General features: G+C 32.9%; 2 protein-coding genes and 1 long non-coding RNA gene across 3 annotated transcripts; 1 reads left to right on the top strand and 2 right to left on the bottom strand.

The window, feature by feature from the left end:
• Positions 1–3,827: 3,827 nt before the first annotated feature.
• On the top strand, positions 3,828–10,473 carry LOC143058493 (uncharacterized). Its single transcript, XR_012973087.1, has 3 exons — positions 3,828–3,888; positions 7,086–7,421; positions 8,289–10,473. It is a non-coding gene; the product is annotated as an uncharacterized LOC143058493 (long non-coding RNA).
• A 30,197-nt stretch (positions 10,474–40,670) lies between these two features.
• Positions 40,671–41,634, bottom strand: LOC143059330 (uncharacterized). The gene has a single exon (XM_076232812.1). The coding sequence runs from the start codon at positions 41,625–41,627 to the stop codon at positions 40,680–40,682; it is 948 nt and encodes a 315-aa protein (XP_076088927.1). The 5' UTR covers positions 41,628–41,634; the 3' UTR covers positions 40,671–40,679.
• A 2,380-nt stretch (positions 41,635–44,014) lies between these two features.
• Positions 44,015–46,879, bottom strand: LOC143059364 (uncharacterized). Its single transcript, XM_076232849.1, has 4 exons — positions 46,752–46,879; positions 45,518–45,850; positions 44,858–45,010; positions 44,015–44,131 (listed from the first exon to the last, which is right to left on the bottom strand). The coding sequence occupies exons 1-4, from the start codon at positions 46,827–46,829 to the stop codon at positions 44,015–44,017; spliced, it is 681 nt and encodes a 226-aa protein (XP_076088964.1). The 5' UTR covers positions 46,830–46,879.
• Positions 46,880–72,089: the final 25,210 nt, after the last annotated feature.

Below are 72,089 nucleotides of genomic sequence, written 5' to 3'. Positions count from 1 at the left end.
CATCGTAACTACAGATATTTTGGAAATTCCAACGCCAAATGCCACATCTTCCAATGTTGCTCATCGTTACTGTGAAATTTCATGAAGTTTGGAGCATTTTGATATTTTTGAAATTTTTGGTGTAGTTTCCATGGCAACATAGTAGGTCCAATGAGTGCCAAAATCATCCAACGCCTGTATATAGTGGGCACCTACATTGTATTAAAAAATGATGATTCTGAGTTCAAGCATATCCAAACAGTTCACCAAAACAAAAAACTGGATTTTTTCACATTTGTTTCGTTTCCATGGCAACGGCAGCCATCTTGATGATGCCATACCCCACTGCACTATTTAATGTGGTGGTCAACATTATGGTATAGTTCCATCAACTTTAAAGTTTCATCGATTTTGGAGCATTTTGAAATTTTTGAAATTTCCATGGTAACGGCGGCCATTTTGGAAATTCCAAACTCAAAAGTAAAGTCTACATTAGCTAAGCAACATTTGTTATAAGTTTCAATAAATTTGAAGCATTTTGAAGTTTTTCGTATTTTTGCTGTTTCCATGGTAACGGCGGCCATTTTGAAAATTCGAAACTCAAAAGTTAAGTCTACATTAGCTAAGCAACATTTGTTATAAGTTTCAATAAATTTGAAGCATTTTGAAGTTTTTCGTATTTTTGCTGTTTCCATGGTAACGGCGGCCATTTTAAAATTTCCAAAGTCAACCTGCTGCTGTAATTTGTTCTCACCATAATTATATATACCATTTAATGTCTCTAGAGTAAATTTAACATTGATGTTCTGGAATGTTCTGTGAAAATTCAAAGTTTTGACCTTTTTGCATTGTTTCCATCGTAACTACAGATATTTTGGAAATTCCAACGCCAAATGCCACATCTTCCAATGTTGCTCATCGTTACTGTGAAATTTCATGAAGTTTGGAGCATTTTGATATTTTTGAAATTTTTGGTGTAGTTTCCATGGCAACATAGTAGGTCCAATGAGTGCCAAAATCATCCAACGCCTGTATATAGTGGGCACCTACATTGTATTAAAAAATGATGATTCTGAGTGTAAGCATATTCAAACAGTTCACCAAAACAAAAAACAGAAATTTTTCCCATTTGTTTCGTTTCCATGGCAACGGCAGCCATCTTGATGATGCCATACCTCACTGCACTATTTAATGTGGTGGTCAACATTATGGTATAGTTCCATCAATATTGTTCAAGTCAATTCCGAGAAATAGTATGGACAAAAATGTGTGGAAGAATAAATATAATAATAAGAAAAAAAGAAACGAACAATAACAATATGTCACCCCAACTCCGTTGAGGGTGCCATAAAAAAAAGAAACGTAGAATAACAAAACGTCACCCCAACTCCGTTGAGGGTGCCATAATAATAAGAAAAAAAGAAACGTAGAATAACAATATGTCACCCAAACTCCGTTTAGGGTGCCATAATAATAAGAAACGGGACAAAAACAATAAGTCGACAAAAACTCCGTTTTGGTGACTTAATTAACCAAGACGCACAGGATTTAAATTTTACCTATTTAAATCTATAATCAATGTTTTGACACCGTCCCCAAATTTAAAGTCTAATTTATCAACCTCAGCGTAGAGAATATCCATTTTCGTAACATGTCTACTGTATCACAAATCTCGATTGATAAGCACATTCAAGAACAATTTTTTAACTTTGAATAATCCTGTGAAAATAATCAACAAACGTTACATCCTAGCTTTCCAGCATAAAATGTACAAAATACAAAAACAAAAACAAACACATCTCAAATATGACAATTTTTTACATGTTTACGAAATATCCTCAGTTTAATTTTGTGTGATATTTGTTGTCCAAACTTAACTTCCCTATGTAGTGTTTGGTGGAATTATTCCCCTTTCTGACAATTGGTTTTCGTTTTTGTTAATGTCATTATCACTAGTTCCTTTGTTTTAAGTCACTTTTTTTTGTTATGTTTTCCTATCCTGTCCTATTAAATTTCAATAGTATGCGAATAGTGCGGGACTTGATATTTGAGGGGGTGATAGTGAATGTAATATTAAATGATAGCATACATTATTTTCTCTAAATCGTGTCTCTTCTTGTGTCTGTTTTTCTCTTCACACAAGGCATCAGGTGCAACGTCCCTATTTCAACCAGACGTGGGTGCATAATTATTCACTCTGCACATTAAAACAGAAGCCACTCTTTAGAATGGGTCTGACTGCCCGCCTCCGTATGCCCGAATGGCCATCTTTATATACCTTTAGTCAATCTTTGGGTTATCAATAACAGTGCTATAAAATATACCGATCCTACGTTAAACGTTTACGCTCAAATTGTATATGTTTGAAACTCCGAAACAGAAAAAAAAATATGATAATATTAATAAAAGGACATGTAAAAATACATCAATACAAAGAGTTAAAAAGAGTACATCTAATGGTCAGTCATGACATTAGTCTTCAATAATAGATAAAAAGTAAAAACGCAAAAATACTGAACTCCGAGGAAAATTCAAAAAGGAAAGTCCCAAATCAAATGGCAAAATCAAATGTTAAAACACATCAAACGAATGGATAACAACTGTCATATTCCTGACTTGAAAGCTTTTTATATTGGGCATAGAAAAGCGATGGGTTGATTAAAGATCAAAATAATTTATCTGATTTTGCTAGCCTGGTATGAGTTTATAATATCAGCACATGAGTTGTGATTCGTCTGAATTTTAATCAGATTTATTTAAGAAATACATGTATTCATGTTATTAAAAGATAATCATGAATCTCAACATAATTGTGGTCACTCAAAATTTATCAAATGACTTTTAACGTACTTAAAAGAACCAAGATGTTTGACCCAATAGCCACAAAAGTACCGTTTGGTGATTGCTTATATGCATGGTCCAGTACAATTAATTCATCATGCAGTTAATCGTATAACCAATCTCGTCCTGTACAGAAACTTAGGGTCGACGTCACTGGTAGTGGAGTTTTTATTCTCCGAGGGTATCACATACTAGATGTCTAGCGAAAATACAAAATTTCAGTCCTTGTATTTATGATTAATGTATTTACAATCGCTGGAACGATGTCACTGCTAGTGGAGTTTTATTCTGTGAGGGTAGCACACACCCAGAACTCACCACCTCTGTGTTGACATGCATTATCATTGATATGGTCATGATTTAAAATTAACTGTTTACAAAACTTTGAATTTTTGAAATATTATGGATTTACTACCTCAGGAATAGATTATACGTATCTGCAATCATTTTATGAAAATATGAAAAAAAGATTTGTGCTGAAAAAAACACGAGAAGAAGCAGAACAGAAAAAAATAAGAATGTGTCACCAGTACACGGATATCCCATCCGCACTATCATTTTCTATGTTCAGTAGACCGGGAAAATGGGGTAAATTCTTTAAAAATTAGAAAGATCATCATATCATAATGAACATGTGTAATAAGTTTTCAAGTTGATTGGACTTCAACTTCATCAAAAACTACCTCGACCAAAGACTTTAAACTTAAGCGGGACAGACAGACGGACGGACGAACGAACGGACGCACAGACCATAATACATAATGCCCATAAATGGGGCATACAAATCAATTCGCCTTATGAGCACAGGAAAAAACGAGTACATCGTCTGTTTAATTTGTTATATGTGTTTGTACATTTAAACAAGTAGTAAACACTTATGATAGGTATATGTCTATATTATTGTTATAAATAATGAGTCAACGAAAATTTATCATCAATATTGTCAATTTCCTGCAGGAAGTTTTTCTTGTTTCCTTTTTTTTCTTTTTTTAAACTGAATTGTAAAGTCATAGACGTGGTATAGTGAGCAGAGGTTATGACTTAACATGTATCTTTATTGAAGTAAAGGTAAGATTTGTCTCATTGCAAAGGGGGGGGGGGTATTAGAAATCAAACATATATTAAATATATGTATGTACAACTTAACCTAATATGCCATCAGATAAAAGTAAATATAAGGAAATATGCATTCTGATTTCCACATTAGCAACATATGGATAGTATGTAGCATATCACAATTTACATATCATCATTGAGATAACCTTAGTTTATCTCCAGTGTTATATCATTTAATCTTTAAATGATGTTAATTGTTTTTATTGTAAGGGTCTATATAATGTATTATTCAGTTAAAGTGTATAATATTAGGTAATAGAATGCGAATAGATGAGGGTTTCTTTTTCGTAAAGTTGTAGCATATTTACCTGACGATATCGGGATATAAGTATTTAGTCGGATCTTAACATGAACTCGTGATTTGTTTACAAACCGGTATTGATAAAAATAAAAAAAAACAAATGTCGAAATGTTCAGGACTTAATTAAATCTGTATTTGGGTAAGATGATGCAAGCATACGATTGTTATTGCGTCTTACACTTTGAGAGGTAAATAATCTTTAACTACTTTATTAAAAATATTGTGTAAAAACGTTAGTTATGAGCTATAAATGCCAAGTCGCTCGAGCGTTTTTCTGAGGAAGTTTTTAAAAATTTTAAAGAAATATTGTTTACAGTGGGTTTGCTTTCATTAAGCTTCACTATCCTATAGATTAACAACTTTTGGTTATATTTGTAATTTAGAATCTTCATTGAAGGTGGATCACGAATGCACAGTTAATTAATTATATTGATGTGCCATTTGTATGCAAGAGTGACATTTCTTTGTATATATGCCGATTCGAAAAAATTATGCGAGTAGTGTCTCCCTTTAACAGGTTCATTATTTTATAATTAAGTATAGGTTTCTGATATCATTTTAAATAATAACAAAATGCATCAATTCAATATATTACAGTTTTTGTTATTGATGTACGAATATAATTTGATAAATTTGAAACGTTTAGAATGATAACATATTAATACAAAGAACCGTTCATCATTTTTGAAAAAGACTATAAATGAAAGTCGAATCATTTATCTCCCCTTCATGATAGATTGATTGGGAAATTAACAAGAGTTATCTAATATTAATCACAGAGATGGACTAAGAAGCAATTTGTAATTGTAGCTTTTTTAACGTTAAAACAATTTTCCACTATAAACGAATGTTACTTTATACAAATCTAAGGACTTTGTTAGCTAAATCTACAAATTGTATTAGATATTAAAATGTTTATTACAATAGATTAATATGCTATAAGTTGGTCAAATTCCTATATATTTTGTAATTTACCTGTCAAATATGTCTGTTATTTATTATGGTGCTTTTTTATTTTCGTTAGGCAGTGTTAAGCAAGCCATGTTATTTATTATTTGTCTTTTTTTAAGATAAGTCAGACGCAGATCGTTTATTAGTTTGATGTTACTAACCGTCGATGACTCTTACTGCCTTTTCAACAATCATACAGTAAATGACATTTGGTTCAATTTACATCATTTAATTAGACTATTTACCTGATTTGTAATCACATAAGCAACACAACGGGTGCCACATGTGGAGCAGGATCTGCTTACCCTTCCGGAGCACCTGAAATCACCCCTAGTTTTTGGTGGGGTTCGTGTTGTTTATTCTTTAGTTTTCTATGTTGTGTCATGTGTACTATTGTTTTTCTGTTTGTCTTTTTTTCATTTTTAGCCATGGCGTTGTCAGTTTGTTTTAGATTTATGAGTTTGACTGTCCCTTTGGTATCTTTCGTCCCTCTTTTAAACGTTTGTCTTCAAACAATGTAAATGATGTGGACGTTTTTATAACTAACCTTGGTAGTCCGTTTTTGTTTTATGATAAATCTTATATTTTATTTCAAAATAATGAGTACTATGTTTCTGTTGAAGCGTACTCGTTTAAGTTACAAAACAATCAAAACCATCTTCATTTCATGTGACACATTTATACCAGGACAGATAACAAAAGTGTTTGATTTCTAACTAACACCACTAAGGTTGGGTTTCGTTTTCCTTTCAAGTACAGTTATTCAAGTGTTTTACACTTATGGAGAGTAATGTTCAATTGTTTAATACCAAAAAATGATGTTTATCAGAATAACAAGTTTACAATATTTACATACGGCCGCTTCCTTCTTTTTTAATTTTCCATTAATTTTACTTTCCATAAATCGTGGGAAAGCGAGTGAAATCTACAAATATATCTAACATGATACATAATTGATATAAAACCTAACAAAATGTAATTGAAACAGATTCAACTATGTATATAACTGTAAAACATATTCCAATTAATAACTACCTGTATATTAGTGAACATATTTTAAAGGAGAGGCGAAAAATACCAAAGGGACAGCCAAACTCATAGATTAAAAATAAACTTACAACGCCATGGCTAAAAAAACAAACAGACAAATAATAGTACACAAGACACAATATAGAAAACTAAAGACTAAACAACACAAAACTGGGGGTGATCTCAAGTTGTCCGGAAGTTAGGCCAATATTTCTGCTGACGTAAATGTTTCAGATATATCAATATATGCCCGTCATGACTGGTATGTGAAATTAATGACATATAATGTTTTTAAAAATGTACGAAACTGTTACTAATAAACTGTGAACTGGTTGTGCAATTGGTCTTATCGTCGCAAATATTCGTTTGCCATCTCTGCTACGCGTTGCGTCTAAATTTGATTACTTTGAAAAATATTCTACCGGACGTGGTTGTTTATACTCATTAACTATACAGGGTGGGTAATCAAATCTGACCGTAGTTATTTCGTTTGAATTGTTTTTATACGTTGTCCCAAGTATTAACATAACATGGCAACCGAATAGGTTAGCGTGGAAATACAACAGTACCTAAAGTTGAGGCACATGATAAATATAACACTTAACTTCGATAATTAAACTATTGAGTACAGCATTGTCTACTATAGCCATGAAATGTTACTTCAAGTTTGTGTTCAAACGCATTAAATTGTAACTAAAGTAGCATGTAACTGGACTGTAGAAACAACATTTTACACTTTCACTGATAATATATTACTTGATAATCATCGGTAAATAATTTAAAATTTTCAACATTTATATACTTACAAATCATTTTATATTAATATGTCATCAATAGCTGAGTCTGTTAAATCGGATATCTCTTACAGGCATCATGAACGTAAACGTCAGAAACCAGGACAAGTCTGATGATGAAAATCTATTTGGCATAAAGAAAACTACGTACTGGCAAATTTACGGTGTTAAACGTTTTCCGTACCGTGGAAAGCGTAAGTATACACCATTACTTTACCCATCTTTAGATGGAGGGATGGTGATCTCAAATGACGTTTTCGGACTTACAATCAGTCAGTTTGAACGGATGTATAAAGCTTGTTTAGAAAGAAGGAAAACAAAAGAACAGTGGATACTGAACCTTAGATATCCAGACAAATCATCAAAAAAATATCTAGAATTCTTAGAGAACTGCACAGAATGCAATGATGGTAATTTTTTAAATGTTATATTCATGACCAAAGTGAGATAAGGATAACACAAATTGGTTATAAGTCTTTTCTTGATTATTTACAATAGTATAGACATGTGGAAGGGCTAAACTAAATTGACAAAACTGATATAATTCATGTTTGTGAAGAAAAGTCAGTTTTATGGTGTTGAAATGTTTCGCTTGAACGAGACGATCTCAATGGCAATGTCTCTAAAACAAGCTTAAGATTGAGGAACATTAAATCTTCATGTTTTCATGTTTGATATTTGTTAAGAATACAATACTTTATTCTGACAAAAATATAAGTGTATATAGAATTAGCAAATATATAGGTCGAATCGCATTAATCCAGAGAAGTACAATTTCACTCAATTAGTACGGTTGGAGATAAATCTTTTGAAGTAATGACATAACTCTTTATGAAATAGATTCGTCCAATTCGCTTTTTTAAATTCACCTAAACAGATGCTTTTAAACCAAAGACATGAAAGCTAAATTACAGGCAATGCTTTGAAATCATTGTTTTTTCGATAATTAAACAGGTGATAAAAAATATGTATTCAAAAGAAAACTTAGCCAGAATACTTCATATCATAATTATGTACAGTTAATTAAATAGTTGTTTAACCAAGCAATTGATCGCGGGAGACGTAATATCCAACATGTTCAATACAGTTCCATTTGTGGCTAATTGTCATATCATGCTATATATACAACACTATACATCCACTGCGTCTACATAACACACAACATTGTACTATGATCAGAAAGAAGGCTTTGGAAATATCTAGTGGAGTTAATTTTCCGTATACGACGTAGTTGTATGGTTTCATGTTACATAAGTAAACCCATATATTTCTTACAGATCACTTGCCTTGGAGGGACCAGAGGGAAAAATACTTATACGATAATCTAATAAAAACAGTTGGAAGTGAAATAGATATACGAAAGAGACAGCGACTTTTAATAATACAAGACATGATCGTCAATTCATCAGGTTCGATAAATCGAACACAAATCTTTAGTGGAAGTTTGTCAGAAGGATTTGATTTACCAGGCAGTGACATAGATGTTATGTTCGCAATCAATCAATATAGAGATACAAAGAATGTTAAGAACGTCAAAGACCCAATACATCGTACTGCATTATATGTTATGGAGACAGATATTGATCATCCCGGATTTGCTAGAGTGAGAATATTATCGCAACGTAAAGGGGTACCCCTTCGTAAACAATGTTCACGCTGTCCGCCAGGTACATGTACTGGTAGTCGATTTTATCTAAATACTAACGACTTTCTTCAGCAATATAAGAAAGAATATCCATACGCGGTATGTATACATGGTCCATGTATATCAAATGAAGACCAGACATGTGATTTTGCATTATGCCTAAGAAGTAAATATTTTCCTCAAAACGCAATTCCATGGGCATTACGTCATCAATGGCAATGGCCAACTAGTTTCGTTATTGGTAGGATCATACATTGCGGGTGTTTGTTAGTACCTATAGGACCTAAGACCTCAACAGTTAAGGACGATTTATGGAGAGTGTCTTTCTCTGTGGCTGAAAAGTTACTTGTACATTCGTTTAATTTAACTCAACTTTTATGTTACGGTTTACTCAAATTAACACTAAAGCGTATAATTAACACAAACGATGAATTAAAAGATTTATTATGTTCTTACTTTTTAAAGACGGCTCTGTTTTGGGTTTCGGGGGAGGTGGATATTGACACATTTCAATTATCTAAGATATATCATTGTTTTTCTCTATGCCTTGACAAATTAATATTATGGGTGAACACATGTTACTGTCCAAACTATTTTATTCCCGAACATAATATGTTCCTAGGAAAGATCGATCAGACTAACAATAAGATATTACTAGGTGTACTGGAAAGTATACAGTGTAGAGGGATTGATGGGTTGATACAGAATATATTTCCGCTAGACAATGATCATAATTATGTATTGAGTACAAAGAGTGAATCTTCGTTCATTTCGCTAGACTTTATACTTCATAGAACTGTTCTTATATTCAACAAACACATGGGAGCAGGAGGAATTACAAATCTTTATAAAGCATGTTCTTGTATTGATTCTTTACTAAAGTCCGAATCATCTACGTTTATTATTGAAGCATGTAAATTTTATCATGCCACGATTAGTCAAATAATAGTAAACCGATTACCACCACCAGATACAAAAGGTAACACTTTCAACATACGCAAATTGTATCATAGATTGTTCAAACACATCATCAAGATAGATGCTGTGTCGGGTTGGTTGTTATACGCGTCGTTTTCTTATGTAACAGGACAGTTCAACGACACACTCAAAATAACGGATTATGTTCTATCGAGATATTCACCTTCTTTGGTGTTAATAGACTCTAGATATCTTGGAGCCAACAATGACGTACAGAAAAACAATTACAGACATACTGTACATTCTTCAATGACATTGAAAGAAAGGCTGGTAATAGGCACTGCGCAACATGTTCATTACATGCAGCACTCGCCATTAATACCAGAGGAACTACAGCTGGAGGTAAAAGACCAATATATGAAGATACTACCAAATGTAATGTGTCACTGTTTTAAATTTTTATGTTTTCATCATCTTGGGAATATATCCAAGAGACGACAGGCATTAGCTGATTTATATACATCAGTTAAACATAATGATATTAGATCAGTAAATACAGAGTCTAATTCATTAATAATACTTGGAGTATGTTTTGAAATGTCCGATAATAAAGACATGGCCTATCAATGCTATGAGGAAGCTTTGCAATGTGAAATGGATGTATTTTACTCAGCAGAAGCAAGGATATCAAACCTGTTTGATGTTTAACATAAACTTTACCATCAACAGTAAATGGAGTATTTTGGTGTTGTATTATACATCTGTGTTACTAAAGAAGGTATCTTATCTTGTCTCATCAAATTAATACATAAATATGGAACTATTTACATTCTGACGTCAAACGCGCAATTCTACACCAGAGTTGGTGTTAATCTAGCTATTCGGTCACAGGACTTAAAATGTTTATGGGTTCATTGAACATACATAAATAAAATACAAAAAATAAGTAAGCAATTAACACGACTGTTAAATTTCATATATGGTTTTTTTTTTGTGCTTCTTGTTGGATATTGTTTTGTTTTTGTTCTGGTTGGGATTGTGACACGGTGATGACTGCAGTATTTTTTTTTTTGACAATTTACCTAATATGTCTGTTTTGTTCACGCATCATTATCAATATAATAGAATGTGATGCAACTGTCATACAAGTGCGAGGTTTAGCGCTATAAATCCAGGTTCAATCCACCATTTTCTACATAAGAAAATGTCTGTACCAAGTCAGGAATATAATAGTTGTTGTTCATTCGTTTGATGTGTTTTATCTGTTGATTTTTGCATTGGATTAGGGACTTTCCGTTTTGAACTTTAATCGGAGTTTGGTTTTCTTGTGAATTTACTTTTTAGATGAAATGAAAATGAAAAATGAAAGATAAAAATATTTATAGATAATAATGATATTTGTGATATTTGTTATTTAATTGATATAAAAGAGGGACGAAAGATACCAAAGGTACAGTCAAACTCATAAATCTAAAACAAACTGACAACGTCATGGCTAAAAATGAAAAAGACAAATAGAAAAACAATAGTACACATGGTATGTTAGACATACTTCAATGAGAACGAAATTCAAAACGAAAGACAACCAAGTCATATTAAGAGCAATTTTGCAATGTTTTTCATTTCACTTATTGGCTGCATGCTCTCTCTCTCTCTCTCTCTCTCTCTCTCTCTCTCTCTCTCTCTCTCTCTCTCTCTCTCTCTCTATATATATATATATGCTATATATACGTTAAAAGGAAAGGAAATGATAAAATCAATTTATTAATTGATTCTTGAATTCAAATTTGCATCTAGCTCACACCTTTGATTGACCTAGTGCGAATGTTAAGTAAGAAACTATACCTTACATAGTAAATATTCCTAAAGGGGCACTAGCGCTAAGAGATATATAAAAAAAAACTGAAATATGTCTTTTTTTGTTCAATCATTTATGAAAATAAACAAAAGGCTCTCAAGAGCCTGAATCGCTCACCTTAATTTTTTTGGTTAAATCTCTCATCAATGATTATTTTGGCTTTTCAATTTATTTAAATGTTCTTTGAATCGTCCTATTTTCTTCAAAAGCAAAAAAAAAATCATTTTCTCCTATGTTCTATTTTAGCCATAGGACTATGTTTCTTGACATACAAGGAAATGAAACATAAAATTTATACTAGATACTCTGAAACTCATTTAGCCTAAGTTTGGCTGAAATTGATACAGCAGTTTCAAAGGAGAAGATTTTTTAAAGTAAGTCAATATGATGAACAAAATTGTAAAAAAAGTCTTTAAAGGGCAATAACTCCTTAAAGGGTCAATTGACAGTTTTGGTCAATTTGACTTATTTGTAGATCTTACTTTGCTTAACATTTTTGCTATTAACAGTTTATCTGTATCTATATTAATATTCAAGATAATAACCAAAAACTGTAAAATTTCTTTAAAATCATCAATTCAGGGGCATTATACCCGAAAAACCAGTTACCCAATTCGGCGGAAATTTTCAGGACAGGTAGACCTTGACCTAATAAATACTTTAACTTCTTGTCTTATTTGCTCTAAATGCTGGAGTTTTTGAGATATAAGCCAAAAACTGCTTTTTACCATGTGTTCTATTTTTAGCCATGACGGCCATGTTTTTTGACGAAATAGAAAATAAAACACAAACTTTATTTTATACACCCTACTGATCATTCAGTTGAAGTTTGGTTGAATTTGGTTGAGTAGTTTTAGAGGAGAAGATTTTTTAAAGCTAGCAAATATGATGAACAAATTGTGAAAAATTGTCATTAAAGGACAATAACCCCTTAAGGGGTCAATTGACAATTTTGGTCATATTAACTTATTGTAGATCTTACTTTGTTGATCATTTTTGCTGTAAACAGTTTATCTTTATCTATGATAATATTCAAGATAATGACCAAAAACTGCAAAATTTCCTTAAAATTACCAATTAAGTGGCAGCTACCCAACAATGGGTTGTTTGATTCATCTGAAAATTTCAGGGCTGATAGATCTTGACCTAATGAACATTTTTACCCCCATGTCAGATTTGCTCTAAAAGCTTTCGTTTTTGAGATATAAGCCAAAAACTGCATTTTACCCCCATGTTCTATTTTTAGCCATGGTGGCCATGTTTTTTCACAAAATGGAAAATAAAACACACTCTTTATTCTAGATACCCTAAGGATCATTCAGCTAAAGTTTGGTTGTAATTGGTTCAATAGTTTCAGAGGAGAAGATCTTTGAAATAGTTTACGACGACGACGACGACGACGGACGGACGACGGCGACGGACGGACGACGACGACGGACGGACGACGGCGACGGACGGACGACGACGACGAACGGACGACGACGACGGACGGACGACGACGGACGCCAAGTGATGGCAAAAGCTCACATTTCCTTTTAGGAAAGGTGAGCTAAAAAGGGAAATAAAAATTCGCTTTTAGCAGTCAGTCTGGTTTAATTTAGTCAAAATAAGCTAAGAAAGATAATGAATTATTCACTTGCAAGTGAATGATTCGACCTCATTGCATCCGTATTCATTAGGACTTCAATTTAACCACTTAGCTGGAGATGGATCACGCATGAATCGTGCGTGTAAAGTTGTTTAAAGGAAAAGAATGTCAACATTGAAAGTGAAACAAAGGTAAATCATTAAACTGATTCGATCCACAAAAAAATTATTCGTATACAGGTGGAGACGAGGAATAACAGATATTTTTAATCTACAAAATGAAATAAAACACACCTAGAAAAATCCAATAGCACAATTTCGATTTTTATTTCTATATATATTTATGTTTATATCACTTAAATGGTCATCTGAGGTCGTCGGAGGTCAACTCGATATTTAATTATATGGCGTCTAGACTAAAATACACACGAACTGAAGCTAAATATAATTGAGCATATGCACTGTATATAGTTTATCTTAGTCTTTTTAATAATTTTGATAATTGTTTTACATTGTCATAAATTAAGGTGCTACCCAACACTTTCACTAAAATTAATTTGGCTCGTTTAATTTTCATAAAATTTTGACAAAGTATTTACTTTGACCCTTTACGAAAGATATAAAAAATTCAAAAAAATTGAACCAAGCGTTTTATCAGAAAAATTACACTGGTTATATAGCAGTTTGACAAACACTAATTTTGATCATTAAGAAGCTTTATATTGCCTTCACAACGCAACGTAATTAAAACGTTTAGCTGATATTACAGAGTTATCTCCCTGTAGTGTTAGGTACCACCTTTTAGTCAATCTGAACATGTCAGCAAAGTTTCATCAAAATCAAACAACTTTGCATGGAGCACCATCTGCATGGTTTTCTCATAGATGTCCATTTAAATATAGAATTTAAGTCAAATCGATGAACACGAATTTGACAGCTGATGACCCTTTGAGCGTATTTCATTAGATTGGAATGGGAAATCAGAACAACATGGAACATTGAAATATCGGTCTCATTTCTATTTATATTCATATATATTTCCGTATTGTGTTTAAATAGTTTTTCATTTCATTTTGAGCCTACAACATTTTGTCTCAGAAGTTAGACATAATCTCCTTCATTCCATCGTCAACTAATTGTCCAGTCCAAGCTATCCGTTTTTAAAACATCAATAGCTTTGTGAAATCGTCATCGTTTCCATGCGGAGCCACTTTAACTTTAGTCACATGCGAAGTCAACTTTGATCTACAATTTACAAGGATTGTAAACGTTTCTGCCGAATTTCGGTGGTTCTCTCAGAAAATAGCCAATAGTTCCGAAAGTGGCATTAAACCCCGGTCAATCATTCAATCATTATGTTCATGCGGATTGGTGACATTTGAAAAGTGTCAGCAGATTTAGATGATCTATTAAGGTGGATTACCAATAAAATATTCAAACTCATAATTCAGTGACAAACTGACAATAATTACAAATAAATACATCGACCAAAAGATAAACAGCAGTATACGAAAAACTAAAGACTGAGCAATACTGGGTAATCGTGAAAGGTTAACAGATCCAGCACATTATGTGACACTAGTGGTGTTACTCTTACATCATATGTTCGATCTGTTATATCAAGTGATTAGACATTACATAGAAAGCATAGTAATTAACTCTCATCTTACCCTAAGACATTATCAAATCCATCAACCATCGGTAGGAGTTTTGAAATCGTAACATTATTTTATTGACAAAGGATAGACATTTACCAATAATATAAACAACACAGACATTGGAAAATTAATAAAAGCACATGGAACACCACTTAAAACGATAGAAAAAAGAAAACCCACTTTTTTTATAAAATCAGTTACTCTTAATGTGTGATCATCCTACTATCGTACGTGTCAATCTGCTTATGTAAGTAGAAATAATGGTGATACGTTTAAATAGGATATGACACAATCCAGGAAAAGAGAGTACCCACAGTAACTAATTGGAAAGACTTTTGTCATTTTTCATTATTTTTGTCTTGCATCGATGAAGTTGAAAATCGAGAACTAGGAGTGCATTTTTAGGTGGTGGAGGTAGATCAATGAAATTTGAATTGCAGTTGCATTTTCATGTCCGTAAAGATTTTGCCCTGTACCTTCAGTCATAAATTATTTTATTTGTGTTCAATCTTAACACAGGGAAATCGAAATAGTTTAGTATTTTTGTGAGTTTACTTTGTACATTGTTTAATGCTTTCGGTGACTTTTGATAGCTTAAATAATTAATTCTTCGTCTAAGTAGGATTGGTAGGAGACTACGTAGTCAACATGTTAAATCTATTGAAAGTTTCCCGCTCGAATTATTTTATAAAATGATAAAATGTTTCACTACAGCAATCAAACGTCTGGTATAAAACATTTTATTTGAAGATAACACATCATTTATCCAAATTAATTGAAAATAGAAAAATAGAGTACTTGGAATTTAAACTTGATTAAAGTTAGTTTGGAAAATGTTTCATACATATTCTGTTTCGATTTCCTTTAATACAAGTGTAAACTCTTATGAATAAGTATCGTCGCATCCTTTAATGATAAACTAATCAATAGAAGATATGATCTGGACGAGTACTTTACAGTTCGTCAACCTGGAGATTTTGTGTTTCTATTGGTTTCAGTTTCCTTTAACAACTGATTTAAATTGTTAAATGTTTATCGTTTGTAGTTGTAATTCTAACCTTTTTATTTTCTATTCGTGTGTGAGGGTAAAGATAAGTAATCACCCAGTTCATTTATAAGATTTTGAGTTAGGAGCAACTAAACGTGTACGAGCTATTTGGTTTACAATTTAATTAAAAAGAAATACCGCCAGAGCTAGATAATACAATTATCTATATAATTACTAAACTAATTCTATATTAAAAGTTTTGCATTTTTTTTTTGTTGTTATTAAATACATCAAATATCATTATAATAAACCTTATGTTGAACTATATCCTTTTTTTGCAAGACCATTATGCAATTGAGAATGGGAATAGTGAATGTCTCAAAGAAACACAGCAAGAAAATCTCAAATGGCATCTAAACAAAAATGTGCACAAGTTCAGTGAAAAAGTATGGCTTGGTAAACTAAAAAAAAAGAACTAATTAAAAACAAAACAATGAGAGGCTAACAAAGGCCAGATCGAGGCTCCTGACATGGGATAGGCGCAAAGATGCAGTGTGTTTAAACGTGTTTTTTTTTTATATCTCGACCCTCCCTTGAACCTCACGCCAATGTAGAAGAAAAACAAACAGCAATCAGCTCAGTAAAACTTAGTTTACAAGGAGTTCTCGCTCGATGTCAGAATAAGTAACACAAGAAACTAATCAAAATGATAATGGTACATAATTTTTTTTAAAGGACAACTAGCTGTTATTGACATGCCAGCATTAGACCTCAATTAAACTGATTGAATGATTATGTCTTCATCATATGAAAATGAAGCATAACTATTTTTTAAACGCATGTGTACAATGAAAAGACCATATGAGTGAATCAATATCAAATCCGTATGAATACAATTTTAAATGACTTGACAACAGTACAATATTTACATCCTTTCTGATTAATTAATGGTTTGATTAGCTTTAAATGTAAACGACGATATGTGTGCTTTGTATAGAATATTATCACAAAAGATGGGATTGAAATACCTGCACGTATACTATATCTGCATTTTGATGTATATTAACGAATAATGTCCTTGTACCGCCACTTGTTCATTTGTTAGAATAAACTACATTGTAACATATACGAGAAAATCGTACAAGTTGGGATATATAAAAACCATAATATGATACCAATGGAATGTCACCATCCTAAAATTCTTGACTAACAATAGAAATCTTAAAATCATCTCTCTTATCGTAAATTAAGGGATTAAGTTTCCCGTTAAATATATAGATATCGCGATTGCGGAAAGAACCGTGTTCATTGTTAGTATTAGGTTTATTTAAAGTCCGTTTAGCAGGATAAATCTCTTTCGTGTTCATAATGAAGTCGTCAATATATCATTAACAAAAATTAATTCATCTACTCTCTCCCTAGATTGCTTAAATATATATATATAAAAAAAGAAGATATGGTACGATTGCCAACGAGAAAACTCTCCACAAGAGAACAATTGACACAGAAATTAACAACAATAGGTCACCGTTCGGCCTTCAACAATGAGCAAAGCCCATACCACATAGTCAGCTATAAAAGGCCCCGAAATGACAATGTAAACCAATTCAAACGAGAAAATGACTTAATTTCATTTATGACACAATTTTTTTTTGCTGTTTTACGTATCAACAAATAAACAGTTTATGTACTGAAATATCTGAAAATATTATTTGGGATGAAAAAACATGATAAGAAGCAAACAGAAAAAAAAATATCATGTGAACATAGGGAAAAAAACCGAGAACATCGTCTTTTTTATAAGATTTATGTGTTTGTACATTTAAACAAATATAAAACACTTATGATAAGTATAAAATTTTGATATAAATAAATAAACATAGAATCCAACTCTCTTTCATCTTGCAATTGTATAACAACGTTTGCCTTTTCTACACATTACACAAGTATTCCACATGCCAAACTAAAAGAAAATTTGAAAGAGTTGGTATTACTTTGTTTCATAAAAACAATGGCCAACGTAGATACAAGTATCTTGTATAGTGAGGAATAAATCATACTTTTCAAAGGAACTTTCTGATTCAAACAAAAAATTCTCTGAAACTGACATTATGAAGATGCTAGATTTCTTGATTGACAACATATTTGTTACTTTCGGAGGACGTTTTTTTCAAAAGACTCGGAATTCCTATGGGAACAAATTGTGCCCCTTTTCTTGCCGACTTGTTTCTTTATTTTTATTAGACTGATTTTCATACAAGAACTTCTTAGGTACAAAGACAAGAAGTTAGCAATATTCTTTAACTTTACTTTCCGATATATAGATGATGTTCTCTCACTACACGCATCTATCCCATCGAACTAGAAATAAAGGATACAACAGTCGGCCTCATATTTTGACTTACTTCTAGAAATTGACAATGAGGGTCAGTTAAAAACAAAACTTTACGACAAAAGAGATGATTTTATCTTTCCAATTGTGAACTTTCCATTTCTAAGTAGCAACATTCCAGCAGCACATGCATACGGGGTATATATCTCCCAATTGATACGTTATTCATCTCTTCGTAAAGTTTACAGACGCCATCACGAGTTGGTTGGCCGTTATGGAATAACCGTTTCATAGATGATTTCGGATATGTTCCGTATGTCGTATAAACTACAATCCCCTTCCTTTTCATGAATATGACCTACTGTATTTGATTATCTACCGGATGTGTCATAACACGAGCAACACGACGGGTGCCACATGTGAAGCAGGATTTTTTTTACCCCTCCGAAGCACCTGAGATCCCCCCTAGATTTTGCTGGGGTTCGTGTTGCTTATTCTTTAGATTTTTATGTTGCGTCATGTGTACTGTTGTTGGTCTGTTTGTCTTTTTTTTATTTATTTTTAGCCATGACGTTGTCAGTTTATTTTCAATTTGTTAGTTTGGGTGTCCCTCTTGTATCTTCCGTCCCTCTTTTATGTAACTAACCTTCGTAGTCCGTTTTTGTTTTATGATTGATAAATCTTATATCTTATTTCAAAATAATGAGTACTTTGTTTCTGTTGAAGAACACTCATTCTTTGAGAGATTAAAACTCTTTATGTTAATATAACACGAGAATGAAATTTTAAAATATTTGTTAGATTTATAAATTTTCCCAGTTTTCAGCGATGTCATATTCAACATCAGTGGTTTTTTACCCCAAAATATTTTTTTTCTCCAGTTTTAGCGATTTTCACATAAATATCCATATTCATATTCAAAATCAGTGGTTTTTTTACCCCAAAATATTTTTTTTCTCCAGGTTTAGCAATTTTCACATAAATATCCCCATTTTACTCCAAAAACAAAAATTTCCCGTGGTTTATGAAACGCCAATTTTTAATATGTCACACACAACCAGGTATCCAAAAGTGAAATTGATATAAAAATTTTCTTTTTCAATTATTTTGAGGTTGAGCCACTTTTTCCCTCAGATTCCCTGTACTTTAAGTAATTTACTAAATCTAATTGCAAGCACGTCAACATTGTATTAAGATGACTGTCAAGTAGGAATTTATGCAGATATTGTTTAGTTACAAAAATATCAAAACAATCTTCATTTCATGTGACACATTTCGACCGGTACAGATAAAATTAGAGTTTGATTTCTAAGGTTGAGTTTCGTTTTCCTTTCAAGTACAGTTATTTAAGGGTTTTACACTTATTGTGAGTAATGTTCGATTGTTTAATACCTAAAAAATCTTGACATACGGACGTTTTTCTTTTTTCCAATTTTCTATAACTCGTGGGAAAGTAAGTGAAATCTAAAAATATATCTACCGTGATAAATAAATGATTCATTTGTAGACAACCAAACAAAACTTGAAACAGATGGAACTATGTATGTAGCTGTAAAATATATTTCAATAAATGTCTACTTGTATATCAGTGACAATATTTTAAAGGAGGGGCGAAAGATACCAAAGGGACCCCAAAACTCATAGATCGAAAATAAACTGACAACGCTATGGCTAAAAAAAAAACAGACAAATAATAACACACAAGACACAACATAGAACACTAAAGACTGAACAACATGAACCCTACAAAAACTGTGGGTGATCTCAAGTGCTCCGGAAGGGTAAGTTAGGCCAATATTTCTCCTGAAGTAAATGTTGCAGATATCACAAACATTTACCGTCCGTCATAACTATTATGTGACATTAATTACATATTATGTTCAAAAAGAATGTACGAAACTGTTACTAATAAATTGTGAACTGGTTGTGCAATTATTTTTATCGTCGCAAATATCTGTTTGCCATCTTTGCTACGCGTTGCGTCTAAATTTGCTTACTTTGAAAAATATTCTACCGGACGTGGTTGTAAATGCTCATTAACATAACATGGTGGGTAATCAAATTTGACCGTAGTTATTTCGTTTGAATTGTTTTTATACGTTGTCCCAAGTATTAACATAACATGGCAACCGAATATGTTAGCGTGGAAATACAACAGTACCTCAAGTTGAGACACATTATAAATATAATACTTAACTTCGATAATTAAACTATTGAGTACAGCATTGTCAACTATAGCCATGAAATGTTACTATAAGTTTGTGTTAAAACGCATTAAATTGTGACTAAAGTAGCATATAACTGGACTGTAGAAACAACATTTTACACCTTCACTGATAATACATTACTTGATAACCATCGGTAAATAATTTAAAATGTTCAACATTAATATACTTATAAATCATTTTATATTAATATGTCATCAATAGTTGAGTCTGTTAAATCGGATCTCTCTTACAGGCATCATGAACGTAAACGCCAGAAACCAAGACAAGTCTGATGATGAAAATCTATTTGGCATAAAGAAAACTACGTACTGTCAAATTTACGGTGTTAAAAGTTTTCCGTACCGTGGAAAACGTAAGTTTACACCATTACTTTACCCATCTTTAGATGGAGGGATGGTGATCTCAAATGACGTTTTCGGACTTACAATCAGTCAGTTTGAACGGATGTATAAAGCTTGTTTAGAAAGAAGGAAAACAAAAGAACAGTGGATACTGAACCTTAGATATCCAGACAAATCATCAAAAGAATATCTAGAATTCTTAGAGAACTGCACAGAATGCAATGATGGTAATTTTTTAAATGTTATATTCTAAAACTCATCAACATTTAAGGTATAAACTAAGTGTTGATGTAACTCCATTCTAGAAACAGTCTGAAAATGTTTAGACTTTTTAAATTGAACTAGAAAACTATTAGTCAAACACAAAAAAGCAATAAAATAAAAGGATAATGATAACACAAATTGGTAATAAGTCAGTTTTTGATTATTTACAATAGTATAGACACGTGGAAGGGATAAACTAAATTGACAAAACTGATATAATTCATGTTTGGTGTTGAAATGTTTCGCTTGAACGAGACGATCTGAATGGCAATGTCTCTAAAACAAGCTTCAGATTGAGGAACATTAAATCTTCATGTTTTCATGTTTGATATTTGTTAAGAATACAATACTTTATTCTGACAAAAATATAAGTGTATATAGAATTAGCAAATATATAGGTCGAATCGCATTAATCCCGAGAAGTACAATTTCACTCAATTATTACGGTTGAAGATAAATCTTTTGAAGTAATGACATAACTCTTTATGAAATAGATTCGTCCAATTCGCTATTTTAAATTCACCTAAACAGATGCCCTTAAACCAAAGATATGAAAGCTAAATTACAGGCAATGCTTTGAAATCATTGTCTTTTCGATAATTAAACAGGTGATAAAAAATTTGTATTCAAAAGAAAACTGAGCCAGTATACTTCATATCATAATTATGTACAGTTAATTAAATAGTTGTTTAACCAAGCAATTGATCGCGGGAGACGTTATATCCAACATGTACAATACAGTTCCATTTGTGGCTAATTGCCATTTCATGCTATATATATACAACGCTATACATCCACTGCGTCTACATAACAATTAACATTGTACTATGATCAAAAAGAAGGCTTTGGAAATATCTAGTGGAGTTAATTTTCCGTATACGCCGTAGTTGTAGGGTTTCATGTTACATAAGTAAACCCATATATTTCTTACAGATCACTTGCCTTGGAGTGATCCGAGGGAAAAATACTTATACGATAATCTAATAAAAACAGTTGGAAGTGAAATAGATATACGAAGGAGACAGCGACTTTTTATTATACAAGACATGATCGTCAATTCATCAGGTTCGATAAATCAAACACAAATCTTTAGTGGAAGTTTGTCAGAAGGATTTGATTTACCAGGCAGTGACATAGATGTTATGTTCGCACTCAATTCTTATAGAGATACAAAGAATGTTAAGAACGTCAAAGACCCAATACATCGTACTGCATTATATGTTATGGAGACAGATATTGATCATCCCGGATTTGCTAGAGTGAGAATATTATCGCAACGTAAAGGGGTACCCCTTCGTGAACAATGTTCACGCTGTCCGCCAGGTACATGTACTGGTAGTCGATTTTATGTACCAGCTAACAGCTTTCTTCAGAATTATAAGGAAGAACATGCATACGCGGTATGTATACATGGTCCATGTATAACAGACGAAGACCAGACATTTGATTTTGCATCATGCCTAAGGAGTAAATATTTTCCTCAAAACGCAATTCCATGGGCATCACGTCATCAATGGAACTGGCAATCTAGTTTCGTTTTTGATAGGATCATAAATTGCGGGTGTTTGTTAGTACCTATAGGACCTAAGACCTCAACAGTTAAGGACGATTTATGGAGAGTGTCTTTCTCTGTGACTGAAAAGTTACTTGTACATTCGTTTACAAGTAATTTAACTCAACTTTTATGTTACGGTTTACTAAAATTAACACTTAAGCGTATAATTAACACAAACGATGAATTAAAAGATTTATTATGTTCTAACTTTTTAAAGACGGCTCTGTTTTGGGTTTCGGGGGAGGTGGATATTGACACATTTCAATTATCTAAGTTATATCATTGTTTTTCTCTCAAATTAATATTATGGGTGAACACATGTTACTGTCCGAACTATTTTATTCCCGAACATAATATGTTCCTAGGCAAGATCGATCACACTAACAATCAGATAGTACTAGGTGTACTGGAAAGTATACAGTGTAGAGGGATTGATGGGTTGATACAGAATATATTTCCGCTAGACAATGATCATAATTATGTGTTGAGTAGAAAGAGTGAATCTCCGTTTCATCTAGACCTTCTACTTCATAGAACTGTTCATTTATTCAACGAACACATGAGAGCAGGAGGAATTACAAATCTTTATAAAGCATGTTCTTGTATTGATTCTTTACTTAAGTCCGAATCATCTACGTTTATTATTGAAGCATGTAAATTTTATCATGCCAAGATAAGTCAAATAATAGTAAACCGATTACCACCACCAGATACAAAAAGTAACACTTTCAACATACGCAAATTGTATCATAGATTGTTCAAACACATCATCAAGATAGATGCTGTATCGGGTTGGTTGTTATACGCGTCGTTTTCTTATGTAACAGGACAGTTCAACGACACACTCAGAATAACGGATTATGTTCTATCGAGATATTCACCTTTTTTGATGTTAATAGACTCTAGACATGTTGGAGCCAACAATGACGTACAGAAAATTATTTACAGACATACTGTACATTCTTCAATGACATTGACGGAAAGGCTAGTAATAGGCACTGCGCAACATGTTCATTACATACAGCACTCGCCATTAATACCAGAGGAACTACAGCTGGAGGTAAAAGACCGATTTATGAACATACAACCAAATGTAATGTGTCACTGTTTTGAATTTTTATGTTTTCATCATCTTGGGAATATATACAAGAGACGACAGGCATTATCTGATTTCTATACATCAGTTAAACATAATGATATTGGATCAAGAAATACAGAGTCTAATTCATTAATATTACTTGGAGTGTGTTTTCAAATGTCCGATGATAAAGACATGGCATATCAATGCTATGATGAAGGTTTGCAATGTAAATTGAATGTATGTTACTCAGCAGAAACAAGGAAATCAAAACTTTTAATATAAACTTTAAGCTTCAACAGTAAATGGAGTATGTTGTGTTGTATTATACATGTGTGTTACTACATGATGTATATTGTCTTGTCTCATAGAATTAATAAAGCCTGATTTTGGCTATTTAAATGTAGAGTGTTACTGAAGTCAAAACCACTTTAAGAAGCTAAGTATGGAACTCGTTCGTGCAATGAGTAAAATAAAAAAAATAACGAATTTCTATGAAAATCTAAAACAGAACAGTTCATCATCAAATGGCAAAATCAAAAGCTCAAACACAAACGAAAGGAAAACAACTATCATATTCCTGACTTGGTACAGACATTGACCATGTTGGCGGTAATTGATATTTGATTCCACTTTTTGTGATATTTTTTCGAATCATTTCTTTTACACATTATTTTTTTATATGTCACCTAATGGATTGACAAACCCATGTTTCTTCTATCTAGATACAATTTAAATGGTTTTGGCTGTTAACTATCAAACATTAAATTGAAGACAGACACATTATTTCATTAGATTCGAAGACAAAAACATTATTAGTTCGTGTGACGGACAAGAACATTATGAATGAAGATAGCGAAAAGACACATACGTATATAGGATTGCGGAGTGAATCCTTAGTGCCTAAGAAAAGTAAGTGCACGAGGTTCATATATTGGTGTCAAGAACATACACATAGTCTATTATAATTTTTGCATACTTTGAACGACAAAACTATTTAATATCTCTACCTGTGTGACCTTTGTGACGTTAACGCGCGTCTGGCGTACAAAATTATAATCCTGATACCTTTGGTAACTATTTACATTCTGACGTCAAACGCGCGATTCGACACCAGAGTTGGTGTTAATCTAGCTATTCGGTCACAGGACTTAAAATGTTTCAATCCTTTGTGGGTTCATTTAACATACACAAATAAAATACAAAAAATAAGTAAGCGATGAACGTGATTGTTAAATTTGATATATTTTTTTTTGTGCTTCTTGTTGAATATTTGTTTGTTTTTGTTCTGATTGAGATTGTGACACGGTGATGACTGCAGTGCTCTTTTTTTTTGACAATTTACCAATTATGTCTGTTTTGTTCACGCATCGTTTTCAATATAATGGAATGTAATGCAACTGTTATACAACTTATACAAGTGAGAGATTTAGCGCTATAACTCCAGGTTCCATTTACCATTTTCTACATAAGAAAATGCCTGTACCAAGTCAGGAATATAACAGTTGTTGGTCATTCGTGTGATGTGTTTTATCTGTTGATTTTTGCATTGGATTAGGGACTTTCTGTTTTAAATTTTAATCGGAGTTTGGTTTTCTTGTGAATTTACTTTTTAGATGAAATGAAAATGAAAAATGAAAGATAAAATATTTATAGATAATAATGGTATTTGTGATATTTGTTATTTAATTGATATGTTAGACATAATTCAATGATAACGAAATTCAAAACCAAAAACAACCAAGTCATATTAGGAGCAGTTTTGCAACGTTTCGTCCCCGAGGGTATCACCAACCCAGTAGTCAACACTGAGTTGTTGACATAAATATCAATAATGTGGTCATTTCTATAAATTTCCTGAAAACAAAACTCTGAATGTTTTGAAAAACTAAGGATTTTCTTATCCCAGGCATAGATTACCTTAGCCGTATTTGGCACAACTTTTTGGAATTTTGGATCCTCAATGCTCTTCAACTTTGTACTTGTTTGGCTTTATAAATATTTTGATTTGAGCGTCACTGATGAGTCTTATGTAGACGAAACGCACTTCTGGCGTACTAAATTATAATCCTGGTACCTTTGATAACTAATTTCATTCCACATATTGGCTGCATGCTCTCTCTCTCTCTCTATCTCACTCTCTCTCTCTCTCTCTCTCTCTATATATATATATATATATATATATATATATATATATATATATATATATATATATACATAAGTACGTCTGAGTCAGTGACAACCCTACAACAGATGTATTCTGTGACTGTATCTTACATTAATTTGTAGGATCCTTTACTATAGATAATTTAGCTGATCTGTAACCATAACATCTTCATGCCTTATATATCATGTACTGTAGTACGCCGCTAGATTAAAACTGACGTGGAAAGGTAACACATGGCCAGCGAAAGCTCTTTTTTTGAGAGCCCAGGTGGTCGTGTGGTCTAGCGGGACGGCTGCAGTGCAGGCGATTTGGTGTCACGATATCACAGTAGCATGGGTTCGAATCCCGGCGAGGGAAGAACCAAAAATTTGCGAAAGCAAATTTACAGATCTAACATTGTTGGGTTGATGTTTAGACGAGTTGTATATATATATATATATATATATATATATATATATATAAAAGTCTATAAAAACGACCAACCAGCAAATTTACTATGTACCGGATCGTCTAGAATAGGCGATATATATATATATATATAAAAGTCTATAAAAACGACCAACCAGCAAATTTACTATGTACCGGATCGTCTAGAATAGGCGATACTATGCAGATAAGGAAAAAATTATATCAGTCTAAAGATTTGCACAACGGTACTGATATAAGATGTTATAATACGAAAATGTTGTTATTGAATCGTGCTGACAAATATTTCGGCTCAACAAATGGCCTTCTTCAAGTGTCACAAGTTTTAACAATACTGATACATAATGTATAAGGTGTAAAAATAGATCAGTAATAATACAGGTAAGTTTTGGTCGATTGATTTTTAATCCAAAAGCCTGAATATCATAATATAAACAAAACACTATAAATCAATATACGTGACTGTGTATATTAACAATAAAAATGAGTGAAAAAACAAAAACGCTAGTATTTCTTATTGATGCCGTTTGGATGATGTACATTAAGTTCCTTTATCCAAAAGCTTTCCCTAACCTGTCGCTGGGCATCACTCCAGTGAATATTCTGTTCAATCACTAGAATTTTCATGCGGTTAAAGTCATCAGGTTTGTGACCCGACTGTCTGAAGTGCTGAGAAACTGGGAGAAGTGGCTTCTTAGAGATATCACTCCTATGGCCATTGAGGCGTTTGTGGAAAGGCTGCTTTATATATATATATGTTAGACTCAGATCGACGTCCAGCCTCTAATCGACGTCCATTCCTCAAATCGACGTTCAATATGTTGATACTTCATGGCGTGCCAAAACGACATTTGATTGAGTGTAGTCGTCTCTAATCGAGGTCCAATATCAATAAGGACTTACACTAATAAATATGTTATGTAGGGGGTTCTTATGTCAATTTTTTATACATTTATACATACTTTTCATATAGATTTTTTCAACTCGAAAAAGTTAACATGCATATTAATATTTATCTTGATAAAAAGTTAAGCCAATCGATCTACAATCTTTCCTATTTATATTAATAAATGACATGCATGCCAATGAGAAAACAACCCAACGACAAAGAAAACCAAATGACATCTAGAGAGCATAAGTCAGTCTTCAACAATACACAAAATAAAGAACTACCACCAATTGTTTTGAGAGTATTACAAGTCGGACCTTTAGCATGTTTAGTCAAACATATACGCAAGAAATTGGCATTATGATTTTATGTTGTGCTGTTACACCACTGTTTCAGATCTGTCCGGAAGGGTTAAGTGCGCATACGCATGTTTATCCCCGCCATTATCAATGTGTGTCTGTAGTCCAGTGGTTGTCGTTGGTTTATGTATGTCATATTTGTTTTTTCGAAATTGTTTTGTTGTAAATTAGACCGTATGTTTTCTAATTTGAATTTATATAACTCATGTCGTGGTCTTTTATAGCCTTTGCCGTATGGTATGGCTGTACGATCGCCTTAAATTTCTCACATTCACTTTATTTTAACTCTGTTGGATACTGAGTTATCCCATTGGAAACCATATCCTATCTCCTTATTTTTATGTAATCTTTAAAATCTAAAAAGTAATATCAAAACCTGTTTACATACTTATAGATAATGAATATAAAACAAATATTTTTTAAATAGATTTTATTCGTCACACATAATACATTTAAAAGTTTTAAGGTTTCAGCTGATATCGGTTTAAAGTCAATTCTGTATTCTTTTTCCCGGCAAAACGGACGTCAAATAGAAAAGCTAAAAATTGGACGTCGATTAGAGAAGCCAAAAATTGGCCGTCGATTTGGAATGTTATTTTATTTTGACGTCCGATTTGGACGTCGATTTGATGAATGGACGTCGATTAGAGACCGGACGTCGATCTGAGTCTTACATATATATAAGCTATGTATACGTCAAAAGGAAAGGAAATGATAAAATCAATATATTAATTGATTCTTGAATTCAAATTTGCGTCTAGCTCACACCTTTGATTGACCTAGAGCGAATGTTAAGTAAGAAACTATACCAACATAGTACATATTCCTAAAGGGGCACTAGCGCTACGAGATATATAAAACAAATGAAATATGTCTTTTTTTGTTCAATCATTTATGAAAATAAAAAAGGGAAATAAAAATTCGCTTTTAGCAGTCAGTCTGGTTTAATTTAGTCAAAATAAGCTAAGATAGATAATGAATTATTCACTTGCAAGTGAATGATTCGACCTCATTGCATCCGTATTCATTAGGACTTCAATTTAACCCCTTAGCTGGAGATGGATAACGCATGAATCGTGCTTGTAAAGTTGTTTAAAGGAAAAGAGTGTCAACATTGAAAGTGAAACAAAGGTAAATCACTAAACTGATTCGATCCACAAAAAAATCATTCGTATACAGGTGGAGACGAGGAATAACAGATATTTTTGATCTACAAAATGAAATTAAACAGACCTAGACAAATCCAATAGCACAATTTTGATTTCTATTTTTATATATATTTATGTTTATATCGCTTATATCGTCATCTGAGGTCGTCGGAGGTCAACTCGATAGCTAATTATATGGCGTCTAGACTAAAATACACACGAACTGAAGCTAAATATAATTGAGCATATGCACTGTAGATTGTTTATTTTTGTCTTTTTATAATTTGGATAAATGTTTTACATTGTTATAAATCAAATATAGAATTTGAGTCAAATCGATGAACACGAATTTGACAGCTGATGACCCTTTGAGCGTATTTCATTAGATTGGAATGGGAAAGCAGAACAACATTGAACATTGAAATATCAGTTTCATTTATATTTATGTTCACATATATTTCCGTATTGTGTTTTAAATAGTTTTTCATTTCATTTTGCGCCTACAGCATTTTGTCTCGAAAGTTATACATAATCTCCTTTATTCCATCGTCAACTTATGGTTCAGTCCGAGGCTATCCGTTTTTAAAACATCAATAGCTTTGTGAAATCTTCATCGTTGCCATGCGGAGCCTCGGTGGCTGCGTTGTCTAAGAAGTTTTGAACACTGTCAATTTTAGTGTTGCGATTTCAAATCCCCGCACGTCACATGCGAAGTCAACTTTGATCTACATTTTACAAGGATTGTAAATGTTTCTGCCGAATTACGGTGCTTCTCTCATAAAATAGCCAATAGTCCGAAAGTGGCATTAAAAGCCAGCCAATCATACGATCATTTTGTTCATTCGGATTGGTGACATTTGAAAAGTGACATCACATAGAAAGCATATTAATTAACTCTCATCTTACCCTAAGACATTATCAAAATTCATCAACCATATCGGTCGGAGTTTTGAAATCGTAACATGTTTTTCTTGACAAAGGATAGACATTTACCAATATAAACAACACAGACATTGGAAAATTAATAAAAGCACATGAAACACCACTTAAAACAATAGTAAAAAGAAAACCTACTTTTTTTATAAAATCAGTTACTCTTAATGTGTGATCATCCTACTATCGTACGTGTCAATCTGCTTATGTAAGTAGAAATAATTGTGATACGTTTAAATAGGATATGACACAATCCAGGAAAAGAGAGTACCCACAGTAACAAATTGGGACAGACTTTTGTCATTTTTAATGATTTTTGTCTTGCATCGATGAAGTTGAAAATCGAGAACTAGGAGTGCATTTTTAGGTGTTGGCAGCGCCAATGTACTTGTGACGGTGTCAGTTAAAGGAGAACCACAAGTGGAGGTAGATCAATGAAATTTGAATTGCAGTTGCATTTTCATGTACGTAAAGATTTTGCCCTGTACCTTCAGTCATAAATTATTTTATTTGTGTTCAATCTTAACACAGGGAAATCGACATAGTTTAGTATTTTTGTGAGTTTACTTTGTTCATTGTTAAATGCTTTCGGTGACTTTTGGTAGCTGAAATAATTAATCCTTCGTCTAAGTAGGATTGGTAGGAGACTAAGTAGTCAACATGTTAAATCTATTGAAAGTTTCCCGCTCGAATTATTTTATAAAATGATAAAATGTTCCACTACAGCAATCAAACGTCTGGTATAAATCATTTTATTTGAAGATAACACATCATTTATCCAAATTAATTGAAAATAGAAACAATAGAGCACTTGGAATTTAAACTTGATTAAAGTTAGTTTGGAAAATGTTTCATACATATTCTGTTTCGATTTCCTTTAAAACAAGTGTTAAACTCTTATGAATAAGCATCGTCACATCCTTTAATGATAAACTAATCAATAGAAGATATGATCTGGACGAGTACTTTACAGTTCGTCAACCTGGAGATTTTGTGTTTCTCTTGGTTTCAGTTTCCTTTAACAACTGATTTAAATTGTTAAATTCTTATCATTTGAAGTTGTAATTCTAACCTTTTTATTTTCTATTCGTGTGTGAGAGTTAAGATAATTAATCAACCAGTTCATTTATAAGATTTTGAGTTAGAAGCGTGTACGAGCTATTTGGTTTAGTTCGATTAAAAAGAAATACCGACTGAGCTAGATATTACAATTATCTATATAATTACTAACACAATTCTATATTAAAAGTCTTGTATTCTTTTTTTGGTTATTAAATAGATCAAATATCATTATAATAAACCTAATCTATAACTATATCCTATTTTGTTTTTTAAATTTACCTGAGACGTCACTTTTGTGCGTCGATCTAGTCGGTGACATACAATGCGTGGTAATGCTGTGGTATTCTTATATGCTGACTTTGGTTATTTAACGTGTTCGTTTTTGTTCCGTGGTAAGTCACCACTAAGCTGTTGACATGAATATCAATTATATGGTAATTTTTATAAATTTACTGTTTCGTAAGCATAAATTATTCTTAATTATAAATACTAAGGGATTTTTTATCCCAGGCAGATAACCTTAGCCGTATTTGGCAAAACTTTTTGGAATTTTGGGTCATAAATGCTGACCATCTTTGTTTGGCTTTCTTTACTATTTTGACCTGAGCGTCACTGATGAGTTTGATGTAGACGAAGCACTTGTCTGACGTATCAAATCATAAGCCTGGTACCTTTAATAGCTATAAGCATGTCGTAATGTTCTATTGTATTGTTTATTTGTGTATTTCTTTGTACTGAATGTGCTTCTAATTATTTGTATTGTAGTTCTGCCATGTCATGTTGTCATTTTAGTGTTATATTAAACATTGTCATAAAAGCGAGAGGTTTGGCTAGCCACAAAACCAGGTTCAACCTTACATTTTTTTCCTTAAAATGTCCGTTACCAATTCAGGAAAATGGCAATTGTTATCTCATAGTTCGTTTCTATGTTTGTTGCATTGTCGTTTGGTTTTTTGTTGCACTTAGTGTTTCGGTTGTTTCGTTGTTTTCCTCATATATATTTAAATTTTTAAATATTGTTGAGCTTGAGAAACTTTGTAGATTTATTAAATCTATTTCTGTGAGAGTCTATCCTCCTGGTTAATACAACTATATGTTTAATTATCATTTGTGTAAATATTTATCATATTGATTTTGTATTTCACACATGCTATATCTTATATATGTTATATATATTATTGTAATATCTTCTCTGTAACTATGCATTTAGTTTATGAGAATAAAGATCATTCATTCATTCATTCAACAGCGGTATACTATTGTTGCTTTTATTTAAATACTTCAGAGTATAATGAGGTAGTCAGCAACGAATGTATATCATGTGGCTCTTTTTATAAATCTTACGATTAAGATTTATAAATCCATGATTTTTATATCTACATACTTTTGAAAGGCATCTTAATGATTTCAGTATAATTGCGTGGTCTGAAACACTGAAGATATGATTGTCTCTGGGTTAACGTTATGGACATTTAAATTCCTTTGGAATAATGAACTTATAACATACTAGTTTTGTAATCTTCCTCGAATTTATATTGTATCTCATAATATTTGAGATCAAATAAAGATGAAAAAAAATAAACCTCACAAAAAAACCCTAAACAAATGAAAAGTTCATCTATATACATTTACAATTATTTGACTTTGAGCGTTTCTAATAAAGGTAAATCCAGAAAAGCACTTCGGACGCATGAAATGTTTAAACGTGTTAATTTCGATTTTTAACATCACTGGGTTGATTCACCTGCTGGTGGACTATCAGTCCCTGAGGGTATCATCAACTCAGTAGTCAATACTTCGGTACTGACTTGAATTATAACAAACCTTTCTAAAATGTGTTTCCTATATAACTGCGATAGTTTTCTTATATAAAATAAATACGATTTAACAAGTCACAATGTATGTCAAGAAAACCTGAAACATATTTCACAATCATAGTTAACGCCAGGTTTAATGTTATAGGCCTAACATTTCTATAATTTCATACCTGTAATAAAATCAATTATCGTATACTTAGCATTAGTATGATAGCTTTTGCATATTTGTAATAAAAGGAGAAACACAAGCTATAATTTCACACCCGTGCTGATAACTCATGATGTCCAGTAATGGCGGACAAATAGCGATAATGTGTATTCGATCCAGTGGTTACTTTGTTTGTACAGATTAAGCTGTTATTGAAAAAACTGATGTAACATGGCTAGATCCAATGATATAGATCTTCAAAATGATGACATTTTAGTACTTGATGATGTGGATCTACTGGAAGTAACAAATACCATTGACAATTAATGAATCATCTCATAGTACAACATGATGTAGTAATAATGATCATAAAACTGTCAATACCTCCTCAATGCTTCCAGCTTCCAAATTTCAATGTTTCAAAATGCCTCTATAAGAAATAGTATCATAAATTTATATGGAGGTAGTAATGCTATTGTTGGACAATTGATTTTATTGGACGGTGTAAGTTTTGGATTCCTAATTTAACTTCTTTATTTAATTTTCATTTCTTTATTGCCTTACATAAAACAAGTGTCGGAAGTATATGATAAAGAAATTAATACATGGCGTTTTCCAATCGGCCCGGGTATCATCCAAAACAATCAACGTGACATTTTGAAGAAATTACACTGCAAGATGAGACTAAATAGTTCTAAGAGCCTTTATCGCTCGTCTTATTTCTATGCATACTCATGGTAGGTATAGTGTCCGGTTAGGATCGTGGTTTTTCGAGTGATTTGATCGGGCTATTTCGTAACCACTTTTTTCGAGTGAACATGATTAAAAATGTAAACGAACAGACTTCTTTTCTAACAAGACGTGATATAGGAGCTTGAGCTTGATATATAAGGTTATACATGGTATATAAGCATTTGAAATAAAAAGATATTATCATTCTGACATTGTTTTTCATTACAAAAGTTAAATTCAACCTTACAATGCGTTTATTCCAAAATACTGAATAAAGCCATTTTCATACACATACCAATGCAAATGTCGACGGAAATGCAAACATGGAATCTATATATCCTTAGATATAGAAACACTTTTATAAAAAAACTATTGTTATTGCATTGGAAACGACATTTTGAGACGAAATTCATATCTTCATTTCCGGGTTTTTTCGAGAGTAGTCCGGGCTTTTTCGAGTGTGTCCTTTTTTTATCGAGTGATTATAAACATTTCTTATAGCTAAAATGGTTATGTGTTGGTGTATTTACGTTTAAAAACTATAAAATAAAGGTTGAAATTAAGTACTTTCAAGGCAAATTGTGTATTAACACTTGCATTTTATTAACAAGTACCGTTCATTTGTATATGTTCTTTTTTCACATCTTATAAATTGCATGTTCAGTATATATTTGTGATTTCAACTATTTAACATAAGCATAGACAACTCGGATTGAGACGTAAATACATATATTGTATAAGGTAAGATATATGTTTATTTTTTAAAGGGTGTACATCTGAAAAATTTCATTATCTATTTGTCTTGTATCTTGTATTATTTATCTTATTGTTTAAGAAATGCAACCGAAAATGTAAAATACTTCTACTATGAGGACCAGTCTGATTATGCATATGTAATAATTGGTCATACAGCAATAAAAAACCACGAGAACTTCCTGTAAGGTAGATGGGGTGTCTTAATTATAATCCATAGATTTTTTTAATAATTTGCCAAAGTGTAGTTTATATCATGCTTTTAAAAAAAAAAGGAATAAAAAAAATGGGTCACGGGCTTTATTTTCACGCTACACGGTTTTCAAAACTGACAGATTTTGTATAGATTATGCATGGAATACCATATTTTCTGCAATAAAGCGTAAACTACACCATAGAATTTTGAGATAACATATGAGAAGATAGCTTTAATAGTATGCTTTCACTTAAGAAAAGAACAAAAATTGGGTCACCGGACCGTTTTCTTGCTACATAATAAAATGGTTAAATTTCTAACACATTCTATTGTAAAAGTACCTTTAACTGAATTATTTGCCCTTGCATTTGTTAAAAAAAAACAATCAGAAATATGACATATCATTTTTTATATGGAAATGAAAGTTCTTACACATGAATTTTCTACTACTCTCAAAATTTGCGCATTCTATTAAAGATCTATAACTTGTTTTCTGGTATTTCCAAATCCAAGATGGAGGAAGCCACCCCATCTACCGAAAATAAAAGAAACGAGCCTAAAAAATAAGGAAAAATATGGATATCAATCGAAACATTACAATTGCATGACAATAAAAAAGACCTGCCAGTTAGCTAAACCTGAACAGACAACAGAGTTTAGATATAAAACCGACACAGACGAGAAAAGTTACCATCAAGCTGGAACAGAATTACAATAACTTTGCCAGGTAATCATAAACCAGTGAACGATAAAATACAACCATTAAGCTGGTACAGAACTACAATAACTTTGCCATGTGAACATAAATAAGTAAACTAGAGAATGCAACCAAGATCATGGAATATGGTTAACTGTTGTTCCTGATGTCGCTCGAAGCGCTGGACAATCAAGCTATAGTGATAGCATATATATTATCTTACCTCCTATACATTTCTAGGAATGTGATTGGTTAAAACCGTCCTCGTGGAAATCATGTATATTTAATATTAGGTTAGTAGGGAGGCGGGGCTTATTCAATACACGGTTAGTAGTGGAGTTACGTCCCTTTATATTCCATATAAGGTAGTAGGGAGGCGGGGCTTATTTCATACACGGTTAGTAGTGGTGTTACGTCCCTTTAGAAAAACAAAACAGTACTGAGAAATCTAAGGTTTCAACAGACAAAGAAATTGATGATTAAGATTGAAATAAATTCACAAAACACATTTAAATCCAACAAGTTGTCATTGTTGGCATCTGTTTTTGTAGGATCAATGGAAGTAGTTTCTTAATCATGTTATTGCTTACTGTATTGAAAGACTTGCTCATTTTGATGGGTCACTAGTCTAAATTTTACACGTTAAGATAGTCGGTAAGATAAATTCGTTAAATAGTGTGCTAGAGACGTAATACGGTATATATGGGGTCAGTAAAATCCATATAGGGATTCGAGCTTAGCTCTCACCCCATATGGAATTTACTGACCCCATATATACCGTATTAGCCGAGGTCACTAGCACACTATGTAACTAATATTTTATATCACTTCTAAACGATCGTATTTAGGCTAATCATGAACTTTTCATTTCATTGTTGATTACATATAAATTTTATTCAAATTTTGTTTTCAATGGCAATAAAAAGAAATTTTTCATTTTTTTTATTAATGAATTTTTCATGAGGGTGGAGGGCAAGCCTCTTTTAGTAGAATATCTTTTATCACATAGCATTTCTCTGATTCTTCGCTGCTGTCTATTAGGTTTCTTACTCTTTTTTTTTCAATCTCAGGGGTTCACCACAATAACTACTATTAACTGTAAAATCAAAATGAAAGGAAGATAAAATAAATATGAGTTCCTTGCACTATGTTCTAAACACCGTTTTGTTAAAAATTAAGTAATTTCTAAATGAGCACTAAAAAGAAGCTCTCTGAACAGAAAATTGCATTAAATTGAGAAAAAAAAATCATTTGATAAACGTAGTAATATGATTTTGATGATTTATTGGGAATATATCACATTGTCCTTCACTCAATTACATTAATAAACTAGAAAATGTCAGTTTTTAAAGTCTAGAATACCTATTTTCTTATTCAAATTTTCTGTAGAAAAATTACCGGACCATTTGTTTAAAAACCCGGACATTTTCACAGTTGCTCTCTAGAAAACCCGGGCAATAACAAACACTGAAATATTTGGTTAAATACAAGGAAGTTGTGCTTCTTTGTTGATCAAAACATGTATAGTTTTCAATTTAAGATGGGTAGTAATGTGAAAACCTATTATAATTAGCAGGTAATTGAACTTATCGCATGTTTTATCACTCGAAAAAGCCCGAACTACACTCACAAAAAAATGGACAGAATCACTCCAAAAACCACGATCCTAGCCGGACACTATACCTACCGTGATACTAATGAAAAGCGATTCATGTGAAAAGAAATATGGTGATATGGCAGATGTGATTCCACTTGCCTGCAGGACGTAAACGGTCTAAAATAGCGAAACAATTCAGTAAACTCCTTTTACGATTCCTAAAAAGGCAATAAGTATGATGTTCCCCGTAATGATACTTATAACAGACAATTTTTACAGCTAATTCTATTAATATTTATAATGGAGATTTTCTCATCTCCAAACCATAAAAGTTTAGTTATAATATATAATAAAACCGAGTTTCTCTGGTGAAAATGGAACCGATTTTTTGCTCTGTGATTTTTGGAATAAATATACTACAAATTATAAGTAACTATATTTTTAACAAACAATCCAGGAAACTTTGATATTCATACTTGATTTCAATGTAATATAACAATAAGCGTTGTGTACTTTTATATTTAGTTTACAAACGCTGCTTTCTATGTGGCCAGTAAAGCAACTGCATGTTGAAAAGAATAGTGTTTTGTCTTATTTCAAAGGGAGGCAACTAATTATGACATTTCAACGCTGAATTAATATCTCACGAACCTGTATCTTCAAATTGGTATCTATAATGAATAACTCATTGTTGCTAGTGCTTTACCCAAGCAGGATGATTTAACTTTGATTAATACTTATCTGAAAGACACTTTAATCACGTAAAAGTTACAAACAAAAGATGCTTTTCAATAAAATGACTGCTATTAAATCACTTTGAATTACTCTTAATCAGTAATGTGTACAGTATTGATACCGAGTAGCATTGTGAATTATTTATATTATGCGGTGATGTGGACATCTGATCTCATTTAAAAGAAAATAAGACAATAAGGAGAATGATGTGGTATGATTGCCAATAAATTAATAACCAGAAAATTGAAATGAAATAGATGTAAGCAATTATAGGCAACTGTACGGTCTGTAACAATGAAAAAACCCAAACAAGACTCCAAAGGTTCCGTGAAAACATTTTAATTGAGAAAACTAACGGCATAATTTACAACAAAATAATTTAGGAAAAACAAAAAAAAACCAGACACGAACCATCAACAACCGCTGTACAAGAGGCCACTCACCTTGCACGAGCTCATAAATAATATGGCGGGGTTAATAGATATAGGAAGATGTGGTATGAGTGCCATGAGACAACTATCCTTCCAAGTCACAATTTATAAAAGTAAACCATTATAGGTCAAGGGTACGGTCTTCAACACGGAGCCTAGGCTCAAACCGACATTTAAACATGTTTGAAGGAGCCAACCATTTCCCTAACATAGGGCAGCGGTGAAACGACGCAACACAAGAAAGAACTTCACAAAAAAATAAAGAAAAAACTAATATGAGAAAAAAAAACGACAACAATGCACTCAAGTACAGGCTTCTGAGGGTTAAACATGTATACTGCCTCTAAACCCTCCCTTTAAAACTGGTGTAGTAGATCAACATATGAGCAACCTATAGTAATCAGTTAAAAAGGTCTTAACTCATCTGCTAGATACGCAGCAGAAACACAATTAATAAAAACACAGACTGAACGTGGCAAGGAATCTTTACATCTCTCACAGCAAATAAAGTCGTCGTAGATAGATACCACGATTAAAATTTTATATTTACGCCAAACACAGAGGACCAAAAGTGACTTAAAGTTTTGCCAAAAACAGCTAACTAAAGGTTATCTATTCCGGAAGTAGAAAATAATTATGAACATATCAATGATAACTCAAGTCAACACAAATATGCTGACTACTGGGCTGGCGATACCCTCGGGGAAATAAATCTCCACCAGCAGTGGCATCAACCCAGTGGTTGCAAATAAACTCATCATAGATAGATACCAGGATTAAAATTTTATATTTACGCAAGACGCGCGTTTCGTCTACAAAAGACTCACCAGTGACGCTCGAATCAAATAATGTTTAAAAGGCCAAATAAAGTACGAAATTGAAGAGCATTGAGGACCAAAAGTTCCTTAAAAGTTTTGCCAAAAACAGCTGAGGTAATCTATTACTGAGGTAGAAAAGCCTTAGTTTTTTTCTAAAAGAACCCACAAAGTATAGATCTGAGAGTACTCACAAATTAAAGACTTGTTTTGTGCATTACGAATTTGGTCAATCTCAATTTAAGATTTTATTGTAGACGTTCATATTAAATAGCATTTTCGGTATGGCAGTTTTTCATTTTTCAAACAATTAACAAATCCAAGTCGTTTCTGTTAATTGTGATGTAATGTTCAGTCAAAGATTGCTAAAAAAAGATTGTTCTATACTTAAGACATTGATTCGGAATACACTAGGCTCTCAAGTTTGTTTGCGATTTAACCTTATCCTTATATAGGAAACATTCTGTTTTCCTTGCTGTTAAAAGTTATTATACATATAACCGTGAGAATAATCATTATTAAATATTTTACCCTTGTGACATCAAACAAAAATAAATGTACTATAACAGTCATTAATAACTGCATTTTAACAACATTTGGATAAAAAATTAGTATCATATTAGATGAATATTCATATTTTGAAACAAATATGTGTTTGCTATCACATAACTTTTATAAACTGTACGTGTTTGTGTCGTGTGTATTGCATATAGTTAAGAACAACATTTATAATTGTTTCCAAGGGAGGCTACCCATTAAGGAATTATTACATAAATGACAATGTGATGACAGTGCGCAATCCAGAAAATTGTGTATCGCTCACCTAGAATTTAAAATCACTGTTGAAAAAGTGGTGCATCACGGCATGGCTCTTTTGAAGCTGTGGGAGCTCTTATTTTCATAACATATTATATTCAGAAAGCTCTTACAATCTAATTAAAATATTGATCTTTGATTACGTCATACTACATATGAGTATAACGTAATCAGAGATCAATATTTTAATTAGATTGAAAGCTCTTAGTACATTTTTTCAAACTTGTACTCACGACGTTTTGAAACAGGTACGCGCACGACTTTCACGAGTTTAAAAATCGTGTACACCATTTTGAAAACCGTGCGGACCAGTTTTTGAAGGTCGCTTGTGTCCTAGATTTTAAAGTCGACTATGGACCTTTTTCCACTTTTTATAGTTTGTTATTATATTGTACTGTCACACCACAGTCAATGGCATGTTCAACCCCAGATACATTCTGTATGTGTTTGTCTATCCCAAGTCAGGAGCCTGTTATTCAGTAGTTTTCTTTTGTGTATGTGTTTATACATATGTGTGTTTCGTTCATTTTTTTTTTGTACATAAATTAAGCCCGGAGTTTTACAGTGTCATTTCGGGGCCTTTTATAGCTGACTATGCGGTATGTATTTTGCTCATTGTTGAATGCCGTATGGTGACCTTGAGTTGTTAATTTCTGTGTCAATTGGACTTGTATGGAGAATTGTCTCATTGTCAATTGTACCACATCTTTTTTTTTTTATATTGAAGCTTTTAAACACGATTTTTAAAACTTGTGCTCAAAAGATTGATATGAAATTATTAACACTAAACACGGCACTTAAGGGACTCCGTAGAAAACTGTATCAACTATTCTTCATTTATATATTACCCATATCCTCACTGTTTAATATCTTCTAGAATTCAGTCCATGTTAAGTTATGGGGAGAAAACTCTGCAATATGAAACCGAATACTAGATGATAGCAAACATATAGACAAGGGTTTGGGAGGGGGGGTTACTTTTTTTTTAAAATACAAATAACACCCAGCTTAGACTAGCAAAAGAATATCTTTTGAAACACCACCAATATGGAAAATGGTTAACACTATTGCCGAACCGTATTCTTACGGCCAACTACCGTAAACGTGGATATTGAAAGAATGACCATTCTACTATGGTCACATGTACATGTACTTCCGCTAGGTAAATTGACCAATGAGGCTATACCCATATCTCACTGTTTAATATCTTCTAGCATTCAGTCCATGTTAAGTTATGGGGAGAAAACTCTGCAATTTACAAAATCATACGTGGTAAATCACATAAGAATTAGAAAATACTTCGCAATCACATAAATAATAACACTTTTATTCCCAATACTCAAAACAAAGACCAACATTTAGTTCAAAATATATCAGCATTAATTTTATAAATCATAGTTACACAACAAAATACAAATTGTATGAAATCCTTCAAATCACAATACTTAGATGCAAACATATATATTCTAGAACCTATTACCATTAAGATTGTCATTTAAAAAAACCTTTTTAGCCCGGAAAAATCTGCCTTCTCTCTATATTGTAGTTCAATATTTTCGGCTTGGCTAACAGACGCCGCAAGATTCGAAGCCACAATTTCAGAATCAATCAGTGTATTTACACGACCATAATATTCCGCACTTGCTTTACCGAACCACCCAACGTGATTCATCACTTCGTCAACATTGCTAGCTGAGTCAGACAAAGCCATAGTAACAGTACAACCAGACCGGAAACTATGAGGCGTTTCCCCTTCATATATACCCAGAGTCGACAGATAGTATCGTAATCTCTCATATACCACAGAATAACTAACTGGTTTCTCCAACACCCTACCACTTTCTGAAACTACCCTAAACAAGTAGCCTTTTGTCAAATCCACATTACACGAGTGGGCAAATTGAACAAAATCCAACAATCCTTTTACCGGGCAAACTACATTGTCATCGCATCTCTTGATGACGAACGAGTTACTCCTACCCTTTTTACCCCGGAGAGTTTTACCAAACGTATGCTGGAAAACAAACCCTGAACCGTCTTTAAGAAACTTCACCTCTTGTGCAACAACTATAGAGAGATCACTTGCTCTATCGCCAGCAAAATACTGCAACTTAAACCAAGCTTGATCTCTGTAAAGGACAAATTTTTCCTTAAGCTTAGAACCGTCTTTTTGAAGTTCCCGAGAAATAAAAGCACTAATAGATCTAATCTTTGTCAAAAATATAGGCTTCGCCTGTTTGGGTAAAATATGCGCCTTAGCTTGTTCGACTTGCACCAATTTTAAATACTCTTTGATTACAGGTGAAACTGCCGGATTTCCTTTCCTTTCCACATCGCACCAAGTTCTACCCAACCCTTTATCATCAAATAAATTTACCAATTGGTTAATGATACCTTCTACTGTTGCCGAAGCTAATCGGTTAGGACAAGAACACTGAAACATACCCTTTAATCCCAAATATTGACAGTTTATATCATGGACAGTAGTTTTTCCAAACTTATCCTTCCAAACCAAAACATTTCTTATATCATTTGGTCCACATGTAGCTAGCAAAGGCTTTTTCGGTGATTTTTCAAGAAAACAAAGAAAAGTTTCAAACAAACTGTTCTTTCTTTTATAGTCGGAAGAAGAAATCATCCGTTCATCCAAATCTGCTGTCCGATCATTTATTGCTTGCCAGTCTATAATAATGTCAGCACCCTGCAACAAACCATTGGAATATTTACTATATATAAAACAGTAGATACTCTAGCTTCGTGAAAATAAGACCCTAAATGCAAACAATGACCACCTTAATCCCACTTTATCTAGAATAAAGCCACGTTTTGAGGGCGTCTTGACTACACCTTTGTCACCCTTCATACCTAGACATACCGATTCCACGGAGTAGTATTTCAAAATTGGCCACCATATCGGTAAAGGTCGCATTTCGGGGACAATAATTGTACAAGAAATGCCCTGCTCTCGCAACAGACTCAATACTGGAAATACAAGTACGAAAGGTGGGTAAACATACGGATTTTGCTCACTCCTCAGGTTCTGTGAGAACAAATTAACTCCTGCAGAACATGGGGTAGGCCATGGAGTAAAATGTTTCAGTGGAACACCTGTAGATGACTTCATGACATTAGAATCCAAAGACATTAGGTCAACTGAATGGGGACCATACAAAGACTCTACCAGTAACCACGACTCCTCACTTAACATTGAATCCGCGGTATTAGTTAATCTTGATGGGGCATTCGCTTCGTTTAAACAGGAAGGGACATATTTCAAATGTAAATCAATGTTATAAGTTGACACATGGCTAAATATTTCTTTCATGATGCAACTTAAAGCTCTAGACTTGCAACCTTGGTTTTCCCATGCCGCTATAACAGCCATGTTGTCTGTAAACAAATCAACCCTAGAATCTTGCAAAGAACTGTCTAAAGACTGTAACGACTTCAGGACAGCATCAGCCTCTTTCTCATGAATTGGTCTACAGTCATTTGTATCCCAATAGTCCCCCAATGTCATTGTACTCGCCTCAAGCTTCACTGAAGCGCCATACCTGAAACCAGAGGAATCAGTCGACAACTCAATCACCTTGTGAAATTCAGACCTCCATTTGGAATATCCAGTCCAAGTATCAAGAAAACGCCAATGCATTAGTTCATCCCTCAACGGTCCCAATACCTTAACCTTTCTACTGTTTTTAACGCAAGTAGATATTGCAGCATTCACTTCCCTACAAAATAACTTGCACCCTGGAACAGCCAATGTCAACGAAATACATTTACCACAAAATCTTTGCAGTGTCCTCAAGTCAACCTCATCCATTAAAAGTATAGATTTCCTCAAATCAATAAATTTCAACTTCTTATCATCAGGAAGTATGTACGCCTGTTTAACAGAGTCAACTAAAAAACCAAGAAATTTCTTACATGTGCTAGGTATTAGTGAACATTTACTAAGAGACAGTGTATAACCTAGCCTTGTCAGCAACTGCAACACCATATAGGTTATTTTACTTGCTTCAAGCATAGCATCATCGCTATTCTTACTTCCACCTGTAACAACAAACCTATCGTCGATATACAATGTATTTATGACGTCTAGCTGTCTTAAATAAGAGGTCACACAAATTCCTATCGATTGGTAGATAAACGGCGATGCTTTCCATCCAAACGGTAGAGTAGTATATGTCATAAAAACCACCGAATTGAATACCAAAATATGTCCGAGATGATTCTTGCAAATTGACATGGTCATAGCCCGACTTTTCATCACATGTTATCATCAAAGCATTCTCTTGAACCAACCTATGAACATCTTTTAAATTCTCCAAATGAAAAGGTAAATCTTTGACCCATAAATTAAGAGATCTTTCGTCATGGCATAACCGTGGTTTACTTGGTTCTACAGTTAATGGCATAATAACTTTAGGGGGTTGACATTCACCTACCCTTCCCAAAAGTTTGATGCACCCAGTTGAAATTCTTTCGCACAATTCTTTTGATATAAAAGCAGAGTATTTTTTACAAATAGCTGCATTCTGAAAATAATTTCTAGGGGGTATTTCAGAGTCATAATTTCTTCCCTTAAAGTTTCCCTTAAAACGTCGAAAAAACTCTCCAACATCAACTCCATCTTCAAGCCACTTCACCACGTCTTGATGTGCATTTTCATCAAGAATAAGCCTCCATTCTGATACACAATTATGTAACTGTCCAGAGACAAATTTATCAGGGTCACGTAATTGTAAAGAGTCTATATCAAACAAAACATTATCATGATAGACCTCTTCCGCACGTGGACTGAGGTTTGTAAGTGAAGGAACTCTGCCTTTAAGTAAGCCATGCTGGTTTTCCCCTTACTGTTACATTCAAAGGATCAAATCCACTTTCTAACTCCCACTCTGGGATTTGTACAAAAGAATCACCAATAGTTGTATCCGTAGTTCCCTGTAGATAACAAAGAAACTACTTTGATTTAAATGAAAAACCAGCATAAGTTACACTCAAAGGAAGAATTCCTTCACCTACAACCCGCGTGGAAAAACCACTAGGGGATCAGTGCCCCTTGGACTGTAGACAAAGAAATTCTCAAATTACCATACAGTAGCGTGTTGGTTTGAAAACCAAATAGCAAATAAATAGAATAAAAACACTATGAAAAAAATTTCTTCTACATTATTTTGTTTTATTACAAAAGATAAATAATTATCAACAAATTAAATTTTTATCCTTCATTTTCCTTTGGCCACTTTCATCTTTTCACAGTCTTTTATCTGATGTGTATGACTTTCACAAAAGTGACAAGCGCCTCTAGGACGGAATCCAAACCTAGCCCCCATGGGCCTTGTATTCCTGTAACCCCCGGCTGTAAAATTACCATACGGTTGCACACCTTGAGGTAGATAATTTGGCTGATACATGGAATACATAAGCGGGTTCTGGAATTGTGGGTACAAATTACTCAAAGGGGATTCTTCCCGCTTTGGAGCATTATCACTACCCTGAGCAGCGTTACCATCATTTTTGTTCTCCGATTGTTTCTCTTTCAAACATTTAGAAATAGCCTTCGTAATCGTATCAACGGCTTTCCCACCTAAAACTGATAGGCACAAACTAGAACGTTAAGAGAATTAGAGAATCGCTTGGATTCTGTTGCAAGCACAATGTCCTCACTTTGTCCTTCAGCTCTGTTATTATTTCAACTTTGGTCTTTTTTTCCAAGGAAGCTATCCTATCTTCTAAGGTATCACTAGCAGTAGACGAGTCAGGTTTTCTTTTCCCAGCCTTTGGTTGAGTGTCCATATCAGAAGTACTTTGTATTGGAGTCTATAAAAAATTCATGTAAAAAACATTTGAATAATGATAACATTATATTTCAATAAAAATTACATATATTCTACATGTTCTATTTCAAGCTCAAAACTTTCATTCATCTTATTCTAATAAAGTCAATATAATAGCATGAGTTTGGTAGCTTTATTTATCACCTAATATATATGTTATTGTTATCTGTGTTAAAGTACACGTGACCTTTTTGTAGACTCATTCTTATTCAACCATTAAATTAATCTTAGTGTATTGATTAGTAATTAATTTCAGCTGTGTATTTCTAAAATACCATAAATACTATAGTTTTATATATAATAATGCTAATACATAAAGTGAAAATCTGGAAAACTATTACGAAGCATCGTATATATCTAATTTTTTTTTTCTTTTTTTTTTTTTTTTTCTCAAAATGTAAATAAACACGAATGATTAACCCGAGGAGATAAAACGCAAGTAAAAAATCGCGCTGGGGAATATAAAATATAGAAAAAATAAATAACTCACAGAGTCTCCTTCCGAAACCTGCAGATCTTGACCCTTCGGCTGTCCAAACTCATTTGCATATATAATCAGTGAGTGGAGGATCCACCTGGCCTCACCCACATCGTCATCACTTCTCCCAGACAACTGGCAAATTTCATCCAAGTCCTCCCCAGTAAGCACCTTTACATGTTGCGCTATCTCCTCCATGTTCAAATTTTCAGTTTTCAGTTCTTTATTCATTCTAGCTAATCCTTTTAATGATTCCGGCTGTCCTGATCTTATACGTTTGATTACTGGAACTAGTTTCATTCCCTTTAAACTATATCGCTTCTTTAGGACTGGTGGCAACACCATCTAAAAATAAACAACCAAAAGAATTTATATAGTAATTATCTTCATTCTATTAACATTGCATACAGCTAATTTCACAATGCCTGCAGAGCAAAACCCTGGTTGGCATGCTTGCTTTTTTAAAAAACGTTAACTCAAGTTTTGTAATTAAGATTTAAATCTTCAAACAATATATATGGTAAATATACTATATTTAAACTTGATAAGAAGTTATTCAAATAACTATATATTATATAATATACCAACAAAGCAAACAATCCAACCAAAGTCCCGCCCTACACGCATCAAGAAACCAGCTCTAATATTGATTAATCAAACACGCACAACTGAAGAAATCAAGCAGACCGCGTAAATAGAAAATAGAACGATTAACAAATTGAACTAGATATAAACCAAACGGTTTTCGTAAAATAAAAAACTACTTCTTTTCATATTTCTGTTCAAAAGTAGAGCCATGCTACATTCTATAAATCTTATTTAATCCATTAAAGAACACGCAAGATTACTTGAATTATGCAGCATTAAATGTATTCTTATTATAACATGTATAACATAATAAAGTACCAACATATTACCATGTTTTATTCTGTTCACATATTCGCATGCTTCCCACGTGCAACCCGAGCGGTCAAACGTGGTCCTATCTAATTTTCTACATTCTTACATAAATTTTATTCTCTAAATTCTGAAGAAAAAAAAAATAACACCAATATAAAAAATATATAGCCACCAAGGCTCCTGACCACCAAGGTCAAAATATCTCATATTAGCCGCCTAGGCTTTTGACCACCAAGGTCTAATAAATCTCATTAATAGCCACCAAGGCTTATGACCACCAAGGTCTATGCCACCTAGGCATTTTTTTTTTTTTTTTTTTTTTTTTATAATAAAAAAGATTTGTTACCTTTGTAAGTGTCAGTACGGCTGCCGTTCTCCAGTAGACACGTCTTTCTACCTTCGGGGATATTGAAAGAATGACCATTCTACTATGGTCACATGTACATGTACTTCCGCTAGGTAAATTGACCAATGAGGCTATATATATAAATAGAATTATACAGAATATTTGATTTCTTACGTTCGTGAAAACTCATTTTATTTTTCCTTAATTCCAATCGTTTAAAAAAGAATGATTGTTGTCATGTTTCAAAAGAAGGTGACTGAATATGGAATTAAGAAGCAATAACATATTTTTAGACGGGACAGGAAGGTTCCAATAAATCTTTATTGTAGTTCACGAGTTTTAATTTCTTTTTATTGTGGAAGTGCTGTCAATTTCTGTATTTTAATCTAACGACTGGTCGGTGGAACGAATTACTGCACATTTAACATCAACAATAAGACTTGTATATGTTCAGGAGATTTTCTGATCTCCTACTTTCAAAAGTATTTACTTGTCTCCGACACAGAACACAGCACTGTAACCGAAGATGATATATAGTTGTGTATTATAATTGGTCGTGCATTGCGATTTAATAATGTTGAAACGTTATTATCGACATGTTTTTTACAACAATCAGGATAAGTGTTTTCATACTTTATTTTTATTCAATCTGTCAATAAATATTTTGTTTGCTATTAAACCTTGTATAATACATTGTTTTATTTAATGTTGTATGTATGGCAATCGTATACAAGAATAACATTTGTAATATTTTCAAGGGAGACCACTTGTCATATTGAAAAATCGACCAATGAAGGACTAGCATGAATGGCTTCGAGTCGACTGTATCACTTATCTGGTATCTTAGCAATGTTGATACATGAAGTATATGCAATTGCAAAATAATACAGACAGGTCTGTGACTCTCATAAAAACTGTACGAGAAAGCAGTCAGTAATATTTCAGTATAACTTACGATAAATATTTATTGTAAGATTTTTTTGGGAATGTGAAGAAAACTTCTGTTTTCTATATTTCTAATTGTTACGATATTTTTTTATTTTTTTTTAAAGGTTTGCACTGTCTTTTCATATACCGATTCACGTGCAGCACAGGGAATAAATTATCTCGCCCAGTAAAATTATTTACAGGGTTGAGTTCAATATCGTAGCAGCTACGTAGCGGCTACGTAGCTGCTATCAATATCTATGTAACAACTAGTCTATAGCTACACGTTCAATAGTCAAAATCTACGTAGCACTACGTAGCTGCTACGATATTGAACTCAACCCTGATCTCGTGCAACGCAATGTTTTACTGAACGTGTCCGAATATCATCCAGTACGATGCATACCTGAGTTCACAAAAAGAAAATTACTGTACTCAATTTCCTGCTGATATGTCTGTGGTTTAAGTGCTTGACGCTGAATCATTACACCCGTGCATTATCATAGTTCAGTGTCTTATGAGTTTATTTACTGACTTTGAGGTACGGGTTTCGTACATTACAACGTTTCACTGACCATAGCCAGAACAGAGTCTTGTGTCGTATTTTGTATTATTGATGTTGCGTTGTGGAATTCATTACAACTTTATTGAATACATTCACATGGAATTTACTGATATCGTGGAGTATTTGAAATTACCAGTGTTGACCAGTGTGGCAAATTACAAATTGCTGATGTCATAACTTGCTCAATAAATGGCTGGTCTTTTACACTGAAGTAAAATAACTCAGTCTTGTATTACAATTAAGGAGTTGGTATTATCAACCATTGCATGCATTACGACTTCTTCTTCTTTAGGTTTTCCGTAGTCCTTCATTATCTGAAGATTATATACTGTTTACGCGGCGTGGCCTATATATATATTTACAAAAACACAAAAATAAATGAAAATAAGTTTGGAGTGCGTAAAAAAATAATTTTAAAGTGTGATTAAAACTATGTACATAGGCTAATAATGAGTTAAATGAATTTGTGGAGAACAGTTGATGTAAGCTGTTCTCTGAATGTGTCAACTGTGGTTACAGCAACTGTGTGGACTGGTAGTAAATTCCACTGAATAATGGTGTACGGAAAAAATGAAAATTTATATGTATCTATTTTGATAGAAATGTGTCTGAAAGTGAAACTATGATTTTTGCGGGTTCTACTTTCTTATCAACATTATCAACATTATCAATCTTGTGCTTAATCTTCTTTCCTGTAGTGTCGGCCAGTTTAGTGAGTTTATCATGTCTGTAGGACTGCTGATGTTATCGTACCCGTTACAGACATACCTGGCATCTCGTTTTTGGACCATCTCAATTTTAGAGGTTTGTTCAACTGTGTGAGGGTCCAATACTGAACATGAATATTCATGCTTAGGACGAACTAGTGCCAGATATGCATGGGTTTTGATGTTCTGGCATGATGTTTTTAATTTTTTTTTAAGAAGCTCAAAGATGTATTACCATTAACTATGATGTTGTTTGTATATTTTGGCCATTTTAAGATTGCTTGTAGTGTACTGCCCAGATATTTAGCTGAAGTGACTAGTTTGTGATTGCATGAGGATATAATCATGTTTAAACTGTTTTTTTCTTTTGTGATACTGTAAGGACTGTGCATTTGTCTGGATAGAAAGCCATCAAACAGTCTTGCTCCCACCTAGCAGCTGCATCTAAATCTAACTGGAGTGCATCACAGTCACTTTGAGATTTGATGGTTTTATAGATGATACTGTCGTCGGCAAACGGTCTGAGCTTACTGGATTGTAAGTATTCTGGTAGACTTCTTTTATTTGTTTTAGTGTTGTCATTTTCCCTGTCTATCAAACAATAAACGATCGCGATTCTTAGTGTTTTTTACGTAAATGACCTTCAGTTCAAATGACCAGTCAAAGCAACGACATACTGCAAATAAACCTTTTCCTTCAATATATTCTAACCTTTATATATTTGTATTCAATTAGGAGATTGACTGATCTCCAATCCTTAAAAGTGCTTACTATATATATAGTGCATGCAGTGATGAATTTGGAAATGCGTTTTTGTTTTATTTGATCATTTAAAAACGGATTCTAAAACGTTATTACTGGCCGCTTTTTAACAACAATCTCGCTTAAGGGATGTTCATACTTATTTTATATTTATTATACTAATTAATATTTTGTTTTCTATCAAGTTACTTCGATGAATTGTATTTTTTCATGTTGCATTTATGGCAATCGAATAAAAGAAAACATTTATAATATTGCCAAGGGAGACTACTTGCTAAACATGTCACGAAACATGTGAAAAATTGACAAATGAAAGACGAGATCAGCGTCTAGTCGGCTGTTTCACTCATCTGGCATCAACTCCCTCAGGCAAAGTTGACTTTAGATGAATTTGGCTGTGTATTTTAGGTATTTTGATATATAGCTCTTCAACAGTTTCGGTACTTATACATCCTCGGATTTCAAATGTTTAGCTTTGAGCGTTCCTGATAAAGGTAAATGCAGAAAAGCACTTCGGACACATTGAATTATTAAACGTCTTGTTTTCAATTTTTCACATCACTGGGTCGATACCTTTGCTGGTGGACTATTAGTCCCCGAGGGTATCATAAACTCAATATTCAGTACTTCGGTACTGACATGATTTAGCAAAACCTTTCTTAAATTGTCCGTTTATAAATTTTGAAATTATTAAGGAACTAAGGTTTCAACTCCCTCAGACAAGATTGACTTTAGATGAATTTGGTTATTTATTTTAGGTATTTTTTTTACATATAGCTCTTCAACGGTTTCGGTACTTATACATCTTCGGATTACATATGTTTGGCTTTGAGCATTCCTGATGAAGGTTAATCCAGAAAAGCGCTTCGAACGCATTAAATTATAAAACGTGTTGTTTTTTTTTGTTTTTTTTTTTACATCACTGGGTCGATACCTCTGCTGGTGGACTATTAGTCCTCGAGTGTATCATCAGCTCAGTAGTCAGTACTTCGGTACTGACATGATTTAACAAACCTTTCTAAAATTGTCCGTTAATAAATTTTGAAATTATTAAGAAACTAAGGTTTCAACGCCCTCAGGCAAAGCTGACTTGAGATGAATCTGGCTATTTACTTTAGGTATTTTTGACATATAGCTAGCGCTCCTCAACGGTTTCGGTACTTATATATCCTCGGATTTCAAATGATTGGCTTTGAGCGTTCCTGATGAAGGTATACCCAGAAAAGCGATTCGAACGCATTAAATTAATAAACGTGTTGTTTTCAATTTTTTTATCACTGTTTTTATGAAGCAAATGCACTCGGAAATTAAACAGGATCAAAATTTGGTGAATGAATTATGGAACAGTATCTAAACAATAGAGCTTGTGTTCCCTTTATCCAGCCCCACCAAGTTGTAACGGCCTTGACATTATCTATAACATTTTCATAATTAAACGTTTATCTTAATGGGTTTTTGAAATAAAATACTACTTTTTTAACTTTTTAGTAACTATATTTTCACAAACAGATAACGAAAACTGTGCCAATGATACTACATTTTTTTTTATAGAATTACAAAACATGTGTTTTCTTTTATATAATGTTTGTAAATGAGCGTTTTTCAATAAAAGCGTACATTTCAGACCTAAAAAAAATGGAAAATCAACTTGTCTAAAATTTAATTTCAAGAGTTATTTTGAATACCTCTATAATAGACCTGTTTGTAAACAAAAAGTGCAATCTTAAATATTCTTTAAAATGATATTATTTTCATAATTTGTGTACTGTTTCGTAGGGGACTTTTTTCCCCTACGAAGTTTCTTCTAAACACACATATCTTTTGCAATTTTAAATGTTTCCTATAGACATTCCAGTTTGTTTACTTTAAATACTAGAAAAATATCATTTTTTTTTTCTGAATTGGAAAACCATTTTTATCGATAAAGATTAGACAGTACTTCACATATAAAAGTTCAACTCATGTTACGTAGTGGACATTTTGATGCGTTTCGTAGTGGACAAAACCGTTTCGTAGTGGACAAAAAGTTTCGTAGTTGACATCAACCCTATTATATGTTAATAAAAACATAATAAAATTACATGAAACTAACCCTTGTTATTTGTTTTGCACGAATATAATTGAAAAAAGATTAAAAAAAGACTTTATGGTAGTAGTGTCCACTACGAAACGTTTTTCTCCCATACTTGTTTCGTAGGGGACCGTTTCGTAAGGGACGTATTCGCATGTTTTATTTTTTCCCCACAATCCCTATATTGCAATAGTAACAAGACTGATTGTATTCATCAAAGCATTTATCAAGCTGTACACTGATATTTTTTTCATAATTTTAAAACCAGATACTGAAGGAGATTTGACCCGTTTCGTAGGGGACATTATGAAAAATACGGTATCACTCTGGTCCATTTGATGTGCTCAATTTTTCTCACCAACAATTTAATTGCCGTTATAAAAGCATCACTTCTTTTGTAAGACCCTAATAAAATTGAGAATGGAAATGGAGAATGTGTCAAAGAGACAACAACCCGACCAAATAAAAAACAACAGCAGAGGGTCACCAACAGGTCTTCAATTTAGCGAGAAATTCCCGCACCCGGAGGCGTCCCTCAGCTGGCCCCTAAACAATTATATACTAGTCCAGTGATAATGAACGCCATACTAATTTCCAAATTGTACACAAGAAACTAAAATTAAAATAATACAAGACTAACAAAGGCCAGAGGCTCCTGACTTGGGACAGGCGCAAAAATGCGGCGGGGTTAAACATGTTTGTGAGATCTCAACCCTCCCCCTATACCTCAAACCAATGTAGAAAAGTAAACGCATAACAATACGCACATTAAAATTCAGTTCAAGAGAAGTCCGAGTCTGATGTCAGAAGATGTAACCAAAGAAAATAAACAAAATGACAATAATACATAAATAACAACAGACTACTAGCAGTTAACTGACATGCCAGCTCCAGACTTCAATTAAACTGACTGAAAGATTATGATTTCATCATATGAACATCAGGCACAATCCTTCCCGTTAGGGGTTTAGTATCATACCATCATAACATATATGAGAAAAACATAACCCGTGTCATGCCAATAACTGTTTTTAGAATAAATGTGTTTAGTTCCGATGCAAAGACCTTATCAGTGACTCAATATTAACGCCTAATGTATATATCTCTTGCAAACAAAAATTACATTGAAATTTATAAAACTATTTATTGGCAAATTTTAATGACTTCGTTTCGTAGTGGACATTTTGTGAGGGACACACCTTCTGAAATTAAAAAACCTATATTGAAATGTGTTTATTAGAACATGTTGGCTCTGAACATACTTTTGAATTATTAAAGAACTTGTGTAAAGTAAAAAAAACATTTATTTCTTCATTTTTTTACGATATTTTAGAGTATGAATGTTGAACAGGCGGTCTAGGGACATGCCATTTTGGTTGTTTTGGACCATTCAGGAGTCAATATCTTATCAATCCCTCTAAAAATAAACTGTTTCTTTGCTTAAAAATGTTAAATCTAATTCAATGTACTGACTGCACAAAAAATTACTTGCAAAGATAAAACACATTTTTTTTTAAAGTGGATAGGACAAGAAAATACGTTTTTATTGAAAAACGCCCAAATACTGTTTCCTTTTGTCTGTAGTAATCGTTAAAAAGATGAACTGTTCTGGTGGCAGAAACCAGTTATTTTACAATAAATCTTTAAAATTTCATGGATTTATGATTTTATTTTGTTGAAAATTCATTCAAGCTTATATACAAATAAAATGTATGGTTTCAAGGAACTAAGATGTGTGCGTGCTTATGTTAATATATAGAAAACCTTTAAATTTGGGTGTCTGTCCAGCATTGAAATTTAAAAATTTATAAATGCATTGCAAATAAGGCAAAAAATGTGATGCTCTGATACCATTCAATCTAATCCTCACCTGCAAAATCCTGCTAAAAGCCGACAAGAATTTTAGCCAAAATTCAAGAGAGAAAGGATATTCAGTGAATTAGAGCCTTGTCCGAACCTATCCTTACCATCAAAATCTCAAGATATTTTTGTTTACATAAAACTGAATTTTCCCCCCACTTTGATTGGATGCCGTCAAGTGAGGAGACCACAATTTTGACATCTGATTGGACCTATATGTGAAGGAAATCCCCAACCTGTGTATGCAACTACTTACTTGTGTAGTACAATAGCCTAGAATTTACATTCATTTATTTTTTCAGTCCACATGATGCAATTATATACCTCAATACTTAACTATAACAAAATTTCTGCGTGGGACACATGTTCTGGTACACCAAAACTGGTACCTGCCACCTCTCTTATTTCAACGGGAGACAACCTGAATATGAAATTTTAAATGAAATCACAAATGTAAGACGGGACTGAAAAGTTTTAATGAATCTTAATCGCAGAACATGCGTTATGATTTCTTTATATTGTTTCGGTGTTGCCATTTTACTATATTTTTAAACAAGTAACAACTTTTAGGTGTATGTTTGATTGAATTATTTTTTGAAATGATAGTATATTTTACTCCACCGTTTTGTATGAGTCAATGCTAAGGAGATTTTCTAATCTCCAACTTTTTAAAGAATATATTTTCTCGCATGCATCGAAAACAGAGATCTATATAATAGTAGAATAGTGCAAGTAAATCTGTTTGTGCATTTCAAATTAATGATGTTATAACGCTATTGCTGAAAGATGTCTTACAACAACCCAGATAAATAGGATTTTCATATATGATTTTTATTCAGTATGTTAATAGATAGTTTGTTTGCTATTAATTTTTATTAATAAATTGTATTATTTTATGGTGCATGTATGACAATCGTATAAAAGAAAAACATTTGTAATATTCCCAAGGGAGACTACTTGCCAAACATGTCTTTATACATTGTATTGTATAATCATTTCGGGGCAATTTATAGCTGACTATGCGGTATGAGCTTTTCTCATTGTTGAAGACTGTACGGTGACCTATTGTTGTTAATTGCTGTGTCATGTTGGTCTCTTGTTGAGAGTTGTCTCATTTGCAATCATACCACGTCTTCTTTTTTTATATATATATTAACTTATTTCGTTCAATTCAGTGTAACTCTTATCTCCTGCTGTCAAGTCTAAGCGGATCTTGTTCAGTACAAATATTAACTTCGATGTATCACGTGCAGTGTAGTAAATACTTAACTATATCATTATATAACGGATCTCGAGCAGCACAGTGAATAACTGATCTCGTGCATCATTGAATAGGGATCTCGAGCAGCACAGTGAATAACTGATATCGTGAATCATTAAATATGGATCTCGAGCAGGGTAGTGAATAGCTGATCTCGTGCATTATTGAATAACGGATCTCGAGCAGCACAGCAAATAACTAATCTCGTGCATTATTGAAAAGGGATCTCGAGCAGCACAGTGAATAACTGATCTCGTGCATCATTGAATAGGGATCTCCAGCAGCACAGTGAATAAATGATCTCGTGCATCATTGAATAACTGATCTCGAGCAGCACAGCGAATAACTAATATCGTGCATCATTGAATAACTGATCTCGAGCATTATTGAGTAACGGATGTCAAGCAGCACAGTGAATAACCGATCTCGTGCAGCATTGAATAATGGATGTCAAATAGCACAGTGAATTACCGATCTCGTGCAGCATTGTCATACTGATCTGGCTTTTGTATAGAGAAGTATGAACTATATGTAGTTTGTGGATTATTTCCAGTGTCTTACTGACCTCGAGCTACGGACCTCATACAATTAGAAATTATTTCTGATTTAAGGCATTTATTGTGCGCATTATTTTGGTATGACCAATGTTGTATAGTGCAGTTCATTACAAATATTTTTAAATACATTCGCATGGAGTTACTAATATCGTGCAGTATTTATTATAACAATGCAAGTATTGGGCAGTACGGTGCCTTACAAATGTTCTAAGTAAAAACAAATATGTATGTGTGTGCGCAACCGACTACTGATACATATGTTGTAATGAAGAGAACTGACGACGTCCTGCATTGCAAGCAATATTTGTAATCGAGCATTGCATAAAGTGTTGTCATTATCCCTCTCTTTAAAAAAAAAAGAAACCATTTACATACGTAAGTGAAATGCAGTTCAAGCGACTATTTCAAAATAACGAAATATTTTAACTGTTATCTTTCATTGTTTATTTGTACTTATATAGTAGATTTGCTGATCTCTAATCTTGAAAAGTATGAACTTACTGTAGTATTTTGCCAGTCGTGTATTTCGAAAAAAAAAATATTCCAGGACGTATTTACCGACAAGTTTTTTAACATTCTAGAAAAATATAATTTTCTAATTTGATTTTTATTCAGATAGCTAATAGATATTTTCTTTTCTTATGAATCACTTTTATAAATTGTGCCTTTTCATGTTGCATTCATGACAATTGTATCAAATAATTCCAGTTTTAATATTCATAAGGGAGACAACTTGCCAAAAATTTCATATTGAAAAATCGACCAATGAAAACGAGACTGAGTAACTTCCACTAGACTGTATAACACATCTGGTATCTAGTCACAGTTGATACAAGAGATAATTGGTGCACGCACCAAATTTTTAGGCCGGAAATATGGAAGTTTTGGTGTTAAAAAAGTGCAAAATATTATATATACAATCTTCATATTGAGATGACTTTAACCCTCAATTGACAGAACTGGTCCAATCCTAAAAGGTATGATAATATGGTGGCCTGATGCGGCCATATCGCCTTTTCGCGTTTTCGTGTTTTCTTCCTTCACTTTGCAAACGCGAAATCGGGAAATCGGGAATTCGAGAAAGCGAGAAAGCGAAATCGAGAAATTGAGAAATAGGGAAATAGGGAAATCGTGAAATAGGGAAATCGAGAAATATGGAAATCGGGAAATCGAGAAATCGAGAAAGCAAAAACGCGAAAACACGAAAGCGGAAACGCGAAAACGCGAAATGAATTTCTCGATTTCGCGTTTTTGCTTTCTCGATTTCTCGATTTCCCAATTTCCCAATTTCTCGAATTCTCGATTTCTCGATTTCTCGATTTCCCGATTTCTCGATTTCTCGATTTCTCGATTTTTCGATTTCGCTTTCTCAATTTCCCCATTTCCCGATTTCTCGATTTCTCGATTTCGCGTGAAAGTGAAAGGACTGGATAAAACGCGAAAAGGCGAAAAGGCGAAATGGCCGCATCCGGCCACCATATGATAATGCTATAAGATATAACTTAATTGTGCAGTCGATGGAATCAAATATCTTTTAATTGCAGTTGATGAAATAGAATATCATCTAATTCATTGTTTAAAGACTTGATTTTGAAACTCGTGACTATCAAAGTTGCATCTACTGAAAATATTTGTATTCCTCATCTCAGATATGAACTTAAACGCAGATAGATATTTGTGCTTTACCATATATTGATATTAATATTTTCTCATGGACATTTACTCTAATCACCTTGAAGTTCATATTTAATTGGGTATACGACTAAAAATCTGCTTCATACTACAACTCAAAATCAGAAAGCTTCAGACAGTATAGCAAATTATTATTTTCATAACAACTGACAAATCGATCATTGACAAAATGTTTCATTTCAATCTGTTTGGTTCAGTAAAATTGCAAAGTATTAATAAAGTATTAACAAAGACCAAGTGGATATTTGAGAGTGTTTGGTTCAGTAAAATTGCAAAGTATTAATAAAGTTTTAACAAAGACCAAGTGGATATTTGAGAGGTTTGAAAATCACTTTCAGTTACTGAAACTTGTTACCTATAAAAAAAAACTCCCGAGATCGTTTACGTTGAAAGTATTTTTAGATATCGTTATTAAGATTATTTTTCTAAATGATGACAACTGTATATAAATGAGAAAATAACGCAATCTATAACTCATAACCCTTGTTCAGACGACGAGTTGTCTTGAAACATGGTACTTTTCTTAGTGTCGGCCCATAATAAAGCATAGGCAATTGCAAAATAAACAGCCTGAAAATAAAGTTAAACTAATCATGAAATATTATCTAAACATTAAAGCTAGAGTTTTCCGTAACTAGCCACACCATTCTATATACGTGTCTGCGACTCATTTCACAAAAAAAATGGCAATACTTCAATAAAATCGTAAGATTTTTCTGAATGGAGCCGTTGAATTGTGAAGTTTCATTCAATATCCTATTTTTCTATTTGCCTTGCTTTTTTCTTTTCTTTTTTTTTATGTATTTCGTGCAACACAATGAATTAATGATCTGTCGAAGAGAAGTGAATAACTTAAATCGTCCGGAAAATTAAATTACTGATCTCTTTCATTGCAGTGAACACTTGATCTCGTTCAGTGTAGTGAACACTTGGTATCGTCTAGTGTAGTGAACAATTGATATCGTCCAGAGTAGTGAACGCTTGATCTTGTCCCGTGTAGTGAACACTTGATCTCGTCCAATGTCTTGTCCCATGTAGTGAATAATTGATCTCGTGTAGTGTAGTGACCATTGATCTCGTCCAGTGTAGTGAACAATAATTGATCTCGTCCAGTGTAGTGAACACTTGATCTTGTCCCGTATAGTGAACAACTGATATCTTCCAGTGTAGTGAACACTCGATCTCGTCCAGTGTAATTACTTGATCTTGTCCAGTGTAGTGATCACTTCATCTCGTCCAGTGTAGTGAACAATACAGTGTATCTCTTGTGTGGTGAATTAAAATCTTGGGTGGAAATAACAGAGTCGTGTGCAGTATTTTGGTATCCCATTGTAATCCGTGTTATCTGACACGTTGGGAGACCAGATACAAATGTCAGATTAAGCAGCTTGTCTAAAAACTCAAGTTTTTCTACAAGGATATGCATATTTCGGAACCATAAACATATATCGGTTAAAGCAGAAATTTTCTGACGTCAGACACTCAAATCAATAAATGTGTTCGTAGATAGTAGATGTTTTTGTGTTCTGTTGAATTGTTCCTTTTAAAATTGTTAAACGATGATGACTGATGTACCCATATTTTGACTATTATATTTATTGTGTCTGTTTATTTAACGCATCAATGTAAAAATATCGGAAATTGATGAGACTGTCATTAAAGTGAGAGGGTTAGCGCTATAGAACCAGGTTTAATCCACCATTTTCTACATTTGAAAATGCCTGTACCAAGTCAGGAATATGACAGTTTTTGTCCATTCGTTTTTGATGCGTTTTGTTATTTGATTTTGCCATGTGATTATGGACTTTCCCAATTGATCTTCCTCTAAGTTCAGTATTTTTGTGATTTTACTTTTTGGAATATTCAGGTGTCCAATTATGCAGGTTACACTTTACCAATGTTATATATGCAGTTGAAGCTGTTCATTACAACTTGTATGAAATATATATTAGCATTGTACTACTGATACATCGCGAAGTATTTCTGTATTTGGTATAACCAGTATTGAACAGTGCGGTGCATTACAATCTTTTAAATAAAAAGACATAGAGCGCAACGAATTTCTAATCTTTTGTACTGTGGTGAATAAACGAAGTCTTACATTGCAAGGAATAGTCATTCTCAAGCATTGCATGAATAATGACTTCTTCAAAATATTTCAGTGTTGTCATTTTCTCTCTTTCAAACAAAGCAAATACTTATGCGTAACTATCAGCAACAACCTATCCTAGGATAGACACATTGATAATATTGTAGGCAAAGGAAATAAAACATTGTGATTTATACGAAGAAATCTGAAAGACTGCATTAAACCAGTAAAAGCTGCAGCACATACAGCCATTGTAAGACCTTCAGTGAAATATGCCTGCACAGTTTGGGATCCATCGAGCCAAACAAAGATCAAATCATTAGAACAAGTTCAAAAAAGAGCAACAAGAGGTGTTCATAACAAAAACTCAGACAGAACACTTGGCTGTGTAGCAAACATGGTTAAACAATTACAGTGGGAAAGCCTGATAGAACGTTGAAAAACCACCAAATTATGTATGCTCTTTAAAATCTAGCATGGGCTAAAATATATAGATAGGCAACAATATATTATACCCAACAACAGCCGAACCAGAGGTATAGGCCGCTTTTACCAGAAAAGAACAAAAACGTTTTAAATGTAGATAACTTTGAGAAGACTTGCTGCCTTGCCCGGAACTGCGCTAAGTTTTTCGTGGGACCATACACATTCAACATGAATTCGGTTTCTTTCTTGGAAAAAGAAGAAAAAAACAAAAATACGTAAATGATTCACAGTTCTAACGACTAGTGCAATCAACGAATTACTAAATATTTGAACCTGCGATTGTAGCATAGGGTATAACCGATATTATCGGTCGTCCCACTGTCTATATCACTCTGTTCAGCTCTTAATATTATTCCTTATCATGTCTTTGTGACGTCAAATACGTTGACCCGGCGTTAATAACTTTGACCCGGACATATCAGCGACGTCATAATGTTTGAACCGACGTTAATAACTTTGACCCGAACTTATCAAGTCATCTTTTGTGTGCTGGTGAAACAAAGAAAACACTTCCGAAACACGCAAATATAACCCGATAAATCGATTATCAGATTATCTGCATATTGATATTGTAAAATATCAGCTGCTTGACATTATATGAAGGCTTTTTGATCTCGTTCGCTACGCTCACTCGACAAAAAGCTTCATATTATGTCTCGCAGCTGATATTTTACGATATCAACATGTAGATAACCTGATAATCGGTAGCGTCCAGCACATGGTATAACTGATACCGTCCAGCACATGGTATTACTGCTGGCGTCCAGCACAGGGTATAAGTGATAGCATCCAGCACAGGGTATTAGTGATAGCATCCAGCACATGGTATTACTGATCTCGTCCAGCACAGGGTATTACTGCTGGCGTCCAGCACAGGGTATTAGTGATAGCATCCAGCACAGGGTATTACTGATCTCGTCCAGCACAGTGAATTACTGATCTCGTCCAGCAGCTGCACATGGTATTACTGATCTCGTCCAGCACAGGGTATTACTGATCTTGTCCAGAATAGTGAACAAGATGTGTTCATAACAACAACTCAGACCGAACACTTGGCTGTGTAGCAAACATGGTTATACAATTACAGTGGGAAGAAGAAGAAGAAAAAAACAAAAATACGTAAATGATTCACAGTTCTACCGACTAGTGCAATCAACGAATTACTAAATATTTGAACCTACGATTGTAGAGGATAATTATGGTTTCTGGTCTGTGGCTCCATTCGTCTGTTTGTTCGTTTGTTCGTTCGTCCGTTCGTCTGTTAGTTCGTCCGGTTGTCCATCTGTCCCACTTCAGTTTAAAGTTTTTGGTAAATGTACTTTTTGATGAAGATGAAGTCCAATCAACTTGAAACTTTAATAGTACACATGTTCTCTATGATATGATCTTTCCAATTTAAATGCCAAAACTAATTTTTTACCCCAATTTCATGATTCACTTAACATAGAAAATGATAGTGAGATTTTCGGGTTGAAGTTTTTGGTCAAGGTAGTTTTTGATAGTTTAAACATATTTTATTGTTCCAAAAAGAGACAAATGGATTAGACACAAGTTTTTCAACTTAGTAACGTCTTCTCCAAGTAGTTTTTGATGAGAATGAAGTCCAATCAACTTGAAACTTAATACACATGTTCCCTCTAATATGATCTTTTTTTTATTATTTTAATGTCCAATTAGATTTTTTACCCCAATTTCATGGTCCACTGAACATGAAAAATGATAGTGAGATTTTCAGGTTAAAGTTTTTGGTCAAGGTAGTTTTTGATAAAGTTGGAAGTCCAATCAACTTGAAACTTAATACACATATTCCCTATAATTTGATTTTTTTTTAATGCCAAATTAGATTTTTTACCCAAATTTCATGGTCCACTGAACAAGGAAAGGGATTGTGCGAGAGGGCATCCATGTACTTTGGACACATTCTTGTTTTAGTTTTTCTTGTTTTAGTTTAATTTGTCTAGGTTTACAGTTGAAAATTTGTAGGAGATTTTCTGATCTCCAATCTATAAAAGTAATTACTATATAGTATACAGAAAACAAGCCCTGAAAATAAGATACGCGTGTATTTTTGATAGCACATTGATGATTCTAAAACGTTACTACGGACAGATATTTTGCAAAAATATAGAAAACAGCGATTCTGGTACTTGCATTTTAATCAATATGCGTATAGATATTTTGTTTGCCATCAATTCTCTTTAATAAATTGTACCTTCTCGTGTTGCATGTATGACAAACGTTTAAAAGAAAAGTATTTGTAATATTCCCAAGGGAGGCTACTCGGTAAACATGTCAAATTGAAAAAAAATTGTAGCATTACATAACGAATTTAAATTCGTGCATACTATGTTTTCATCTTAACCTGTATTCTTCTACTCTTTATGTCATTTTTCTTTTCTTTTTGTTGCCCCATGTCCTCTTTTATGTATTACGAATTCGATCACGTGCAGCACAGTGATTTACTGATCTTTTTGATCGCAGTTAATTACTTATCTTGTCTAGTCCATTGGAGTAAACAACTGATATCTTGTATACATTGTTTAACTGGTCTCATCCAGAACATAAACTACTAATATCGACCAGCACAGGATATTACCGATCTAGTCCAGCACAGGGTATAACTGATCTCGTTCAGCACAGGGTATTACTGATAGCGTCCAGCACAGGATATTACTGATCTCGTACAACACAAGGTATAACTGATAGCGTCCAGCACAGGGTATTACTGATCTCGTCCAGTACAGTGAATTACTGATCTAGTCCAGCACAGGGTATTACTGATCTCGTCCAGCACAAGGTATTACTAATATAGACCAGCACAGGATATTACTGATCTAGTCCAGCACAGGGTATTCGACCAGCACAGGATATTACTGATCTAGACCAACACAGGGTATAACTGATCCTTCAGCAGTGAATAACTGTGTTAGTCAAGCACAGGGTGTTACTGATCTCGTTCAGCACAGGGTATTACTGATTTCGTCCAACACAAGGTATTACTGATAGCGTCCAGCACAGGGTATTACTGATCTCGTACAACACAAGGTATAACTGATAGCGTCCAGCACAGGGTATCACTGATCTCGTCCAGCACAGTGAATTACTGATCTAGTCCAGCACAGTGTATTACTGATCTCCTCCAGCACAGGGAATTACTGATCTAGTCCAGCACAGGGTATTGCTGATCTCGTTCAGCACAGAGTATTACTGATAGCGTCCAGCACAGGGTATTGCTGATAGCGTCCAGCACAGGGTATTACTGATCTCGTTCAGCACAGGGTAATACCGATAGCGTCCAGCACAGGGTATTGCGGATAGCGTCCAGCACAGGGTACTACTGATCTAGACCAGCACATGATATTACTGATCTCGTCCAGCACAGGGTATTACTGATCTAGTCCACGTATGTTATTTCTGATAGCGTCCAGCACAGGGTTTTACTGATCTAGTCCAGCACAGGCTATTTCTGATCTTTTTTAGCATAGGGTATTACTGATCTCGTCCAGAACAGGGTATCACTGATCTCGTCCTGTAAAACAAATGTCTAGTTGAGTGAATTACATTTTATTTCTAATCTCGTTCGGTAAAATAAATTACTGATCTCGGCCAGTGAAATAAATTACTGAACAACGTTTTACTTACGAAACACGCGTCTGGCGTACTAAATTGTAATCCTGGTACCTTTGATAACTTTTTACACCACTGAGTCGATGCCACTGCTGGTTGACGTTTCGTCCCCGAGGGAATCACCAGCCCAGTAGTCAGCACTTCGGTGTTGACATGAATATCAATTATGTGGTCATTTTTGTAAATTTTCCGTTTACAAAACTTTGAATTTTTCGAAAAACTAAGGATTTTCTTATCCCAGGCATAGATTACCTTAGCCGTATTTGGCACAACTTTTTTGGAATTTGGGATCCTCAATGCTCTCCAACTTTTTACTTATTTGGCTATATAATATTTTGATATGAGCGTCACTGATGAGTCTTATGTAGACGAAACGCGCGTCTGGCGTACTAAATTATAATCCTGGTACCTTTGATAACTTTTTACACCACTGGGTCGATGCCACTGCTGGTGGACGTTTCGTCCCCGAGGGTATCACCAGCCCAGTAGTCAGCACTTCGGTGTTGACATGAATATCAATTATGTGGTCATTTTTGTAAATTTCCCGTTTAGGCCACACCAATTTAATTTCTTGTTCTACGGATTTTTGGACTTCAAAATTTGGGGCGAGCGAGCGATTTGAAAATTTAAATAAAAAAATATTTAATTTGCAAATTTTTGAGGCGAAGCTTGAAAAGTAGAGGCGAGCGATTATAATTTTTTTTTTGTAAACATAAAATAGTAGGTTTTGACAATATTAAAGCTTGATTTATCACTTGTACTTTGACATTTCTTTAATTTCTGAAGTATTTTTTCCCTGTTCACCAAGAAATAATTAAATCTGGTCTATGTATGACATGTATGTGTGACTGACAATGAGACATTCTCCATCCAAGTCATAATCAGTTTGGGGACAACCCCTTAATGTTATAAATATCCCTTTTACATGTTTTATGAGGGATCAATATAAGTTATAATATATTTGTTTGTACAAAAGGGCTCATATTTTCTCAAAGAACTATATATCTATCTGGTATTAAATGGTCAAAACATGTCCAAGAATTTTGTAATATTCCTGGACTTTAACCATGTTAACACATTTACTTTAACAGTTTAATATTATTCAAAATCAGTGGACCCCTCTTTTAGAAAAAGTTGTTTAAAAAAGGATGTAACTCTCCTCTTTTTGAGTACAAAATTCTAAGTTTTCAAAGGTTTTGTATAGAAGAACTATACAAATCCTTGGTATTTCTATTTTCTTTCCTACATCAGTAAAATGACCCCTTGTCCATGTTGTCTGATGGAGGGTTGTTCTCAACCTGATATAAATAACAAACACAGGTCAAAGTACGGCCTTTTACACAGGATTTTGATACAGACCAAATAGCAGGCTGTAAAGGACCCAAAATTATTAGCGTACACAATTCGAACAGGAAAACCAACGATCTAATTTATATATCATGTATATCCAAACGGGAAAATACCAATGAACAACATTACCAAATCAAATCAAATCAAATCAAATATTTTATTGTCATATAAACTTTACAGTTTGTGACCAACATATATTAACACAATAAACACAATAAACATACATATTAAACATACACAATAGCAACAGCATCAATTTTTTTTTTTAACAACAAACAAGTTGTTAAGAGTCCCCTGCCCTCAGTTCTAATGACTTTTTCAAGAAGGATCCTAACTTATTTGTTTGTAAAGGCGATGATGGATTTAGTAAATATTGATTTTTTTCTTCTTCATTTAAATTATTAAAGTTATTATTTTCAGTACATATGTGATGAAAAAAATCATTTCTTAGAGTTTTATTATACTCACAATAGAGTAAAAAATGTTTCTCATCCTCTAGTATTTTACATTTATGGCAAAGTCGTTCCTCTCTTGGGATTTTAAAATATCTCCCCTTTTCAATCAAAAGGGAGTGATCGCTTATTCTAAATTTAGTTATTAATCTCCTTATCTGAAAATTAGATGTATTAAGATAAGATTCTAGTTTGTAATCTTTTTTAATTTTTTTATAAAGAAAAAATTTACTTTTATCATCAATGTTTTGAAATTTATTTTGAATTAAATCTTCATATCTATTTTTCATTTTTAACTTTATATCGTTTTTTATTTTATTTACATCTTTTATGTCCTTACAAGTAGAAAGAATATTAAGGTCAACATTAGTCTCTTTAACAATATTTTTTGCATATGTATACCATGAGTAAGTTCCTGTCAAATCTAGAGACTGTGCTAGAGAAAAAGCTTCCTTTATCAATGGATCAATATTATTATTATATAGTCTAGCTAAATATAAAAGGGTTTGTGTTTTAATAAAACATTCGATAGTCAATCTCCCTAATTCAGCTCTTGCTCCTAAATTGGATGCATTTTTTTCTTATTCCTAGAGTAGATTTACAAAATTTAAGATGCATATTTTCAATGGGGGTTTTGTCTAAACTTGTAAATTTTTGTTTTACCGAAGGACAAGTGCCGGAAGAATGGCTCACAAGTATAATTACTCCGATTCCAAAACCCAAAATGGATCCGTTGAAGCCGTTAGAATATCGTCCCATTTCAATTATATCCGTACCATGCAAAATATATGCAGATATATTAAATAAAAGACTTAGTTTTTGGCTCGAACAAAATGACATTTTAGCGGAAGAACAAAACGGTTTCCGAAAAAACAGAAGTTGTCTAGATCATCTTTATGTGTTACAATCTATTATAAAGAACAGAAAACTTAAAAAGAAAGACACATTTGTTTGTTTCATAGATGCAAAGAGGGCATTTGACAATGTGAACCGTGATATGTTGTGGCATAAATTAATGAGTATAGGCATAAGTGGGATATTTCTAAAGGCTATACAATCTTTATATGATGCTACTAAAAGTGCAGTGAAGCTAGGACATTATTTGACTGATATTTTTCCTGTTAATTTTGGTGTGAAACAAGGCTGTAAAATGTCGCCTTCATTATTTTCTATTTATGTGAATGACCTAGCTGAAGACATACGTGCTCTAAATATTGGTGTTGACATTGATGATTTGAATGTTTCAATTTTGCTATATGCTGATGATATTGCGCTTATCGCGCCAGACGAAGAGAGTCTTCAAAATATGTTAAACTGTATTCATTCTTGGTGTATGAAATGGAGAATGACTTTAAATGAGACCAAGACCAAAATTATACATTTTCGTAACAAAAAGGCTCCGAGATCAGCCTTCAATTTTAAATGCGGTGATATGCCTATAAGCTTTGACAATGTGTACAGATATTTAGGATTACATATAAACGAATTTATGGAACACAAATATACGATCCGAGAGATAACAAAATCAGCAAGCCGGGCGCTTTCTGCAGTATACACTAAATTTTTATCATGTGGAGGGATGTCATTTGATGTTTATACAAAACTTTATAAAACTCTTATTGAACCCGTGCTATTACATGGAGCCGGATTATGGGGACACAACAACTGGAGAGAAGTTCAAACAATTCAGAACAAGGCATGTAGACTTTTTATGGGAAGTTCATCAAATGCGTCGAATATAGCGGTTTTAGGTGATATGGGTTTTAAAACAACAAAATCAGCCGAACTGTTAGAAACGTACCGTCTATTTTTGAGAGTTCGATATACTTATGACTATAGAATTACACACAAGGTCCATATGTGGGGTATGAATATTTCTCGATCTTGGGACAAAAAATGTTGTGAAATAGCTCATAAACTTGGTATATATGATATCATTGATAGCCAATATTCCAACAGACATAAAATGTATGATATTAAAACAAAATTGTATGAAATTGAAAAACAAGAATGGGTTGAAAAATTGTATCAAGATCGAAATGAACCAAATGGTAACAAGTTACGTACTTATAGACTTTATAAAAATGTATTAGAAACCAGTTCATATCTCAAAAATGTAAATGATAGACAACATAGACGTATGTTATCTAATTTTAGAAATGGATCTCTACCTTTAGCTATAGAGACAGGTCGTTACACCAAGCCAAAAACTCTTCTTAATGACAGAAAATGTAAATATTGTACAGTTGATTGTGTAGAAGACGAAAAACATTTTTTAATGCATTGTGAATTTTATTCAGATCTGCGATATGATCTTTTTATGAAAGCAAGTGCAATTAACCCAAATTTTTACGATTTTAGTCATGATGACAAATTTATCTTTCTGATGTCACATGACTGTATACAACCCTTTTTAGCAAAATCTTTATATTTTATGTTTAACCGCAGAAAATATTGTGTATAACGGAATGTTTTTTCTTTAAATGTGATGTAAAAGTTTTATTTATTCATTTGTAAATGAATGTTAGAATAAGTTTTAAAGCAAAAGTGTCTCATAAGTCAGTCATGGCTGGATACCGATATTTTAACTTCGATTTAAATTCTTATTTGTATTTTTATACTTATATTATTATGTATGATCATATTGTTCAGTATTGGTATGTGACACTATAATAAAATATTCTGTCTGTCTGTCTGTCTATAAAATCAAGTTGATTAATTTCTTTTCCTGAAGATAAGGCTCTGTTATTGGCTCGTTGAAAAGAAATATATACTAGTCAACAAAAGAAACGATACACGACTTTGAAATAAAATTTATCAAAAAGTATTAAATATAAAACAAAATGAGATACACTATTTCAAAAAGCTTTCATTTGCAATGTATGCACATGTGATAATGAAAATCAAAACTTGTCGGAAAGTATCTGAATTCCGTGTAAACGATTATAGGGTGCAAATTAGTGTTGCGGAATGTTGAATAAAAAATCGACACGTAATTTTCTACGTACTAAATAAAATTTCAAATTTGTTTAAAAGTATTCAATATGCTAATCAAGTTGTGTTTCATGTTGTAACTAATGGGTTGAAATATTGTTTTTTCAAATTTTTGGGAAAAAAAGTGTTTTTTTTTAAATCTCAAAAAATGCAAATTTTTTTTTTTTAATTTTTGTCTCAAATCAATGCTTTAGATATGAAAACAACACACAGTAAATTTGGAACCTTTCGGATAAGTTTTAAGATTGTTACCGCTTTTTGAATATCACTTTACACATACTGTCTATGGTAAATCAGTTGATAATGTATACATTTTAACGATTTTTTGTGAGGTCGAACTTTGCTTAACAAATAAACGAAGAAACTGTATGATTTTTAAAAACAAATTGATGGCAAACATTGTCTTTACCTTTAAATGAGAGGGTGGCATCATTAGTTGGAACTTCTGTTTTTCAAATTGTCGTTTTATGTAAATTTTGTAAAAAAAAAAAAAAAAAAATCGCCAAAAAACGAGACGAAAGCAAAAAAATATTTTTTTTAAACGGATTTATATTTCCATAATGATTAAGTATTACCATCTTCAATATTGGTCCTATAAACGGAAAACTTTATCTTTAATTTGAAAAAAAGTCTTGTATCGTTTCTTTTGTTGACTAGTATATGTATCCAAATATGTTACTTCTGAATTATAGGTCATAATTGGTTTTACTAAAGAATCAAAAAGATTATTTGCTACTTTTATAGGTAGATTATTCAATGATTTAGTATAGGATTTTATTGCAAAAAATACTTTTTTTGCCTTTTTTGTCAACTCTAAAGTACTTTGTGATAAATTTCCATTACATTTTATCAACATTCCCAAAAATGAATATTCTGTTACACTCTCTATGGCTTTATTCTCATAGTAAATATGTGATGTTTCACTTTTATGTTTTGACTGACTAAAAATCATGGATTTAGTTTTGTTTGTATTCAAAGAGAGTTGCCATTTGTTACAATATAATTTAACATTATTTAAACTGTTTTGAAGACCCTCTTTTGATTCTGACAGGATTAAAAGATCATCTGCAAAAAGGAGGCATCCCACCTTACTATTTATAAGCTTAAGGGGACTTGAATCATTTCCCTCAAAAAATTTTACAATATCGTTTATAAAGACATTAAATAAAGTGGGGCTTAGTGTGTCTCCTTGTTTAACCCCTCTAGCAATATTAAAATATTCTGATACATAATCTTTATATTTTAAAGATGATTTAGTATTTAAGTATTGTTGTTTTAAAACTCTATAAAAAGACCTGCCAACTCCCATTTTACATAATTTATAAAGTAAAGCAGTTCTCCATACTGAATCAAAAGCCTTTTTCAGATCTATGAAGCAGGCATAAATCTTTTTTTTTTCTCTTTATGTAAATATTTATTTATCAAGGACTTTAATAAAAAGATGCTATCAGCTGTTCTGTGATTTTCTCTAAAACCAAACTGGCAATCACTTAATTGTTTGTTAACAATCTTGATTAGTCTATTATTCAATATGGCATTAAAAAATTTTGGTAGATTACTTATTTAAGAGAAATCCCTCTGTAATTATTAGGGTCTAACTTGTCACCTTTTTTATGTAAAGGGATCATGAAAGATAATTTCCAAGAATCTGGATAATTACCTGTCTTTAAAATCAAATTAAAAACTTTTACAATAGAATTAATTATCAAAGGTTGTGAGTGTTTGAGTATTTCTTCACAATTCTATCTGGGCCTGCTGATTTTTTTATTTTAAGGTTTGAAATGACCAATTTTACCTCAGCAAATGTAATTGGTGCATCAGTTTCCATATTCAATTCAATATTATCTTCTAGAATGTTTAGTTTACGTTCCAGTTTATTTACAAAGGATTTATCATATGAGGCTGGTGTACCCTGATCCTGAAAATGTTTTATGATTTTATTTTCATTCATTAAAATTTCAGGAATATCTTCTTCAATATTTGGTTTCTTTTTATTGCCTTTAGAATATTCCAGTATTCTTTTGGATTATTTTTTAAATTATCTGAAAGTGATTTATAAAGTTTTTGGTGATATTCAAATTTTTTCTGTTTAATCATTTTTTTTAGTTTTTTACATAATTCAAAATATTTAGGTTTTAAACTTTTGTCATTTAAGTTATTCTTGATTTTATTTCCTAAAAAGTTTATTTGTCTTTTTGTTTCATATACTACATTATCTGACCATACTTGTTTAATTTTTTTCTTTTTCTTTTTTGTTGGTTTAGATATGACTTTACATGTATTTTCTGCAATAGTTTGTAAACTTTTGTTAAGTTTTTTCAGTTGCACCATCAACGCCTAGTTTATTGCTATCAAAATGTTGCAACTCTAAATCTAAAATTTCCTTTTTAACATTTTCTGTTGATAGAACATCAATTAATTTTGAAGATGACAATTCTGTCCATTTGTATGATTTTATCAAATGCCATCTCTTTTCATCTAAACATTTCTTCATACATGTATCTGATATAATAGAACAATTCATATATATTAGTTTATTTGAACATGATCTGATAAATATGTAAAGTCATTTGTTTTAAAGTATTTTACCTCAGGCAGGAGACTCTAACTTGCAATAGCATAATCAACTGTACTGAACCCAGTATTACACATATAAGTAAAATATCCCAGGGAATCTTCCAAAAAACGACCATTGAGTATACGTAGCCTTGCGGACGAACATAATTCAAGTAATTTATTCCCCAATGTATTCAAAGTGCTATCTTGGTTTACTCTTCTGATTTCAATATCAGTTATATAGCTCTCTGGAAGAAGGTCAATACCATCAAAATTATTTATTTCATCTGAGTCATTTTCTATGTAGTCTGCTTTCATTGCAGTTCTAGAATTAAAATCCCCTATTAAAATAATTTGTCCTTCAATAGAAAATGAACTAATTTCATTTTCAAGATTTTCCAAGTCACTATCATAGTGTGTTGATGAAAAAGGGGGAATATAAACAGCACAAAGATATAAATCTTGTTTAAGTCCAAAGAAATACTTATCAAGCTTTAACCATAATCTATTCTGGGATGACGTAGCATCTTTAAGATAAGAAATCCCCTTGTAAAATTGTTTTTTAATCGTGACTATAATGCCACTACTATGTCTTTTGGCTTTTTTTGTTTTCTTGCGTATTTCAGTGATAATGTTCAAGTACAGTATGCGGTGCTGTGGACATCTGATCTCATTTAAGAGAAAATAAGACAATGAGGAGAATGATGTGGTATGATTGCCAATAAATTAATAAACAGAAAAAATTGAAATGAAATGGATGTAAGCAACTATAGGCAACTGTACGGTCTTCAACAATGAGAAAACCCCATACAATACAGCAAGGTATAAAAGGCGCCGTGAAAACATTTCAATTGAGAAAACTAACGGCATGATTTACAACAAAATAATTTTACGAAAGACAAAATATAACAGACACGAACCATCGACAACCGCTGTATTAGATGACACCCACCTTGCACGAGCGCGTAAATAATGTGGCGGGGTTAATAGATACAGGAAGGTGTGGTATGAGTGCCAATGAGACATTTATCTATCCAAGTCACAATTTATAAAAGAAAACCATTATTTGGCGAGGTACGGTCTTCAACACAGAGCCTAGGCTCACAGCGACATTTAAACATGTTTAAATGAGTCAACCATTCCCCTTACCAAGGGCAGTGGTGTGTAACGACGCAACACAATAAAGAACTTCACAGAACAATAAAGTAAAAATAACAAATATGGAGAAAAAAAAACACAGCAATGCACTCAATTACAGGGTTCTGAGGGTTAAACATGTCTTCTGTCTCCAAATCCTCCATTAACCTTTGAAACTAGTTTAGCAGATCAGCATATGAGCAACCTGTAGAAATCAGTTAAAAAGGTCTTAACTCATCTGATAG

Source organism: Mytilus galloprovincialis, chromosome 14, assembly GCF_965363235.1.
Source record: "Mytilus galloprovincialis chromosome 14, xbMytGall1.hap1.1, whole genome shotgun sequence".
Taxonomy (NCBI): domain Eukaryota; kingdom Metazoa; phylum Mollusca; class Bivalvia; order Mytilida; family Mytilidae; genus Mytilus; species Mytilus galloprovincialis.
The sequence above is the reverse complement of the archived record's forward strand: the minus strand, read 5'-3'. Positions and strand labels throughout refer to the sequence as shown.

Excerpts from the sequence above, each read along its gene's own strand:
- LOC143059330 (XM_076232812.1), bottom strand. The coding sequence starts at position 41,627 with ATGTTTCAGTGTTCTTGTCCTAACCGATTAGCTTCGGCAACAGTAGAA.
- LOC143059364 (XM_076232849.1), bottom strand. The coding sequence starts at position 46,829 with ATGGTCATTCTTTCAATATCCCCGAAGGTAGAAAGACGTGTCTACTGG. Across the intron at positions 45,011-45,517 it reads AGGTTTCGGAAGGAGACTCT|ACTCCAATACAAAGTACTTC; the intron begins GTGAGTTATTTA and ends AATTTTTTATAG. Across the intron at positions 44,132-44,857 it reads TAACAGAGCTGAAGGACAAA|GGAACTACGGATACAACTAT; the intron begins GTGAGGACATTG and ends TGTTATCTACAG.